General features: G+C 36.1%; 3 protein-coding genes and 1 long non-coding RNA gene across 4 annotated transcripts in view; 2 read left to right on the plus strand and 2 right to left on the minus strand.

Annotated features, from left to right (window-relative positions):
* Window positions 1-21229: 21229 nt before the first annotated feature.
* LOC122274239 (epoxide hydrolase A-like) lies at window positions 21230-22956 on the plus strand. Its single transcript, XM_043083257.1, has 3 exons — window positions 21230-21947; window positions 22155-22390; window positions 22548-22956. Exons 1-3 carry the CDS (start codon window positions 21483-21485, stop codon window positions 22792-22794), a joined length of 948 nt encoding a protein of 315 aa, XP_042939191.1. The 5' UTR covers window positions 21230-21482; the 3' UTR covers window positions 22795-22956.
* Window positions 22957-24355: 1399 nt separating this feature from the next.
* LOC122274240 lies at window positions 24356-25648 on the minus strand. The gene is made up of 2 exons (XR_006228261.1): window positions 25315-25648; window positions 24356-24861 (listed from the first exon to the last, which is right to left on the minus strand). It is a non-coding gene; the product is annotated as an uncharacterized LOC122274240 (long non-coding RNA).
* A 15412-nt stretch (window positions 25649-41060) lies between these two features.
* LOC122274411 lies at window positions 41061-43081 on the minus strand. The gene is made up of 2 exons (XM_043083452.1): window positions 42955-43081; window positions 41061-41881 (listed from the first exon to the last, which is right to left on the minus strand). Exons 1-2 carry the CDS (start codon window positions 43079-43081, stop codon window positions 41061-41063), a joined length of 948 nt encoding a protein of 315 aa, XP_042939386.1.
* A 27300-nt stretch (window positions 43082-70381) lies between these two features.
* Window positions 70382-72089, plus strand: part of LOC122317926 (epoxide hydrolase A-like) — a 1857-nt gene continuing 149 nt past the window's right edge. The window contains exons 1-3 of the mRNA XM_043135009.1: window positions 70382-70938; window positions 71087-71322; window positions 71710-72089. The exon at window positions 71710-72089 is cut by the window's right edge and continues 149 nt beyond it. Coding sequence (XP_042990943.1) covers window positions 70474-70938; window positions 71087-71322; window positions 71710-71956 — 948 coding nt within the window. The 5' untranslated portion in view covers window positions 70382-70473 and the 3' untranslated portion in view covers window positions 71957-72089. The remainder of the gene's footprint in view (window positions 70939-71086; window positions 71323-71709) is intronic.

The raw sequence follows: 72089 nt of genomic DNA on the forward strand, positions 1-72089 counted from the left end.
ACACTTCAAGAGTATAATGTCTTTGACAAACAAAAATGCCTTTAGATGTTCGAGCCACTTCCAATCCTAGGAAGTATTTTAATTCTCCAAGATCTTTAATCATGGACTCAGCATGAAGAACATTTTTGATGTCTTGCACAACTTGAATATCATTGCTTGCTATTATCACATCATCCACATAGACAAGCAAAGCAAGAAATGAACTTGTAGTGACTTTAGTAAACAGAGAGTAGTCACACTTAGATTGTGAAAAACCATGACTTATAAGACAATTTGATAACTTGTGAAACCATTGGCGAGAAACCTGTTTGAGTCCATATAAAGACTTAGTCAACTTGCATACTCGTGTCTCCCCCTCACTTCCATAACCTTGAGAAAGTGTCATGTAAACTTCTTCATTTAAATCACCATGAAGAAAAGCATTATTTACATCTAACTAATGTAAATACCATCCCTTAGCAACAACAATGTCAAGCAAACAGCGAACACTTGTGAGCTTGGCAATAGGAGAAAAGGTATCAAAAAAGTCCAAACCTTCATGTTAAGTGTACCCCTTAGCTACAAGCCTGGCTTTGTATCTCTTAATGGTACCATCTGACTTATATTTAATTTTGTATACCCATTTGCAACCAATGAGATGTTTATCAGGAGGTAAACTAGTTAGAACCCAAGTATGATTTTCTTCAAGAGCAGTTAACTCAACTGACATGGCATCACGCCAATGAGGAAATTTGACACTTGATAATATGATTTAGGTTCAAAATTTGAAGACAAAGAAACTGTGTAGGCTTTGTATGCTGGAGACAATTTAGAATAGGAAAGATAAGTAGACAAAGGGTAATGAGAACTTACCTTTGAGGAAACTGCATCAGGTGAACTATGGTATGAGGAAGAACAGTTGAGATGGCAATGATATTGTTGTAAATAGTTTGGTGGATGTCTCTGTCTAGTGGATCTTCTAAGAGAAGAAACATTTGTAGAATCAGGATTTTGAGTAGGATTTTAAGGTGGCTGTGTGTTGGTTGAAGAAAATGTGGAATCTATTGTAGGATCAAAAACTGGAACTGGAAGAACAAAAAGCTCCATCAGTACAACAGTTTGTTGTGAGGAAGAATTAATAGAATTTGTCTTGTAGGGAAATATTTGTTCATGAAAAATAACATCCCTAGACAGAAAAATTGTATGAGACTGTAACTCATAGAGTTTATATCCTTTTATACCATAAGGATAACCAAGGAACAAACACTTTCGTGCACTAGACTCAAATTTGTTTCTATGGGCAAAAAGAGTACTAGCAAAACAAAGGCATCCAAATGCCTTGAAATGAGAGTATGAAGGCTTTATAGAGAAAAGCAATTCATAAGGAGACTTATTTGAGAGAAGTGGAGTAGGTAATCTATTGATGATATAAGCAGCTGTTAAGACACAATCACCCTAAAAACATAAAGGAAGATGTGCTTGAAATCTGAGAGCTCTAACCACTTTTAACAAATGTCTATGCTTGCATTCCACAATTTCATTTTGCTAAGGAGTGTCATTACAACTCCTTTGATGAATGATTATTCCCTTATAAGCATAATAATTTGTCATATTAAATTTTAAACCATTATCACTTCTAATGGTTTTAACTTTATGATTGAATTGTGTTTCAGCAAGAGCAAAGATTGAAAGTAACTTAGGTCTAGTTTCAGAATTATTTTTCATCATATAGACCCAAATTGCTCGTGAGAAATCATCCACAATTGTAATGAAGTACTGAAATCCTTCCAAAGTGGAAGTAGCAAAAGGACTCCATATATCAGTATGGATGAGGTCAAATGGTTTTGTAGTAACAGAATTGCTTAGAGGAAAAGATAAACGAGCTTATTTGGAATAATGGCATATATCACAAATGTTTGTACAAGAAGAATTGATAAGAGAATCTTGTTTATGCAACAAACATTGTCTAGCATTGGATGGATGTCCTAGACAATGATGCCATATGTCTAAAGTTTGAGGACTTGAAACAAGAGGTGCAGGAATATTGGAAGCAGAAAACGTATTATTGGAATTAGAAAATACACTAGAAACAGAAGCATCAATTACATAAGAGGTTGATGTCTTATATGGTAGCAAGTAATAAAGTCCATCTCGCTGTTCACCCAGACCAATCGTCCTTCATGCACACAGATCCTGAATGATACATGAATGATTTAAGAAAAATACAGCACAATTAGTAGAATGAACAAGTTTACTGACTGATAAAAGATTGAACAAGAAGGATGGAACACATAGAACATTAGTCAATTTTAAAGTATCAGAAATTTTGACTATGCCTATGTGTGTGACATGGACTTTGTGACCATTTGGAAGAGTCACAAAAGTGGATTAAACAGATGAGTACGAATGTAAGAAGAAAACAGAATTGACCATGTAGTCAGTTGCACCAATATCAATGATCCAAGGTGCATTAGAAGGATGATTTTCAACTTTATTGATGAAGGATGAAAAATGTTGAAAGCTAAGAGCAGTAAAAACACTGCGGAGGAAATGGTAATATACCTGACTAATGAAGGAATGCCTGAGGATTTTATTAAGTACCTACTTGGGGAACCATTGCAGGTTTGGTTGAAGACTTGTGTAAATCAAGCACAGAGAGAAGTTGTTGACATTGCTCTTGAGTAATAGGTAATGAAGATCCTTCAAAAGTCTATGCCTCCTGTGAAACAGTACCAAAAGGATTACCATTGATAGTATTAATCCGAGATTTAGTGAATTTGTATCTAGGAGGATACCCGTGGAGTTTATAACATTTCTCCTTGGTAGGTCCCACCATTCCACAGTGGCTAAACATCGGTTTAGGTTTTGAAGAGAATTTATTTCTCGGAGTTAGTTTTTGAGAATTCTGTTGCTGAGTAGTGGAAGCCAAAGCAGCTAAATCAATATTGACAAATTTGACAGTAGAATGAATACCACGCTGTCTTTCTTCTTGCAAGATCAGAGAGAACACTCTTTTGATATCAAGAAATGGATCTATCAACAGAATTTGAGATCTAACACTTGCAAAAGTGTCATTAAGTCCCATAAAAAAATGCATCACATATTCACGTTGTCAATGTTCAAGAATAGCTTTTAAAACTGCACAATTACAATTTCTTGAAGAGACACAAGAAGGTAAAGACATATAATTCATCAATTCGTCCCAAAGAGTCTTCAATCGAGTAAAATAAATATGCACTCACAGATAGATCATCTTGCATCAGATCTCCAATTTCCTTTTGGAGTTGAAAAATTCGAGACACATTAGTTTGCAAATAGCACTACTGTAAATCACACTAGACTTCTCGTGCTGTGTTGATATAGATGCAACTGGCTGCAATCTCTTTCAATACAAAATTGAGTAACCACAAGAAAACCATGTCATTACAGCATAACCAAGCATTATGCGCTGGATTAGAAACATAGATAGCAAGGTAATACTTCCATCAATGAAACCAAGCTTGTGCTTAGATCGTAAAGCAATTCGCATGGAGCGAGACCAAGCATGATAATTATCTCCAGTTAATGGTTGCGTAGCCAGCACAATGCCAGGATTATTGGCATTATTGAGATGATAAGGACTTGATGAATTATCTGTAGGATTGATAGGGGATTTAGAGGAAGAAGATGTCAATACTGCAGGATTGCAATTTTCACTGATACCATGTAGAAAGATGATAGTTCCAAACTATCATACAGAAAACCTAAAGAGCAAAAGGAAAGTCCACAAAAGGGGAAAGTTCTCTCTCCTTTGATTAAAAATGAATTGACCATTTACAAGACTAACTTCTGTCCTATTTATACAAAAAACTAATTAAAACACATGTTGTTCTATAATAAATGAAACTTGCTAACTCATATGTGCTAACTCATATGTACATATCTCAACACAAGGGGATATACAATATAGTTCCATATATATATATGGGGATCTATTATACCATTTCCAAAAAAGTTCTGCTACATATAGTTACTTTTGTGTAGTCTTTATGTATTCAATTGATGTGATTGACTAAAATAATTATTTTATATTAAAAAAGTATGCAGCCAATTACATCATTATAGTGCACAAAAAATATGTAAAAGCCACTAAAAATAAAATTTTTATTTCTAAAAATAAACTCTAAAATGCTCAACCAGATGTGGGGTCAGCCTGATGGGATACTCTTAAATGAAAAATGTTAAATCTACTGAATGTTGGGTCCCGATGTTTTTTAATCTTTTTTACTTAATGATTAAAGAAATATTTTTTAAAGATGTTGTGATTTTTTTTTAAATTATTTATGATGATTAAAAAAATGTATAAAAAATAAAAAAATAAAATACACATTTCGGTACACTTTCTCGAGACCGTTCTTTGGTGACGGTAGAAGCATTTAAGTGCTCCTCTTAAATATCTATTTTGTTATAAACCAATTGTTATAAACCAACTTGTATGACCACCCATAGCCGTCACTTATGACCGTCCTCAACTGTTAATTATGACCATCCTTAGCCGTAAATTATGACTACCCTTAGTTGTAAATTATGACTTAAACTATACATAAACTGCTTTTGTACTCCTTTATATATGGGTATCATTCACTTGTATAAGTTCAAGATTTTCAGTATTGAATAATAATGCTTTCTCTTACAATATCATTTCTCTTTTAATTTCATAACACGTTATCAGCACGAGATTCTGTTGATTCTGAAACTAGTGATCTTCTACTTCAAGTAAGTTTTTCAATATATTATTCGCAGTCTCCAAGGTGAGTATTAAATATTATATGCCTTATTATTATTTGATAAAATTTTACATTTATTCTTATAATTTACATCTCAGTTATATCTATGGTGAATTAATATTCCCATAATTTATTTTTCAGTTATATCTGTAGAGAATATTTATCTATGGTAAATTAAAATTTTCATAATTTACATTTCAGTTATATCTGTGGTCAATTTTTATTCACATAGTTTATATACAAGTTCTATTTATTTTTTATACTTGTTATGAATTATTGAAGATAAGATTCATCTTGGAATAGAAATGGAGCATCCCTGAAGGATCGCTATAAACCAATAATTTTATTGAGTATCTCATAATAAAAGATCTATTGATTTTGCGAGATAGTTTAAAGGAGTGATACGTGTATCAAAAGATTGGGATCCTCCCAAAAGCTCCTTATGATTCATGTACCTGAAATTACATAATTAAAATTGTGTAGAGAAAAGTCATTAAATAATATATGTTTAAAATGAATGCCTTGAATGTGTTTCTGAAGTAGTAATATCGAGTGTGAGAATTCATAAGATATTCTAAAATTATATCTTGTATTCTAGTAGCTGAACAAAATAATGAGTTTTGTTAAGAAATCATAAATCACGTCCTATTAGTTCCATATCATTCCTTAAAGTGAATGCTATTGGATTTATGTCATTCCCAGAAGCAAATTTTGCATTTTTTCAAAGAAACTAAGAGCTTGGATGTGGTAATGAATATCTTTATTCTTCTATGATTTCGAACCAGAAGTTCATATTGGAAAAACTGCCATATTTATCTTTGAGATAATATTATACAACTATTGAATCAAATATTATGATGCATCAAAAGTGATATGATTCAAAATATTTGTATGTTTTTCATAATTAACTTGATCATCCGAAATCAATTACGATAAGTCGAATAATTTTCATATGGACGTCTATAAAAGAACTAGAAGATTCTTTTAATATAAAGTCTTTCCACCATGAGCGGAAAAAAAAATATTTCTTGAAACAAATAAATGAAATAATTCGACATTATCTTGATTGTTATGGGTGAACTAGAAGTTCAGATGATAATTAATTTATAAATGCGATAAGATAAAAATGTCTCATATTCTAGCTACTAAAATCCCAGTAAGGATTGAAGTCCTCATAGGACAATTAAGAAATTTAACAGTCTAATGAACATAAGACATGTCTAAAATTGTGGGAGACCTATTGATATAAAAGATAAACCATTCCATAAAGAAAAAAGCACAAAAAAAAAAAGAAATTGGTGCTCCTGAAGAGGTCGTACCCACAAAACAAGAATAAGATCCATCCAAACTTTCTGTACAAAATTCTCTAATAATAAAAACTCCTGAAGAGTATAATTTTCCTGAAATTTATCTCCTGAAAAATAATTATCTTGAAGAAGAAACTACTTAAGAGTACCTCCTGAAGAGATTTTTCATGAAATGTCTTTCCTTGAAGAGGGACAGGTACATGAAAATAACAAGATCTCGATACATTTCATGAATATTGGAGAAATTCTGGATAGAAAAAAACTGTTGTTGACAACATAATTTCATATAAGATGGCACGTGACATTACCAGAAGTAATGAAGAAAGTGAGCCAAGAACCGTCAAAGAATACCGATGTAAAAATATTGGCCAAAATAAAAAGAAACAATTCATGCAGAATTGATATCACTAGTAAAATGTGATAGCTATGGACTTGTAGTCCAAACATCTAATAGGTGATGCTTGTTGAATATTAGTGGATATTTGTATAAAGGAAATGAAAATGTGATATATAAATCACGAGTCAGTTTTTCGCAAAAATAATATTGATATGCTTTTGAAGTGGATGAAATTATATTAAGGTTTTTATTAGCTTGATAGTTATTGTGATGACCCATTTTTACGTGTATTTTTACTGAATGAGTATTTTTAATTTAATTAATACATTGGTTCTTTTATTTTAAATTATTATATTTTAAATTGATTTTATTTTATTTGATGTGGTGTTTAATTTATTTTAGTCGTCTTATGTTTTTAAAATCGTTTTCGGCGGATCAGTTTTTGAACTCCGGAAGTGAGGATTGAACCTCATTTTCTTTCTCCTTCTTTTCCTTTTCCCTTTTTTTTTTCTTTTTTGTTTTCTTTTTCTTTCCCTTTTTCTTTCTTTTCTTCTTTTTCTTTTTCCTTCTTCTCCTCCCGTGCGCCCTATTCTCTCTCTTCCTCTCCCCTTCGCCGTTTCGGTTCAGCCACCCAAACCACCGCCGCCGACCGGCGTGGTCAACACCACCCCCCACCATTCAAACTCCCTCCGGCCGGTGATCACTCCCACCAAAAATCTCCTCCATCCGGCCGACCGATCACCACCTAGAGCCATTTCTTTCCTCACGGCTTTTTGCCGATTCCGGCGCCATCGCTCCACCTCCGGCCACCACCTTTTCACAGCTTCTTCCTCTACCTCTTGCTGACCTAACCCACCCATTTTCGGCCTCGATCCGTTGCCGGAGCAGCTCCCACGAGCTCAACTCCGTTCAGCTCCTTTTTGGCCTTCCACTGCCATTTCCACCGCCACTCACGGCCAAAGCTCACTTCCTTTAGCTTCATAAACATCTTAAGACCTTTCCTATCAATTTCGTGTCTTGGTTTGTCCCCGTTCGAAAGTGGGTAATTTATTACCCACGGCCACAGTGTAAAATACACTGTTAATTTGCTTTTCCTCCGCCGTTTGCAACGCCGCGAGCTTTCGAAAAATACCATATAGCGCTGTAAGTATTTTCCAAACTCTACTTTTAGATTTAAATATATTTTGCTCTTACAATAAATTATCTGGTTGGTTGGTTGATTCCGGACTGAGTCCGAGTAGTTCGGGGGTCGGATGGATTGAGGACGGAGTTGCTTGGATTGTTGATTTGTGATTGATTGGTTGGTTTGTGCCTTGAGATTGCATTTACATGATGCATGGATGTGCTTTTTATTTAATTGAGAAAAATCATGTTTTGTTAGCGTAAATGGATTTTCGGGTGCGTGTGTATCATGACCCCAAGCCGGGATGGAGTATTATCTCAGTGGAGCTCCTCTGGTCACTCGGGAGTGGATAATACTGAGTGACATCCCCTGAGTTGTCGCAGGGCGACGACCGGATTGTACGATACGGTAACGTTGTCGTGTTGACTCCGTGGTCCCTAAAGTGGCGGGGACTAGAGGATGGCCTGGCCAGGGACGCGCTAGGCGTGAGTACTGGGCATCACTCATTTAGGTGTCACACGTGTAGTCGTTACCTGGTGTGGCACAGAGCCAGAGTGTGCGGATGATCCCTAGGGGAGATCATGGTGCATGCAATAATTGGATCGGTTTTTATGGTTTTGGTTACTAGCCATTTTCTGGGAAAATGACGAGATTTGGTTTGAGGCTATATGATCCATTTTCTAGGAAAATGATAGTTTATTGATTTGGGCCATTGTCTGGGATAATGGTGATGAATGGTTTTAATGGTAATGTTTTTGAGCCAAATGAGTTTTTGGCGTGCATGGAAAAATATGGTTTTACGGGTTATGTGCATTGGCATTCCATCATGCATATTGTTTGAGTTTTGCTTTTATCTAGTGGCATTTGGATCTTACTAACCTGCGGCACCATTTTTGGTACCGTAGATTTTGGTGCAGAGTTCGAAGAGGAGGAGGAGGCTGAGCCCGAGGATGCAGCTCCGCCAGAGTTCTGAGTTTGAGTTATACTTTGTAGTTGGTTTTAAAACAATATTTGTAGTTTGTAATATTTTAATATGTATGTTTTGAATAGCTTTGTATTAAACTAAGAAAAATTCTGGTACTTAGTTATGACTTTGCTACCCATTGCGTGTTTCTTCGTGCAGATTTGTTGCTTATACACACACTTGGCACTCGTCGATAGGGTGGTGACCCGTGATGTCACCATTCGGACGTCTCGATTTCTCCGTGTCCGTACGTGAGGATTTGAGGGCGTCACAGTTATTGAGAGTTTGGGTATGCATGATTAATTGCATATTTATATAGATTACTAGATATGAAATACATGAAACGTATAGTCCTGAAGTACTTATTCTATCAAGTTTCAAAAATCCTTATATGATCTAAGACAATCCAAACACATGTAGAACAAGCTATTTTCCATATATTTTCAGTATCTAGATTAGCTTTTATTGCAGTTTATATAGATGATTTAAATGTCATTGAGGTTTCAGAAAAACTCATGAAAACTGCACATATTTGAAACATAAATTCGAGACTCACAAGCTCTCATATATTGGTCACGAGAAGATTGCTGGGCCATTGCAGAGTAAGAATGCAGAGAGAGATTGTAGAGTAATAATGCAGACTAATTAAAAAAAGTGAAAAATATGGGATGCGAATGAAGATGAGCTGAATATTTTTTTTATAGAGAAAATTATGAAAGCAAGAAAAAATTATATATATTGATAAAGGATACGTTAAATACAAATATCCTACAGTTATTTATTAGGCCGTATATTTAAAAGCAACTTGCTCCTACTTTCTTAGAAGTTGGACTTTCTCAAATATCCGCGGCAAGATTAAATGCAGCTTGTCCTTATTCTCTAAATCTTTGGACTTCTTCAAATATCTGTTGCGGTTGATCCTACATTTGAGCTCATTCTCTTTCTAGATTCTCTATACGTGGCTGAAGATCACGGGCATACTATTTTAGCGTCTTATTCTCCTCCTTCAGTTTCTTTTTCTTACGACTCTTCGCAGAGAGCTCTTAATGCAATTAAGATATTTGATTATTGAGTTGGTTGACCTTATTCACTTTAGCTAATAACCTCCGAGACATGGTCGTAACAGAGGTAGAATATTGAGCACTAAGAAATTTTGATTCTGAAACGACATAAGAATAACTCCTTCCAAAAAAATGAATCTCTACTCCTATCATAAGAGCAACATCCTTAGGTGACTAAAAGGAAAGACAAAACATCTCTATTGCTTCACAGCATCTCTCATGAAACATCTCTCTACAAGAGACAAGAGATGTAACATCATAGCTTTGCGGCGCCTGACAGCTGCAAAAGAGCTGTAAAATCTTGATGACTTATCTAATCTAAAAAGGTGACCACCGTTTTTGTTGAATATAAATGTTGGCAGCTTAATTTTGATGACTTATCCACTAACTATGTTATTCACAAAAACTCTAGAAGAACACAACTCCATAAGAGTAGTGAATTTAATGTTAAAACGATATTGAATCAATATGGTGACTTTGTTTACCAAAACATTACCAACTGCATCATTTAAAGAGTTGGTACATAATAGAAAGACCTCTCTCTATAAAGGTTTAAAGCACTTTTATATGGACAAAGCTCATCCCCTGAGTACTCCAATGGTTGTTTGATCACTTGATGTGCAGAAAGATCCATTTCATTCTTGTGAAGACGATGGAGAAATTCTTGATTTTGAAGTACCTTATCTCAGTGCAGTTGAAGCCCTAATGTATCATGCAAATTGCATTCAGTTTGAAATTGCATTTTTAATTAATTTTCTTGCAATATATAGTTCCGCACAAACTCGAAGACATTGAAATGGTATTAAACACATTATTCGTTACCTCCGAGGTACGATTGATATAAGATTATTTTATCAATATGGATCAAGCCCACAATTAGTTGGATATGCGGATGCAGGTTATTTTTTAGATCCACACAAAAAGATCATTGCAATTCATGAGGAGAAAAGTGAAATTGATGTCAAGCAGATACGGTCAAGTGATAATTTGGCAGATTTATTCACCAAGGCATTACCAACTGTAATATTTAAGAAAATTGTGCAGAACATTGGAATGTGAAGACTTTAAAACCTATCATAATGCACTTTTAAGGGGGAGTAATGTCTTGAAAACTTGTGCTGATTGTACATTTTTTCATTCGCTAAGGTTTTTTCTTATTGGATTTTCCTTTGCAAGGTTTTAATGAGGCAATCCTTAAGTGTTTAACGATACACATGAATACTATACTCTTTTTTCTTCGCCATTAGTTTTTTTCTCACATGGGTTTTCCTTGACAAGGTTTTAACGAGACATATTCTTTATATATGGTCATCCAAAGAGGGAGTGTTATAAACCGACTTGTATGACCACCTTTAGTCGTCATAATTGACTGCACTTAGCTGTCATAATTGACAGTCTTTAGTCGTCAATTATGATCATCCTTAACCGTCATAATTGACCGTCTTTACTCTTCAATTATGACCACGTTTAGCCGTCATAATTTATTGTCCTTAGCCGTCAATTATGACTTAAACCGCTTTTATACTTTTATATATATGAGTATCATTCTCTTGTATAAGTTTAAAGTTTTGTATTGAATAACAACTATTTCTCTTACAATAGCCTATTTCTCTTGCAATATCATTTCTCTTTTAATTTTATAATAATATTATAATTATTATAAAGTTATTTTACCTATTTTTTCTAAAAATAGGTAAAATAATTGCTCGATTTGATAGAATAGGAAGCGGTAGGCTCAACCTACCAAACAGAAGAGTTCTAAATAAAAATAAAACCCTTGTTGTGCCTCGTTTATTACACTGAAGAGTTCTAAGCTTGTCTCGTTCTTCTAATCACTACGATTGTTAGGGCATTCCTAATAATTCATCTAAATGTTTTTATAAAATAACTAACGAAAAAATTGTGGATTTATTTTTTCTAATTATTCTTGCAATATATTATACCTTAGTTTATCTATTCATTTTCTATATTAAGTAATCCTACTTTTTTTAAACTTCTTTCCATTCTTTTTAAATATCTCTTCTAATTACCATTAATGTTCAGTTGTACTAGTATGGTATAATCAGTGTCTAACTTTTTAGTGAGATTAATAAATTTGAATAATACGATTAAAATAGTACAATTAGTGTCTAATTGTACTGATATAAGTAGTGTCTAACTTACATAAACTGTCATATTAATTTTATGTTATAAGATTAATAGACTTGAATAATAAGATTAGAATTTTATGTTATATTAACTAGCAATTTAACATATAATATATACAATATACTATAAAAATTAAAAATATATATATACCAATTCAGTTCGGTTTAAATCGGTTTTTAAAATATGAAAATCGATACCACATTGGTTTAGGATCGATTTCAATTATTAGGAACTGGTACCACACTAGATTAGTTATAAACCTGACCGAACCACCGTTCCGTTTCAATTCAACTGGTTTACTAATTTTTTTTACCTCTAGTTAGAGGAGGGTGAAAAGAAAATAGTTGCACCATAAATATGATAAAAGAAAATAAGAAAATGGGAGAGAACTAAACAATAAAATATTCTTACATGAATAAATAATTCAATCGAAATCTGATGATCAGTTCCTTAAGCAAAAGTGTAAGATTAACCGGCTATGACGGCTATTATATTTGCATTCTAGATGGGTGAGCCCAAACAAATTAGAAGATAATTATTATCAAGTATCAGTCTCTCTCTTCATATAACACTAGTAGGAGGGCACATGCATGCAAGGCATGTGCTTGGTTTTCTCTATACAGATTATTTGAACCTGAAAATAAAAAACTATATCTTCAAAACACAGTCTCGCATGCAAGTGCTCGCAATCTAGGGCGAGCAAAGAGATTCTTCACAAGACTAGCGAACCAATGGAATTGTTGTTGCCATTGGTCAATGCATCCTCAAGATTTCCTTGCCGGCCAACCTACATGGAGGAGTTTTCCAAAAGCCCATAGAATTCAATATCGAATCTTACTCCGTATTCATCAGTGGCTAGGGCTTTTGAATCAAAACATGTGCATCCACAACTAAGAGGGAGCATTAAATTGTCAATTGAAGAGCCAACTAAGTAAACCGAGACCCATGACACTGCCATTTTTGTGTGTCTGCGCACCAAAGACCCACTACAACGTCCTAGTTGGTCTGGTTTTCTTATACCGACGACATCAGCGTAGCCTCATGTCCGTTAATCCATGATTGATTAGCATCTGAGATATTGGAAAATTCTAGCTGTGAATTGGCCTGTTTCTGGTTGTCATCAAAAGGCTTGATTTACACCAGGCGTATTTTTGTCTAATTTTATTTGTTGCAAGAGTATTTTTTTTTTTTGATAATCTCTTCTCATTAAAATCAAGTCCTTACATAAATCTGTCTATCAAGCCATGCAGCTTGAGAAACACACGAAGGACATCCATCCCACCAGACACTTACATCATCAACATTCATAGCAAATCTTGCTAAACCATGCGCAATGTGACGCCCCCAAATCCCCACGCACGAACACGGGAAAATCGAGACGTCCGGATGATGACATCACGGGTCATCACCCTATCGACGTGTGCCAAGTGTGTGTATAAGCGACGAATGTACACGAGAAAATACGCAGCGAAAAGCAAGTCAATAACTAAGTACCAGAATTTTTCTTATTTAATACAAAGCTATTCAAAACATACATAAATAAATATTACAAATCACAAATATAGTTTTAAACCAAATACAAAACATAACATCAGCATCTCGGCGGAGCTGCATCCTCGGGCTCAGCCTCCTCCTTCTCATCCTCGATCTCTGCACCAAAATCTACGATACCAAAAACGGTGCCACAGGTAAGTAAAATCCAAACGCCACCAGATAAAAACATGTAGAACTCAAACAATATGCATAAAGTGATGCCCAATGCATAAAACCCATAAAATCATATTTTTTCCACACACGCCAAAAAAACCCATTTGGCCCAAAAACATATCATTTCCAAATATCACACCAAAAGCCACATTTGGCCCATATCAAATTCAAACCGTTTACCAATTAAACCGTATGCACCATGACCTTCCCTAGGGGTCATCCGCACACCCTGGCTCCAGTGCCACACCACAAGTAACGACCACGCATGTGACACCTAAACGAGCGATGCCCAGTTTCGCGCCCCGCGCGTTCGTAGCCAAGCATCCTCTAGCCCCCGCCAGCGAAGGGCCACAGAGTCGGTGCGTAGAGCGATGCCCGGTTCCTCGCCCGGTGCGTTCGTAGCCAAGCATCCTCTAGCCCCCGCTCCCGTCGTCGTCCAGCGACAACTCAGGAGACGTCACTCAGTTTATTACGCTCCCGAATGACCAGAGGAGTTCCACCGGAATAATACCCCATCCCGGCTTGGGGTCGTGATACACACGCACCCGAAAATCCACTTACGCCAATAAAACAAGATTTTCTCAATTTAAATAAAACGCACGCGCATGCACCATGTAAATGCGATATCAATGCACAAAAAGATCAACCAACCATAAATCAATAAAACAAGCAACTCCGTCCTCTATCCATCCGACCCCCGAACTCCTCGGACTCAATCCGGAATCAGCCAACCAGCAATAAATAATTATTGAATGAGCAAAATATATTTAAATCTAAAAGTAGGGTTTGGAAAATACTTACAGTGCTATATGGTATTTTTAGAAAACACTCGGCATTGCAAACGGCGGCGGAAACGGCGGAGGAAGGGCCGAAATGCCCAAAAAGGAAACTAGCTCGTGGGAGCTGTTCCGGTGACTGTTAGAGGTCGGAAATGGGTGGGTTAGGACGGAAAAGAATCGGTGATGAAGTGGTGAAGAGGTGGTGGCCGGAGGCAGATCAGAGTAAAAATCCGTGAGGCTTGCTGGGCTTTTTCCGGCCAAACGGCGACTCCATTGGCGGTGAAAATTGGTGGGGTGGTTCACCGGAGGGAGGGGAAGATTTTGGTGGGGGTGGTGTGCCGCACGGTGGCTGGCGGCGGTGGGTCTGGGCAGAAGAAGCTTCCGGCGTGGGAGAGGAGAGAGAAAGAGAGACGAACGGGGGGGTATCGCGCGGGAAGGGGAGGGAAAAGGAAGAAGAAAAAAGAAAAAGAAAAAAAAAAGAAGAAAGAAAGAAAAGAGAAAAAAAAGAAAAAGGGAAAAGGGAAAAGAAAAGATGGAGGGAAGAAATGAGGTCCAATCCTCACTCCGGAACCCAAAACAGATCCGCCGAAAACGACATTAAAAACCGTAAAACGACTAAATAAGATAAACACTGCATCAAATAAATAGAAACCAATTTAAAACGCAATAATTTAAAATAAATAAACCAATGTATTAATTAAATTAAAAACAACCCTTCAGTGAAAATACACGTAAAAGCGGGTCGTCACACGCAACATTGTTACCGTGCCTACATACATGCACAAAAGAAATTTCCTGGAAATAAGTTCTAAGTCTTCTTATCTCATCTATTACATAGGCAGAATCAGATAAACATTCAGAGGAGGAATTTAAGGCATTAACTAAAACCAAACAATCATATTCCATCACCAACTTGTATATACCCGACTGCAACCCGAATTGGAGACCTCGCAATACTGCTGTGGCTTCGATAAATTCTGAGCTTGATACAGCATGCTCAATCTTGCTGCAAGCCATTAAAACATTGCCCTCATGTTCTCTTAAAACCAGACCAATTCCAGCTTTATCAATTTCACCGAAGGTGGCACCATCCACATTCATCTTCAAGCTACCCTGTGGAGGAGGTTTCCAGATTAGGATCCTTGGAATATCTCGACTGCTGCTTTCCAGAATCTGAGCTTTTTTGAACTCAGATTGCATAGATAGGGCTGTAGAAGTAACAGAAGAAAACTGAAGAGAAATGTTGTCATAAATAAATTTATTTCTTCTATACCAAAGGCCCTAGGCCATTGCTATAAATTTCAAGACCTCTTCCAAGTTGCCTCTATCCTTTACTTCCAGCACAATCTCCCCAAAAGATTTCCCAAAGCCTATCTCCCCTAACAAAGGTTGAAACTGGATACATAAGGAGTAGATATTAGTACTGCAGTAAAATAAGGCATGTGCTGCATCCTCTCTACATTGGTTACAAAACAAACAAACTTCACTTTCCATAATTTTTTTCCTCACAAGATTTTGACATGTAGGGAGGATTTCCAAAAAAGCTTTCCATACAAAGATCTTCATCTTTAAAGGGATTTTCAGTTTTCCACAAACACTTCCAAAAGGGAGCTAGTAGTTGAACCCGAGACCCTTCTCCTTCTTTTAGAACATAAGCCTTTTGAAGTTTTCTATACCCACTCCGAACTGTGTAGAACCCACTTTTTTCATCTAACCAATACCAGGAATCCTCATTAATGGGAGCCACATTAACCCTTAAAATCTGAGATACTATTCTTGGATTGAAGAGAACTCTTAATGCATCAACATTCCACCAACCCGAAATACTATCCATTAAATTCTAAACTTTCAGATTCTCCAGAGTATTTTAGTACGTATGCTCGAATATGTAGTATGGACGTTTTTCAAGATCACTTGCATAGTCTGAGTCAACATACCCAGTTACTAGACTATCTCCACTCTTTTCGAACTTCAAACCAATATCTACGGTTCCTAAAATATACGGTAAAATCCACTTAGCCGCATGCCAATGAGTCTTTCCAGGATTATGCATATAGCGGCTAATTAAGCTAACGGCCTGGGAGATATCAGGTCGTGTACACACCATGGCATACATTAAGCTTCCAACAACACTTGCATATGGGACATTTCTCATGTAGTCCCGTTCTTCATCGGTTTTAGGAGACTGCAATACACTGAGCTTGAAATATGGGGCCATAGGAGTACTCACCAGCTTCGTTTTTGAGTCAATGTTGAAGCGTTGTAGTATTCTCTTCAGATACTGCTTCTGAGTAAGGTGAACTGTACCTTTCACCCTATCTCTGCTGATCTCTATCCCCAGTATTCTTCGAGCTTCTCCTAGATCTTTTATGCCAAACTCATGACTTAACTGAGTTTTTAAGCGATCTATCTCCCCTTTACTTTTACATGCAATCAACATATCATCTACATATAAAAGCAAATAAATGAAAGATCCATCTACAAGTTTTCTGAAATATACACAATGATCGTATTGGCAACGAGTGTATTTCAGATCCATCATAAAGCGGTCAAACCGCTTATACCATTGCCGAGGTGACTGCTTCAAGCCATAGATAGACTTCTTTAGACTGCATACCCAATTTTCTTTGCCAGCTTCTTTGAATCCTTCTGGTTGAGACAGATAAATTTCCTTTTCCAGATCACCGTGCAAGAAAGCTGTCTTTACGTCAAGCTGTGCTAACTCAAGATCATATTGTGCTACCAAAGCTAGCAATATCTGAATGGATGAATGCTTCACAACAAGAGAGAATATTTCACTGTAGTCAATTCCCTCTGTCTGAGCGTAGCCCTTGTCTACCAACCTAGCTTTGTATCGCAATCCATTTTTAGCAGCTTGATCTTCTTTCTGATTGAAGATCCACTTACAGCCAATTGTCTTCTTTCCTTTTGGAAGTGGCACAAGCTCCCAAGTCTGGTTCTGGTGGAGGGACTGCATCTCTTCATTCATTACCTTTGTCCATTCAACCTGTTCACTGGACTGTATGGCTTCTCTGTAAGTGGTTGGGATCTCACCCCCTTCAGCTGGTAATGCATATGTCACATAGTCTACATAACGTGTCGGTACACGTTTCTCTCTTCTCGGTCTATTGTTCGCTATTGATTCAAGTTGTATTGGAGGTACTGTGACTGGACTATCAACCTCATCTTGTCCGTGCTCTCCATTTGTTTTTCCTGAATCTTTTCGAGTGGAAAACTCCACCTTTTGCAAATCACCAGGTGTTTCGCTATCATGGCTGCCTTCACTGGAATCTCTATGCTTATGTGACTTAAGCATCTCAGATTCGTTGAAGGTAACATCTCTACTGATGATCACCTTTTAGACTTTATGCACCAGAGTCTATACCCTTTTACACCAGTACTAAAGCCCAAGAATTTTGCCTTCTTGGCTCTAGGATCAAGCTTACTTTCTTTAGTATGATAGTAAGCAGAACATCCAAAAACGTGTAAAGAGTCATAATCAGTAGCATGTGTACCTTTTCAGTGGGTGTCTTCCCGTCATTGGCAGATGCGGGTAGTTGGTTGATGAGGTGGCAGGCATATGTCACAGCTTCAGCCCAAAATTGTTTACTGAATCCAGCATCCAACAACATACATCGCACTTTCTCTAGTAAAGTACGATTCATTCGTTCTACCACACCATTCTGTTGCGGCGTACCTCGTACTGTGAAGTGTCTGACAATTCCCTCTCTCCGGCATACTTCCATGAAGGGATCTGAAATGTATTCACCTCCATTATCAGATTTGAGCCGCTTGATCTTTCTGCCGGTCTAAGTCTTAACCATTTTCTTCCAATCAAGGAAGATTTGCAGCACTTCATCTTTATTCTTCATCGTATATACCCACACACGACAAGAATAATCATCTACAAAAGTTACAAACCAATGTTTACCTCTCAAAAATGCATTTTGGGTAGGTCCCCAAACATCAGAGTGTACATAGTCAAGTATTCCCTGTGTATTATGTACTGCGGTTCCAAACTTGATCCGCCTCTACTTCCCCAATACACAGTGCTCACAGAAAGACAGTTTACCAGTCTTGGCACCTTTGAGTAAGCCTTGCTTCACCAGTGTTTGCAAAGCTTTTTCTCCTGCGTGTCCCATACGCATATGCCATAGACTAGAGGTGTCAGCATCAATCTATCTAGCTTCTCACATCCTGTGGAAGCTCTTCCATCAACAGTACTTCCTTGCAAGAAGTACAAGTTTCCTCGCCTCAAACCCGTCATAGCCACCTGAACTCCCATTAGCACTTTGAGAGTTCCGTCTTCAATGGTGATTCTGAATCCCTTTGAATCCAGAGATCCCAGTGAGATGAGATTCTTTCGCAAGTCCGGAACGTACCGAACTTCTGTCAGAGTCTTGATGCTGCCATCGTGCAGCTTTAACTGAATGCTACCTATTCCCTAAGTCTTACAGGCACTGTCATTGCCTATAAGTACTACTCCACCTTCAATCTTTGTGAAGTCAGTAAACCAGTCCCAATTGGGACACATGTGATAGGTACATCCGGAATCCATAATCCATTCATCAGAATGACAAATGGATGATGAACTTATCAAGGAAAAATCTGAATCATCATCTCTGTCTACGACATTGGCTGTGGTGGGTTGATTCTGCTGTTGTCCCTTCAGCTTGGGACAATCATTCTTCTAGTGTCCTTTGTTGTGACAAAAGGAACACTCGTCTCTGGCGAGCTTTCTTCCGACTGATGGACCACGTGATGTGGCTCGGGTTTTCGATTGAAAACCTTTCTTCTTTCCGGGATACCTTGACTGTGGCCTCCCTCTTGCTGTTAGCGCTTCACTTGATGTATCTAGTTATACCTGCTTATTTTTTCTACGGTACTCATTGCTAATTAAAGAACTAGATACATCGTCAAAACTAATACTTTCCTTCCCATACAGTAGAGTAGTAATTAAATGCTCATATGTATCAGGCAAGAAATTTAACAAAAGTAAAGCTTTATCTTCATCTTCGATTTCAACATCCAAGTTTAACAAATCAGCAAGAATTTGGTTATAACTATTCAGATGTTCAGACATAGAATTACCTTCACGAAATTGGAATCTAAAGAGCTTTTTCTTCAAGTGCAAACGGCTCTCAATGCTCTTCTTCATGAACTTATCCTCCAATTTCTGCCAAAGTATCTTAGCATTTGTCTCTCTCATGACAAAATACTTTTGTTCTTTGGTAAGGCATAATCGGATTGTACTACAAGCTTGAGAATTAAACTTCTTTCAACCCTGATCAGTCATATCATCTGGCTTTCCTTCCAACGCAATATCCAACTCTTGTTGGATCAAAACGTCCATGACTTCACACTGCCACATGCCGAAATTGTTTGTTCTATCAAACTTCTCAACTTTAAACTTGGCATTTGACACGGTTGACTGACGTCCAGAGCTACTGGCATTTTCAGAGCTCCTATCTCTTCCAGATCTTTCCATTTGAATTAAAAAAATTTAAAACATAAAATTTCAAAATTCTAACCGTACGAATGAGTCCGGAATGATCTAAATAGTTGAAAATCACTATTCAATCGTCGAAATCGGACTCTAAATGGCTTAGATCAAGCCCAAAATGGATCTGGAAAACGGACGATCATGATCGTCTAGCGCGTGAGATGCACCCGCTGCGTAGGGCGTCTGGTCGGCGAGTGTAGTACACGCGCAGCAGCTCCTCTGTGCGCGTGGGGGCGCATGAGGCACTTGTCCAACATGCGCTGAATCTTTGTGTGGTGCGTGGGGGCGCGTGGGGACGTGTATTTCACGCGGCTTCGTCTTCTGATGCACGTGGGGGCGCATGGGCGTGTGTGTTTTAGTCGTCTTCTTCCTCTGGTTGTGACTGAGGCGCGTGAATCACACTCTCCAACTTCTAGAGACGCGTGCAGGCTCCTCCGGTGTTCGTTTTCGATGCCATTTGTGGCAACGGATCCATCTTGACGAGAGGAACGTTGTGGTGTGATCAAAAGTTGATTTCGATCAACTGCAATTTTCTGGGTAGCACGAACCGAAGCTCTTATATCAATTGTTGTGCCTTGAGCTGCCCTGAAAATAAACACAAAATAGATAGAGACAATATTTAAGTGGTTCGGCAATTTGCCTACATCCACTGAGCGGAAACACTATATTCAAAACAACTCTATCTCAAATGGCACTACACACACTTCTCACTTCACTCTCTCAATGGGATGATTTTCCCTTCAGATGACCTCTCCTATTTATAGGAGAGGCTGAACTCATCTCCCTCCACATATGCGCTGGAATGCACCGCTTAACTCTTAATGAAAGCACATGCAAGGAACATCACCACATAGGCACATGAGCACATGGACAAAGTATGGGCAACATATTGAGTGGACGGCACACACGGGTGGACCCTCAACATAGCCTACCCAGGAACAGGCGCTCTGGTAAGATCAGTAGCAATAGCATGTGTATTTTAGTACAATATGGTATCTACTGAAGGGCAATTTGGTGCAAGTCATTACAAGAATTCCAACTGCGTATGGTTTAAATTCGCTGATCTTTTATTATGAATATATATAATAAATGTTTTTTATATTAAATTATATTATTTTTAATCACATTAATTAGTGTGCCATACTTTGAATGGCTGATCTAAAATCCAATTCAATATGTCACTTTAGAGACATTGATCACTGAGGATGTATAAAATTAAAAATGAAACGGGACCGATTATTAGAAACAAGACAGAAAGAAAGAAAAAAAAAAAAAATGAATACGACTTGGCATACCCACAATTGACTAAGAAAATAACAACATTGTCGAATCGATTTATACGTTCAGTAGTACACACAATCAAAGTCACATGATTATCTAAGGACCATTTGAAAATTAAGTTTTGTATTTTTCTTGACTAGTAATATTAGACCCATTATTTTTCTTGGCATACCAAATCTGAATAGGAAATGAATTGTCCAAAGGCTGCCTTTGAAGTCAAATTTGTTTGTGTTTTGTTTCCACTAAATAGAAGATAAGAATTGAGAACATAAATTCTCAATGCATTGCTAGGACGAGAACATAAAGCTGAACCAACCCTGCAGAAAGACACAAGAAGTTGGGTTTTGGTGGGTTTTTGCAGTTGTTGCAGCATCGATCTTTGGTACTTCTGTCCACAAGGATTACAGAAGATAAGAATTGAGAAGCGCAAGCCAGCCAAGGCCACACAAGTTCACTATATAAAGGAACAAAAGCTAGCAATAACTAGTTGAGCAGCGTGAGAGTCTCACATATCATAGACTTCGAAAATGGAAAAAATAGAGCACACGACTGTCGCCACAAATGGTATAAACATGCACGTGGCGTCGATAGGGAAAGGCCCAGTGGTCCTCTTCCTCCACGGCTTCCCTGAGCTCTGGTACTCGTGGCGACACCAGCTTCTCTACCTTTCCTCCCACGGCTATCGCTGCATCGCCCCCGACCTTCGCGGCTATGGCGACACCGACGCCCCACCCTCCCCTGCCTCTTACACAGCTTTCCACATCGTCGGAGACCTCGTCGCCCTTCTTGACCAACTTGGTATCGAGCAGGTTTTCTTGGTCGGCCATGACTGGGGAGCTATGATAGCCTGGTACTTTTGTTCGTTCAGGCCGGATCGAATCAAAGCTTTGATCAACCTGAGCGTGCCATTTTTTCCCAGGAACCCAGCGTTTGATCAAGTGGAAGGCTTCAGGGCTTTGTTTGGTGATGATTATTATGTTTGCAGGTTTCAGGTAAATTAATTTGGTTTATCTTGTTAACTCTATTTTTTGGGTGATTTTTGTCTCTTTCATTCACTTTGACAATGGTCAACATCGATCAGGGTTTAGTGGATTGTATTTATGAGTCGATCGAGGGTAATACAACAAATCGTTTAGATCACCGTAATACATGAACAAATTCGAAACTTCTCGCATGAGATTAATTAAAATGTGGTGTAGGAACATGGAGAAGCTGAAGACGATTTTGCTTGTGTCGATACGGCAGGACTAATGAAGAAGTTCTTTTCAGTCGGTCCAAAACCTCTGCTCATGCCTAAAGGAGTGGGAGTTAGAGGATTGGCAACACCAGATTCATTGCCTTCTTGGTTGCCAGAAGAAGATATTAATTATTATGCTACCAAATTTAAGCAGACAGGTTTCACCGGAGCATTGAACTATTATCGAGCTATGCGCCTGTAAGTTTCAAGCATCTTTGTGTCGATTCTTTTAGGTGTATTTTAAATATATATTCATTAATGTTTATTCAAACACAATATTTCAAATTGAGCTTATCTTCTATTTATAACACACCATAGATTTACTTGGAACTGTAAACTTGGTCTTAAATGGCAGAAACTGGGAGCTCACAGCGCCATGGACTGGATCACAAGTGAAAGTTCCAGTCAAGTTCATAGTGGGAGACCAAGACCTCGTGTACAATATCCCAGGTGTCAAGGACTATATAGGCGGCGGCGGCTTCAAGAAAGACGTGCCGTATTTGCAAGACGTTGTTGTGATAAAAGGAGCATCTCATTTTATCAATCAAGAAAAGGCAGACGAGATTAGCGCACACATATATGAATTTATCAACAAGTTCTGAGTGTGCGTGAATGTACTTTCAGGTCGAGGACTATGAGCTGGGTGTTTACCGTTTAGTTCCCATGGGTCATCTATTATGGATCCAGCCAACGAATTAAATAAGAGCATGTAATGATGATTGCGTGTACTGAACGTATCAATCAACAATCGTGTTATTTTATTATATTTTTCCTTACCCAATTACTTTTAAATATAACTTTGTAAGACTATTGCTACTGCAGCGAGAAAGAAATTTTATAAAACGTTAATGTTAGACGTAGTTTTATATAATAAGTTTAAATTTATTTTTATGTGGATAAAATATGTCCCACTTTATAAGATAGAAACACAACAAATTAACTCAGTCCCATCACAACATGTGAAAATTAATATTTGTAACAGCTATAATAATATTTATTAAATTGTTCATGCGGAGTCCAATTTTTATATATATCATTATAAAAAGTACGAATATTTATGAAAAATTATTTATGATAAAAATTATTATTTATAATAAAAATATATTTATTTTAATAAAAAAAATCAATTTTAAAAAATAAATTAATACAAATAAGTCGAGCTTTCTGACAAAACGGTAAAAATAGTGCAGGGTCTGATAACGTCAGCTGAGGACGATTTTGCTCTTGGGGATACCGCAATAATAATAAAGAAGTTGTTCTCAGTTTTTGGTCCAGAGCCTTTGATGATGCCTCAACATGTAGGTTCAATGGATTGACCAGCCCAAATACCTGGCCCATTCATTAATATTATACCACCAAATTTAAACGTGCAGCGTTAACGGGTCCGGTCGGTCTAAAAGTTTTTTTAATCTCTTTTTAACATTTTAGAAATGGTTAAAAAATATTAAATAGTTTTATTGCATATATGATGATAATCTCTTGAATGAAAATTATAACTATATAAAAATATATATTATATATATAAAAAAAATATTTAATATATATACACATTTAGTCTATCTTAGTTTAGTTAGATCCAAAAAGCCACACCCCTAGACTGATCAATAAGACAATCGGTCCGATCCAATCTGGTCCAATCAAGTATTAAATGTTTAAATTTATAAATTAAACTTGAAATTATTAAATTAAATTTATGTTCATGATTAATTACTTTATTTAATTTGTTTGACGAGTTTAAACTTGTTCTTGTATGCTCAATCTAAAATCTGTATGCCCACAACCATATGATACAAATGATGTCAATCATCAATCTGTAAATGTTTCTTTGCATTTGAATCCTTTACCATCATTCTCAAGTAAAATTCCTTCTTATTTTCTTGATACGAAAGTACCTAATGCATTCAAGTTTCTAGTCCAACAAAGACTTTCTAGATTTTTGGATCACCTAGATCACAGATACAGGTGCTACAAACCATATCATCCTTCAGCTAAACTCTTCACCATAGTCTCATAAATCCTAAACACATTGGTTAAGCTTCCAACTGATGATAATATCTCAGTCACACATCATGGGACTATTCGATTGTATGATAGTTCAAGTCTTGAAAGATGTACCATGTGTAACCACTTTTTCATATAAACTTCAGTGAATCACTAAACTAATTTCTCACCAGAAATGCCGTTTTATATTTATGCCTGATATTTTTTATACATAGATCCTAACCCATGGAAGATGATTGGAAAGGGTACAATAATAGTTAGAGTTTATGTCCCACAATAGTCATAAGTTAGTGCAGTCAGTGATTCAGTTGTTTCTGTTGTCATCAATTATGTATTTGATTCGAATTTCGAGCATTGGCATGGTAGATTAGATCTACTACAACATATTTGTCCTTTTGTCGCGGAGGCATACCGAGGCTAACCCCCCATAATCGGTGGGAAAAGATTATTTCCAACCAGTCTCTTGTGGGTTGTGCTCTAGCGGGCATATTCAACAGCAGGTTTGGTTTCAGCTCATCCACTTTGAACATTAGGTTTAGAAAAGGGATTGGCTCATCCCTTGAATTTAAATCCTCTCTTTTTCTTGCATTTTGTTTTTCCCTTTTTTTCCTCATAGTATTGAGTGTTTTGGCCTATTACTGATACTGTCTCTGCCATTCAATAATCGCCTGTCATGGAAAAAAGCTATATGGGTTAGAGGACCCTAGTTCTCGTATATTTACCATATTCTTTGTAACATAATCACAATATCAGAACAAATCCGTGAACTTTGGCCACATCCAGAGTCCAGTAAGAATGATATCACTTGAAATTCCAGTATTTTATCCAAATACCCTTCACTAAACCATCCCCAAAATTCGTAGCTAAAAGAAAAATCTCAATCATTTATAGACTCCCACAAGGGATGGCAGTTTGGTAGGATGAATACAAGAATTCATAGCTACGTGAAGAGATATACCCCACTCTTCGGATGAACAATAATAAGCAAGAAATTTGATGCCTAAATGCCTCAATTTCTTGTTCACAAAAGACTCACCGAAGCCCATCCCCCTCATTCCAAAAGCCAACGGGGATTGAGAGGAAGACAGAGATATACTAAAACTAGAGTGAGAGAGATTTACCTTTCCTGGCGTTGGAATTAATCGGCAGTCTGGTGAGAATGAAAGTGGCAGCACCTAGCGGCAGGGATTGGCCGGACCTCAAAGAAATGACGAACAATTGAGCAGCGAGAGGAGAAATCAGGGGATTGTTGGAGAGATTGAGAGTATACTCTGTGCACTAGGGGAGTACGAAGTTAGAAATCGGCGTCGACGACTGAGAGATTTTGTTCGGCTGGTTATTTTCTACCCACAGTAATATTCTGTAATGGGAGATTTTGCCCAAGCCACCGTCTACTGTCGTCCCAAAATAAATTATTTTGAGAGCTCAAAGTAGGGTTGAAAGCCTGTCGGTCCGACCTTAGAGCTGGTCGGTCTCGGTCCAAGAGATAATGTAAATGGTTTTTGGTCCGGTCCCGGTCCATGACTTTTTGGACCGGACCGAATGGAAAATTGTTATTTTTAAATATATTATATATATTATTTTATATAATAATTATATAATTAATTATGTAATTTTTATCTAAAATATTACGATTAATTTTAACAATATAAAACTTTAAATTTAAATTAATATTCTAGTATTTAACTAATGTAAATTAGTTATTATCAATTGATTAAATTCACCACTAACTAATTAGTAGGTGAATTAACTAATTACTAATATAGCTATTATCTATGATCTGATTAAAGTTATTAGATAAACAAGTTATACCTAAGTTGTAACTTGTAACTTTGTAAATATAAATCAATTATAAATTTTAATTAACTAATATATGATATCAATTAAGTAACCTATCACCAATTTACTATTAACTATGTTACTATTAATTATTAACATATACAAGACTACTATATCTATGATCTAATTAAAGTTAGTAGATAAATTTTTTGTAAAATACCTAAGTTGTAACTTATAACTAAATATAAAGCAATTATAAATATTAATGTAAATTTTAATGAACTAACATATGATATCAATTAACTAACCTATCACCAATTCGCCATTAACTAATTATAGTTTATTAACATCTACATCTATGAATCATGATTCATGATCAAATAAAAAAATTTGCATCTATAAGTTTAATATAGCTCATTAATTCATTGACATACTATAAGTCTATGTCTCTAAGTTAGTAATAAATTAGTAATTAACATCATCAATATAAGTTTAATTAATTATTTTTTGAGTTAATGAAATAATCCACATTATTACAACAATTAGTTTACTTAACTTTAATTTTATTAATTTAAAGATTTTTTAATTTATATGCCAAGAAGATAAAAGAATTGGATGAATATATTAGGCATTATAGAAAACGGCGACGTTTAATGTAAATTTGGACCTAGGTCCAGTGGAAAGCAATTTTAAAATCAGGTTGTGAAGACCCGCTTTTACGTGTATTTTCACTGAAGGGTTGTTTTTAATTTAATTAAGTTATTGGTTTATTTATTTTAAATTAATATATTTTAAATTGATTTTAATTTATTTGATGTTGTGTTTAATTTATTTTAGTCGTTTCACGGTTTTTAAAATCATTTTCGGCGGATCAGTTTTTGGACTCCGGAAGTGAAGATTGGACCTCATTTCTTTTCTCTTCTCTTTTTCTTTTTCCCTTTTTCCTTTTTTCTTTTTCCTTTTCTTCTTTTCTTCTTTCTTTCTTTTTCTTTTCTTCTTCTTTTTCCTCCTCTCCCGCACGCAACAGCCCTCCCCCTCCGTCCGTCCCTTTGGCCCACCCAGCCGGCGCCACCTCCAGCCGTCGTGACCCACCTCCACCTCCGGCATGTTCCTCCCTCACCGACGAGCTCTACTGCACCGGTGGTATGTTACGCCAGCCACCCAATCTCTCTCCTTTCTCCTTCAAACAAATGGGTCTTCTAGCTTTTTTCTCTTCTTTGAGCCACCATACAAGGCCAAATCAGTCACCAAATACCACCAATGGATTCACCACATCAAGCGCTTCCTCCCTATATCTTTCTTTTCCCCTAACTCTCTCTGTTTCTCCGATGGGTCTCCATAACTAGAGTTTCGGTTTCACCACCATAAGCCGCCGTACACGGCCACCCATAGTGTTTCACCACCACCATCTTGCTCCTCTCATCACTATGACCTTCCCTAAGAAATCTCATGGCTAACAAAATTATCTATAGCCCTCACTCTCCCTCACTCTCCAAGGCTGAAATTGGCTTCAAGTGGCCGATCCACCACCATGCGCCGCCACCCACGACCAAAACTCACTTTCACTAACTTCATAAACATCCCTAGACCCTTCCCTATCAATTTCGTCTCTTGGTTTATCCCCGTTCGAAAGTGGGTAATTTATTACCCACGGCCACAGTGTAAATTACACTGTTACGTTGCTTTTCCTCCTCCGTTTGCAACGCCGCGAGCTTTCAAAAAAGACCGTATAGTGCTGTAAGTATTTTTCAAACTCTACTTTTAGATTTAAATGTATTTTGCTCTTACATTAAATAATTATCTGCTAGTTGGTTGATTCCGGACTGAGTCTGAGGAGTTCGGGGGTTGGATGGATGGAGGACGAAGTTGCTTGATTTATTGATTTATGATTGGTTGGTTGTTTTGTGCATTGAAATTGCATTTACATGGTGCATGCACGTACATTTTATTTTAATTGAAAAAAAAATCATGTTTTATTGGCGTAAATAGATTTAGGGTGCGTGTGTCTCACGAGCCCAAGCCGGGAGGGGTTATTATCTCGGTGGAGCTCCTCTGGTCATTCGGGAGCGTAATATACTGAGTGACGTCCCCTGAGTTGTCGCTGGGCGACGACGGGAGCGGGGCCTAGAAGATGCTTGGCTACGAACGCGCCGGGCGACGAACTGGGCATCGCTCGTTTAGGTGTCACATGTGTGGTCGTTACCTGCGGTGTGACACAGGAGCTAGGACGTGCGGATGACCCCTAGGGGAGGTCATGGTGCATACGAATTAATCGGTCAATGGATTGAGTTGGATATGGGCCAAATGTGACTTTTGGCATGATATTTGGAAAAGATATGTTTTTAGGCCAAATGGGATTTTGGCGTGTGTGGAAAATTATCGTTTTATGGGACATGTGCATTGCATTCTTTCATGCATGTTGTTTGAGTTAATATGTTTTTATCTAGTGGTGTTTGGATTTTACTTACATGTGGCACCATTTTTGATACCGTAGATTTTGGTGCAGAGATCGAAGAGGAGGAGGAGGCTGAGCCCGAGGATGTGGCTCCGCCGGAGTTCTGAGTTGAAGTTAATATCTTGTTGTTGCTTTGATTTATATTTGTATCTTGTAATATTTTATTATGTATATTTTTGAACAGTTTTGTATTAAACTAAGAAAGATTCTGGTACTTAGTTTATGGCTTTGCTTTTCGCTGCATGTTTCTTCGTGCACATTTGTTGCTTATATACACACTTAGCACTCCTCGATAGGGTGGTGACCCATGATGTCATCATCCGGATGTCTCGACTTCCCCATGTCCATGCAAGGGGATTTGGGGACGTCACAAGTGGTATCAGAGCGGTTTGGCTCTGGGTAAAAACCACATGTCCCGTAAATAGTACCAGAGTGTTTTTAAAGTTGTGTTTTAAAATTTATTTTAATTAAAGTTGCTATTTGACATGTTTTATTTGTTTTATTTGTTTGATGCTTGTTGCTTGTTTTATTTATTTAGTTATGTTATTGCATGCTAGTTTCTTTTTGTTTCTTGTTATGTGGTGTTGGTTTTTATTTTTTTTTGGCTTTATGTTGTTGGTTTTATTTGTTTTTGTTAAAGGGGGTCAAAGGTTGTGTTGTGGCAGGAAGGCGGTATAATCGAGGATACTATTATTAGGCATGAACATTTAGTGTAATAGGTTTGAATTTTTAGCGATGTGGTTCACTTGTATGATGTTGAGGTCTGAAGAGAATGTCATGGTTTAGGCAATCTTTGTAAGGGGGAACTCACGTAGCAATGAGGAGAGGAATTAGCTTTAAGTCGCTTAAGATGATTGAGGTCAAGTTTTTGTAGAATTTATGGAACGAGGCTATAGTATAGGAGAGAGTAGGTTCAACGAACTTTAAGGATATGTTTAAAGGAATTTTATTTAAGGTTTGGGGTCTTTTGCCACTGTGACCTGGCAGCGCTTTAGGAAAGAATTTAATGATCGCTTCTTTCCCACTTCCGTGAGGCAGCAAAAAGCAAGAGAGTTCTCAAACTTGGTCCAAGGGAGCATGACCGTGGAACAGTACGCCCGAAAATTATAGAACTTGGGCGATTTGCTCCCCACCTCATCGCCACAGAGGAAATGCGAGCCGAGCGTTTTTAGGAGGGTCTACATCCTGATATACGCCGTATGGTGGTCAGCCACCGGATATCCACTTTTCAGGATTTAGTGGATGTGGCCACTCTTGTGGAGCGAGAGAATAATTTGAGAATGGGCTCCCCTCCAGGACATAAGAGGCGGAGTTTTTCTAATGAAGGAAGTAGTTCGGGTTCACCTCAGAAGTTTATTCAACGGACCGGGACTCGACCATTAGCAGCCTCAGGAGTGCGTATGGGGGGACGAGTGCCAATTTGTGGAAGATGTAAAAGAGCTCACGGAGGCAAGTGTCGTCTGGGTAGTAACCAATGTTTGAATACGGTCAGACGGGGCATCTTGCTCGTGAATGCCCTAGTCGAGTTCAAGAAAGCCGTGGAGCTCATCACAGTAGTAGAGCTAACCAAAGGAAATTAGCTCGAGCTCGAATGTACGCAGTGACTCTTGGTACCATTGGAGGCGAGGTTACGGAGACTTAGAATGCTGGAGTTATGGCAGGTATGGGTCTAATCTAATCCTTCGTGATGAATGCCTTGTGTGGTTTTGTTTTCTTATATATATATATATATATATTATCGAGACTTGGAGAGAATGACATGATCTGGGTGATCTTTTAGGGAAGTAGAATAATTGAGTTCTTTAGTTTCGTAGAGTTTATGATAATGGTCTATAACGTAGTAGGTTGTAAGTTCAACAAATTTCGATGTTAGATTTTATGAAGTTTCAGCAAAGTTTTAAAGTTTGGGGCCTTATAGATTTTAGGAAAATAAGTTTATGGTAATTAAGGTGTTAGGTTCAACAAGTTTTTTTTGGGGGGGGGGAATAATTAAATTTCGAGTTGTAGATTTCGTGATTCGGATGAGTAATTTGGTGGCAATTAGGGCTTTAGATTTTACAAGCTTTTTAAGGTGAATGTTTTGAATTAAAACCACCAATCTTGAGAATTTCAGAAAATGATTTATTATCTAGTAATGTTTTAGAATTTGAAAGATTTGGGAGTCGATTTTTCTTTTATGGGATGTAAGTTCCTCGATCTTAGAAGTTCCGGAAGATGATTCTTATTTAATTTAAGGTTTTAGAATTGCAGAGTTGAAGGACTGAATTATAATAAGAATTGAGTTCTTAGTTGTACAGACTTAGTGTTGTAGCTTGATCTACTCTAGTGAGTGATTAGTTTGTAACCATTAAAATAGAGATGATTAGAGTTGAGTTACTGATATAAAAATTTTCTAGAGTAGAATCCTTTGAGGATTGGAGGTAATGATCTAGTTTGTGTATTTTTTTGAGGATTGAAGATATCGAGCTAGTTTAGAAAATAATTATTGTTAACCCGAGATTGTAGTGGCAGATTTTAGGAAATGATTCTATCGACTTGAAAGATATAGGTCCAACAGGGTGTTGGAAATAGTATATTTTGTGTTGGTGTTGAATACGATTGAATTTGAGACTATATGATCCGTAGACTTTTGGGAATGGATTCTTAGCAAGTTAAAGGTCATTCTCGGTACCAAACTTTAAGCAGTGGCTAGTTGCTGATTTAAGGATATAAGTTGAGTAGATTAGGGAATGATTCTTGTTAAGTTGAGGATATAAGTCCAGGTGATGGAGATGTGATAATGGATCACTTGTACATTTGAATGATTTTTGGTGTTGGCTAAGAGTACATGAGATTGATGAGTAGTAATGGTAAGTGCGTATGGATTCCGGGAAGTGCGGGTCCTAGTCTCATCTATTTTTGGCTTGGTAGGATTTGAAGAGGAATCTGTGTGGTAATATTAAATTCAAGAGATTTTGGCTTTGAGTTGTTTGGTAAGTTAAACGGAATGTGCAGTCGAAGCAAGTTATCCATTGGGATGATGGTTTGAAATGACTGTTGTGTTTATCTTGAAAATTAATTGCGACTTGAAGTCATAGGAATTTAAATTGGTGAGGCTATACTTTTCTTTGGAGATCAAGTATCTAGTTGGGAGAATTGGGGACATGGTTATTTAACTTGAAAGGAGATCGTTAGGTCACCATGTGTGATGTATGAAGTAATAAATCTTGGAAGTTGAAACTTGTGCATCAACGGTGGGTAGCATAATCATATGTATGATGTAATAAAGCAGTAGGATCCATGAGTATTCTTTAATAGTTTTGATGGATTGAAGATTTAAACAGTATGGCATGTCTTGAGATTTATTTGTGAAGCGCTATTGAATGAATTAATTATGTTAAAACTAGAGTTGTTGAGAGTACGAGTAGGTGGGTGAGTTACCAAGAGCGTTTCGTTTATGTTTAGGTGAAATAAGTGGTAATTTATAATGAGTGAGTTATTGCAAGATTAGATGTTATTCAAAATATAGGTAATGAGCTTGAAGTGTGGGATATCAGATAGAGGTTATAGGCGCTCTAGTTGGTTGGCCAGGAAGGACTTGGGCCTTTTGGAGATGTTCGTTATCTTTAGAAGAGATGTGTATTTTGGAATGATGTTTTCTATTTTCAATTTGGGGCCTGGAGGTTGATTAGTATTGATTTCTGTCATCAATCAATGGATATATTTTTGCAGAATGTTGATTTTCGTTTAGGGGCAGCGATGGCCAACTGAGAAATGAGTGGAGATTTGTGGTTTTTGGAGGTATATGATTTTCTATAGAAACGTAGTAAATGTTTTCTTGTAATTAGGTGTGGATTGAGTTTGTACTTCATGATATTAATTTTTGAGGATATAGCCTTTATGTATTTTGGTGAGTTGTCAGAGTGCGCGCGAAAGCATGATTTTTGGAGATATTTAGAAGTTCAAATTTTGTATCGATTTTGAAGAATTAGTAGTGATTCAAAGTTTTAATGGGAGATTAATCTTTTGGTCATGCAATTTGGTTTATGGATGGTTAACTTTGGAAGTGGTTATTAGGTTACCAAAATTGGAATATGATGAAAGTTCGAAAGGTAAAATAGAGACGTCGTTGATATTAGCAATATATGGTGTGAAGATAATAATCATTGGATTTGTTGGGAGTTGTCGATCATATGTATCTCTCGTTTAGGTTCAGAGTGGTATCCTGAATCTTTTTTGCGCTGGTGTTTGATCTTGTAAATTTTGCGGACGAAATTTATTTTAAGGGGGGAGGATGTGATGATCCGCTTTTACGTGTATTTTCACTGAAATGTTTTTTTTTAATTTAATTAAGTTACTGGTTTATTTATTTTAAATTAATGTATTTTAAATTGGTTTTAATTTATTTGATATTGTGTTTAATTTATTTAGTCGTTTTACGATTTTTAAAATCGTTTTCGGCGGATCAGTTTGTAGACTCCGGATGTGAGGATTGGAACTCATTTCTTTTCTCTTCTCTTTTTCTTTTTCCCTTTTTCCTTTTTTCTTTTTCCTTTTCTTCTTTTCTTCTTTCTTTCTTCTTCTTTTCTTCTTCTTTTTCCTCCTCTCCCGCGCGAAACAACCCTCCCCCTCCGTCTGTCCCTTTGGCCCACCTAGCCGACGCCACCTCCAGCCGCCATGACCCACCTCCAACGTGTTTCTCCCTCACCGGTAAGCTCTACTGCACCGGTGGTGTGTTACGCCGGCCACCCAATCTCTCTCCTTTCTCCTCTAAACAAATAGGTCTTCTAGCTTTTTTCTCCTCTTTGAGCCACCATACAAGGCCAAATCAGCCACCAAGCACCACCAATGGATTCACCACATCAAGGGCTTCCTCCCCATGTCTTTCTTTTCCCCTAACTCTCTTTTTTTCTCCAATGGGTCTCCATAACTAGAGTTTCGGTTTCACCACCGTACGCCGCCGTACACGGCCACCCATGGTGTTTCACCACCACCATCTTGCTCCTCTCATCATCATGACCTTCCCCAAGATTTTTCATGGCCAACGGAGTTATGTATAGCCTTCACTCTCTTAGGCCAAAATTGGCTTCAAGTGGCCGATCCACCACCATGCGCCGCCACCCACGGCCAAAGCTCACCTCCACTAGTTTCATAAACATTCCTAAACCCTTCCCTATTAATTTCGTCTCTTGGTTTGTCCTCGTTCGAAAGTGGGTAATTTATTACCCACAGCCACAGTGTAAATTACACTATTACGTTACTTTTCATCCGCCGTTTGCAACGCCGCGAGCTTTCAAAAAATATTGTATAGTGCTGTAAGTATTTTCCAAACTCTACTTTTAGATTTAAATATATTTTGCTCTTACATTAAATAATTATCTGCTGGTTGGTTGATCCCGGATTGAGTCCGAGGAGTTCGAGGGTCGGATGGATGGAGGATGGAGTTGCTTGATTTATTGATTTATGGTTGGTTGGTTGTTTTGTGCATTAAAATTGCATTTACATGGTGCATGCACATGCATTTTATTTTAATTGAGAACAAAATTCTATTTTATTGGCGTAAATAGATTTCAGGTGCGTGTGTCTCACGAGCCCAAGCCGGGAGGGGTTATTATCTCGGTGGAGCTCCTCTGGTCACTCCAGAGCGTAATATACTGAGTGACGTCTCCTGAGTTGTCGCTGGGCGACGACGGGAGCGGGGGCTAGATGCTTGCCTACGAACGCGCCGGGCGCCGAACTGGGCATCGCTCTACGCACCGACTCTGTGGCCCTTCGCTGGTTAGGGCTAGAAGATGCTTAGCTACGAACGCGCGGGGCGCTGAACTGGGCATCGCTTATTTAGGTGTCACACGCGTGGTCGTTACCTACGGTGTGGCATAGGAGCGAAGGTGTGCGGATAACACCTAAGGGAGGTCATGGTGCATACGGATTAATCGGTTAATGGATTGAGTTGGATATGGGCCAAATGTGACTTTTGGCGTGATATTTGGAAAGGATATGTTTTTGGGCCAAATGAGATTTTTGGCGTGTGTGGAAATTATCGTTTTATGGGACATGTGCATTGCATTCTTTCATGCATGTTGTTTGAGTTAATATGTTTTTATCTAGTGGTGTTTCGATTTTACTTACCTGCGGCACCATTTTTTGTACCGTAGATTTTGGTGCAGAGATCGAAGAGGAGGAGGAGGCTGAGCCCGAGGATGCGGCTCCGCTGGAGTTCTGAGTTGAAGTTAATATCTTGTTGTTACTTTGATTTATATTTGTATATTGTAATATTTTATTATCTATGTTTTTGAACATTTTTATATTAAACTAAGAAAGATTCTGGTACTTAGTTTATGGATTTGCTTTTCGCTGCATGTTTTTTCGTGTACATTTGTTGCTTATGCACACACTTAGCACTCCTCGATAGGGTGGTGACCTGTGATGTTATCATCCGGATGTCTCGACTTCCCCGTGTCTGTGCAGGGGGATTTGGGGACGTCACACGGGTTGCATGAAACGGCGCATCGACCACTCTTAGACGAAAGCAGGCTGTTCCATCATAGACCCTTCGCCCCCTTCCATCGTAGCCCCTCCGTCGCAACCCTTTCCATCGCAGCCCCTTCCGTCGCAGCCTACACCTTCCGTCGTACCCTTCCAGTTCCCACAAACCAGCCCCTCCGTCACACCCTTCCCACAAACCAGCTGGTTCGTTGCAACAAGCAGCCCTTGCCGTTTCACCTTGCATAAATCTAAAGGTAGTAAATACCTCTAATTTTCCAAATGTACTTTGATTTTTTTGTTAGGTTAGGTATTTACCATATTTTACTATTTTCTTCATATTGAATAATTTGATCAATTTTCCTCCAAATTTAGTTGAATAAGTTGATAAATTATGTTCTTCATTAATTTTTAACCATATATGAACTATTTTGACTATTATTAATCATTACTGATTCGGTGAAGATGAGATATAAAGCTTTGATTATTTTATTATATTAATGTGACATGATTTTTAGTTTGGTAGCACCGTAGCATGCAATTAGAGGTATTATTAATTTATATGTTTGTTTGGGCTATGCAATCCGAAAAGCTTGCCCTGTAAGGTTCCAATAACTAATAAGGTTCCAATAAAGATAGCCGATCTCTTCTTTGATCTGTAAGGATAGTAAGGATAAGGTTAAGTTCTAATACTAGTTTCACAAAATAAGCAATAGAGGGAAACATGTGTTTGCAAAATATATCTAGGGTTGAGGACAAATCAATGTATTGAATATTTTTGGACTATAATTTCTTGACCCTATCCATGATCAATTATTAAAAATCTCCAGATTCATACGATTGCTAGCAGGTAGCATGGGAAGTTAGGAACTAAAGAAAAAATCAGTATAAACCCATATGCTTAACCACACAGGTACACAAAGGCAACAACAAAAATACAAGTGCTCATGCTTTAGTAGAGTGCAATGAAATATAGATATCTTCCTCAGGATAAAATATTGACAACAATCAGTCTATGTTTTAGGGACGACTTTGAGAGCAAACTGTTTTTTTTTTGGATGAACCTAGTGATTTTCTTCCATTATTTAAAGCTAATTTAGAAAGCATCATGAGATAAGCAATTGCTCACACAGCCACGCCATTCCTAAATGATATAACACATCAAACAGAAATTTCATTTGTAATTCCTAATAATTTATTGGATTTGAACTTAATAGAGAATAGTGCCACAAACTAGTCACCACAGAAAAAACTTGAAATTGCTGCAAACATTAGGTTGCAAAACAGATTTGTTATTTGATGTTTTTTCTTGAGTTTTCACTGCCCATTATTTTTTTTATTTAGCAAATTTGCCCTTTTCCTAAGTTTATATTCTGACTTTAGGCTATATTCTGATTTTTTTTTGTGTGCAGTTTATAACATTTACTATTTTTGTAAAGTTTATAACATTTATGCAAGTTCATTTACTGACTTTTAGTATATTTTTGTAGATGGACCAGATTCAAGACTCTACGACAGATGATGTAGAGTCAACTATGCCTACACAAAGTGGTACAACCCTACCTCCACCCACACCCAATGTAAGTGGTAGACATAGGTCAATGGTTTGAGATCACTTTACTAGAATACCAAATGGTGATCCAAGTAAACCTAGGGCTAAATGTAATTATTATACTGCTTCGTATACATGTGATACGAAGACTAACAGTACAAAGTCCATGAAATATCATATTGAAAAACAATGTAAGAAATATCCTTTTAATAGGACAGATAAGTCTCAAACTACCCTAGCTTGGAAGGCAGATGGAGGAAGTGGTAGTGGGGAACTTGTATCTATAGCCTTTAGTGTTGAGGCTTGTAGACAAAGCTTAGTAGAGATGATAATTCTTGATGAGTTACCTTTTAGGTTTGTTGAAGGAGAGGGTTTCAAGAAGTTTATGCTTACTGTTTGCTCTAAGTAGGTAACGATTCCATCCCATGATATGATTGCAAAGGATTGCTTTAGTGTGTATATGAGAGAAAAAAATAAGTTGAGAAGTGCTCTTCAAGGGCAACGAATTTTTCTCACTACGGATACATGGACATCCGTGCAAAATCTCAATTATGTTTCTTACTGCACACTTTATTGATGATTATTGCAATCTACACAAGAGGATTCTTTCTTTTTGTTTGGTTGAGAATCACAAAGGGGATACACTTGGTAAGGCCATTGAGATGTGTTTGCATGATTGGGGGCAACCAAAATATCTTGCTATCACACTTGATAATGCAAGTTCTAATAATGGTGCAGTTTCTTATTTGAAGAAAAAAAATCAAGTATAGGAAGGATACTATTTTGGAATATGAATTCTTGCATATTCGATGCTATGCCCACATCTTAGACTTAATTGTTCGTAAGAGATTGAGGGAATTTGATGAGTCTATTGCGAAGGTGAGAGGTGTTGTAAAATATGTGAAGTTCTCACCTCAAAGGTGGAGTATGTTTAAAAAATGTATACAGTTAGAAGAAATTACATGCAAAAGTGGCATTTACTTAGATGTACCAACTAGGTGGAATTTCACCTATCTTATGTTAGAGAGAGCTTTAAAATTTTGAAGAGCATTTGAACGGTTGGAAGAAGAAGATTTGGCTTTCCTTACTAGTATTGGAGATGATGATGACGATGATGACGATGATGTGGAGCAAGTAGTGAATAGGAGAACGTCAAAAAAGTTGGGGCCTCCCAATAATATTAATTGGGAGAAGGCAAAGTTGTTTGTAAAGTTTCTTAAACTATTTCATGATGCAACTTTACGCTTTTCGGGGGGTCTGTATGCAACTTGCAACTCTTTTTTTTCGGAGTTAGCTACAATACCCGATGCAATTGATTTGGAGTGTTAAAATCAAAACCTTGTGGTGGGATCAATGACCACAAATATGAAGAAAAAATTTAACAAATATTGAGGCAACTTGGATAATATGAATATATTGTTGCTTGTTGGTATTCTTCTTGATCCTAGGTACAAGATGTGATATCTTGACTTTGAGTTGGAAGGGATGTATGCCCATGATCGCACAAAAGCAGTTGATTTGAGTTGTTCAGTGAAGAATACTTTAACCCGCATGTATGAGGCATACCTTGCAAATGAATGAGTGAGCAACTCTTTACAACAACAATAGCAGCCTAGAAGTTTATCAAGTGAAGATGTAAATTTTACTGGTGAAGATGGTGCAAGTACAGAAGTGGATATTCGTGCACAAAGAATGGCCATATTTAAGCAACGATTGCAGTCGGAGAACTCTCTTGAAAGTAAGTCAGAGGTTAATAGATACCTAGATGAAAAGTGTGAGACAGAAAATGCAAGTTTTAACATTCTAGTTTGGTGGAAGGTTAACTCATTTAGATATCATGTGCTTTCAAAAATTGCACGCGATGTACTTGCAATACCAGTCTCTACAGTTGCCTCTGAATCTTACTTCAGCACGACGGGTTGTGTTCTTGATCCTTTCCGAAATAGTTTATCTCCGATGATGGTTGAGGGCCTCATTTGTACACAAAATTGGCTTCGTTCTTCATCTACTCCAATCAGCATTAGGACTATAATGGATAATGTGGAGGATTTTGAGAGGCAGTTGGATATAGGTATGTTCATTATTTACTTCATTTTATAACTTTTATGATTTATATAAATTGTTTTTTTTTTCCTTTATTGTATAGCACTTGCTCAGGAGGGTGAAAATTCTATGGAGGCTTCAAATACAATGTCTACATCTAATGCAAATTCATGAGGTGAGAACTTGAATTGTTTTCTTTAAAATTTCAGATTATTTTCTTCAATTGTGACTTGTCCAATTTATTTTTAATTTTGTATTGTCTCTCATTGAACTTTTGTGTCCTATTTGGTAGCATTTCGTTTGGTTATGAAAGTTTTGACAAGATCAAGTGTTTGCCGTTTAGAGATCAAATCTTAGTTATGTGTTATTTGTATTAGTTATTATTTAGTCATTTGTAATTCGTAATATCACTTTATTAGTTATTATGGCTAGAAGCCTAGATACATGGATTGTAAATTGTAATTTTTTTGTGTCACTTGCTTAACTTTTTTTGGTTTCTTATTTTTTTTTTCCCCTTTTATTTGGACTTTTGGATGTTTAGTTGGATGTTTAGTTAAGAATTAGATGTACTCTTCAACTTTTTTCTTTTTCTTTTGAAATATGGATGTTTAGTTGGCATAGAATTAGATGTATTAAATTTCATTTGATATAAAATATTGCTTGTATGTGAGGATTTGACATAAATTGTTGGATTTTTTATTTTTGGATGTAAAAGTGGTGCTCTTGAGGTTTTAATGAAGTCATGGGTCCTTTGCAAGTCATTAATTTAGACATTAACTCATGGTTCTTTTGCAATTTATTGGTCTTTTTTAATTTTTCTTATTTTTTTTTCCTTGTAAAATCTTTTCTTCAAATTTATTGTATATAGATAATTTTCTTTTTATGCTTAATTTTATTTTGCATTCAAATATTTTTTTTTAGGTATTTTTGACTTAAAATTAGATAAAATATTAATGTGATTTCACTGTTGGGCCGATTGGGCCCATGGGTCACATAGTCCATATTTGGACTGACGGACCGACCAGACCAGACCAGACCCCCCCGAAAGGGACCGACCGGACCGGTCCTTAGTGCATTTCGGTCAAGTCCAGGGTGGGAAAACCCTATACTGAATTGGTCTAATCCGGTCCGCAAGTCCCCCTGCAGACCGACCGGACTGGACCGAATTCACCCCTAGCTCAAAGTGTAAAATAGGGCTAGGGCGTGACTCTTTACTAGCCGCTTTAACAATTTACCTACCATTTTTTACTTACTGCACAAGATTTCGTAGCAAATGCTGAATATTATTTCAGCGCGAGTGTTATGTGGCATAAGCTGTTATTTTCTACCAGTGGTAGTCTTAGATTAAACTCGTGGCAAAAAAGTATGTATATGTTGTAGTAAGGTCATCCATCATTGTCTAGATTGTTTGACCTTGCTAAATCTATTCTAGAAGTTTTTTTTTTTTTTTTCTAATCCTATTCCAGAAGTTGTTCTATCAAATAAAAATGTACATAATCATCGTTGTACGATATGCCTTTTGACAAAATAGAAACATTTATTCTTTCAAAATAATTCATATAAGTCCACTATGGTATATAATGCCCTTTTTCAATATTTACTCACGATGGTTTAGGTATTTTCTTACAATTGTTGATGATCATATTAGATCAACTTGAATTTATTAGATGCAATTCAAATATGAAGTGAAACCTATCTTCATCTCCATTTACAATTTGATTGATATACACTTTCAAGAAAAAATACAATATGTAAGGACTAATAATGGTTTAGGATCCAACATGATGGGTTTTTCTTTTGCTTCCAAGGAATCATACACAAAACTTCTTGTGTAGAAGTTACTTTATTTTTCCCAAGTCTTTTGCATTACTCTGCATTGTATATAAACATAAGCCAACTCATGTCAAACATCAAGTTTAACATTACTGGTATCAGAGCGGGTACTTTAGGGGGTCTTCTTTGGTTAGGGCTAAGTGTTGATTAAGCAGGAGTCGGTATCCAAGAAATCTGACTCTGACTTGATTAAAGTTTAAATACAAACACGTTGACTCTAACTCCAAATTACACAAAATGTGATCCGACTCCGACTCTAATAAAATGGATCAAAGTCAGTGTGGAATCAAGTTTGGGTTTTTTCCATAAATTTTTAGCCCACATTTTTAAACTTGCACTGGACTTCATATTTAGTCAATTTTTAAACAAGACTTTACATATTAATAGGTCATTTTTTTGTGGGCTTTCAAGTTTACAAAAGACATTAAAAAAAGAAAAAAAGAAACAAATTTTAGATTTGGAAAAACCAAGAATAGAGCTAAAAATATTTCTTATGCTATGTAAATATGAAAAATAAAAATAAAAATCTTTTAAATATACTAAAAAAAAATACTTCTAGTAGACCCTTCCTTTGCAATAATAGCCCCAATTTAAATATATAGTAAGCCTTGGCCCTTTAGGTTATTCTTTTTTTCTAATCAAAAGGGAACCTCGTATATTTATCTATCAAAAGTTACATCAGTACAATTTGACTCCTTACAAACTTGTAAAGAAATAAATTCTAGACACTCATCGATCCAAATCTAATCATGTTCAACTAATAAAGCTTTTTTTGCTAACGAATTTGCCACCCCATTTCCTTCTCTTCTTGTAAACTGAACCTTCCATGCCCTTCTCTCTCTCAAAACAACTTTAACATCCTCTACTATATGCCCACCAAGAGAAAAGTCCTCATCCTCACTGTTAATAGCTTGTACCATGACTTGAGCATCCCCTTCAAGAATGACTCTAAAACCCAATTCATTACTTAGTTCGACAGCCTGCCATAGTGCCATAGTTTCTGCTAGAGTAGAATCAGAAACTGGTGGTTTTTTATAACAAGCACAAGCCAGGACTTCTCCAATACCATTCCTCAAAACAATACCAAGTCCCAAATTTTGTGTGCCTAAAGAAGCATCCCAGTTTGCTTTTATGAATCCTTGTGTCGGCTTAATCCACCTTTGACTGCCACTTCCAATGGTAACTGGACTTTTTATCTTTGACTCATCTATCCTAGCCTCTTGGAAATCTTCAATAACTGCTCTAGCTGATCTAATTACAGAATCAGGATCTTTGAACTTCTCTTCAAAAATGAAAGAGTTTCTTCTAAGCCACAATAGTCTCATCAATACAGCCACTAACTCTAGCTCCTTATCTGTCAATTTATCTATTAACTTCTCCCATAGAATCAGAAAATTATCTTCTACACTGGACCATTTCTGTATAACTTGAATTGAACCTATCCAAATATCCCTTGCAGCAGGGCATTGCCACATAACATGCATGGCAGTTTCCTCCTCAAAGCCACATATTGGACATGAAGCATTCTCTACTGCTTTCCTTTTCCACAAGTTTTTCTTTGTTGCTAACACATCATTACCCTATTTCCAAAGAAAAGCCTCAAACACACCCCTAGCACTCGCAAACCCCAAATATTTTGCCATCTCAAGTCTTTTTTGAACTCCCTCGAAGATTCCCTCTTTTGAGCTCTTTTTCTTTCTTGTTCCACATAGTAAGCACTTCTTATAAAGAAAAGACTTCTGTTAGAAGGCCCCCAAATTAGCTTATCAACTGAGCCAAGCTTGCTCAATGGGATGCAAACAATCTGGTCGGCTTCCTCTTTTACAAACACCTCCCTCTCTAACTCCTCATTCCATCCTTTCCCATCCTAGTCCAACAACTCACACACCCTGGCCTTGCTATCTAGTAAATTAACTGGAGATTGTACCTTGAATGAGGAAGGGGAATTGAGCCACTTAAAGCCCCACACGCCAATGTCTTTACCATTCCTTACCCTCCATCTCAACCCCTCCTTCAATAAATTCAGCGACCCCCATATACTACTCCAAATTAAAGAAGGATTAGAACCCAGTTTTGCTTCCAAAAAATGCTTTGACTTGAGATATTTCTCTTTGAAAATTATAGAAGCTAGAGAGTTTGGCTTCTATAAAAACCTCCAAGCTTGCTTAGCAAGTAAAGCTGAGTTGAACCTGTCTAAGTCTCTAAATCTCATCCCTCCTTTAATCTTCTGAGTTCCCATTCTTTCCCAACTTTGCCATTGGATTTTCTTCTCTCCTGTTGCCCTTCCTCACCAGAACCTTGATAGCATACTATTGATTTCTGAGCATAATTTCTTTGGGAGCTTGAACACACTCATGGTGTAAGTAGGCACTACTTGCAAGACTGCTTTGATCATTATTTATCTGCCTGCATTGGACAAGAATTTGTTCTGCCAGCTACTAATCTTTTTCCAGATTCTATCTTTAATAACTGTGAAAGTATTGTATCTTGATCTCCTCACTACTGAAAGGAGACCAAGATATTTCTCGTAGCTACCACAAACCACTAATCCTCCATCCCTCATAATAAAGTCTCTATCCTCTGCCTTAGTATTTGAACTAAAGAAAATAGAAGTTTTTTCTTTATTCAAAAACTAACCTAAGGCCCTTTCATAGACTTTTAACATATCCATAAGCTTCTTCCATTCCTCACTCTTGGCCTTTCCAAAAAGGACACGATCATATGCAAAAAGCAGGTGATTTAGCCTAGTGCCCCCTCTTGCCATTGTCACCCCTTTTGTCAATCCCCTTGCATCATAAAAATTAAGTAAAGAACTTAAACCTTTTGCACATATAATTAACAGGTAAGGACATATAGGGTCCCCTTGCCTTAAGTCCCTTGCTCGAAAAAATCTCCTCCCAAGTCTGCCATTTAGAAGCACTAAATAGGAAATAGCAAAAACGCAGCACATGATTAAACTGATCAATTTCTCACAAAAACCCAACTGTTTCAACATTGCCTTGAGAAAGCACCATTCAATTCAATCATATGCCTTGGACATATCCAACTTGATAGCCATAGACCCAACCTCTCCCTTGTGTCTAGTCTTCATTGCATGGAGGGCCTCATAAGCAACCATAATGTTATCAGAAATCAGTCTTCCTGGAATGAAAGCACTTTGGGTAGGAGAAATTACGACTTCCAATACCTTCTTAAATCTGTTAGCTATAGCTTTAGAAACTATTTTATACACTACATTGCACAAGCTTTTAGGCCTATATTCACTCACTTTTGAAGGATTTTTGACTTTAGGAATAAAAGCTATGTTAGTGTAATTCATCCATTCATCCATTTTACCATAATTCAATACAGCTAGAACTACTTCACAAACATTGTCCCCCACTACCAGCCAATGATTTTGATAAAAACAAGCTCCAGTCCATCAGGTGTAGGAGATTTAAGAGGGACCATTGTTTAATAGCTTCTTCAATTTCTACCCTAGTAAAAGTTTTTGATAACATCTCATTCATCTCTACAGTCACTCTAGGCTCTACTGCCTTCAAACACTCAATTATCTCCTCCTGAGTTGGATTGATCGACTGAAAAAGCTCCTTAAAATACCCATTGAATGCACCCTCAATGTCATCCATGGTAGTCAACTTGTACCAGTTTCTTTTATCACCATGCATTGAGATAGCAGGTTGGATCATCATCAAAAACAGGAATGGGTGCTCAATCAATGTAATGTTTGCTTTTTTCTGTCTTGCAGTCCATTGCTTATCAAATCTCAATCTCAGGTTGAGGTCGAAACAAGGGATCAGATCAACCTATTGAATCTAGTCTTTATGAAGCATTTCCAGTCAAAGAGGGGAATAGATCTCAATCGAGAGGGTGAGCTACGGGTCATGCCACATATTCACCTTCACCAAATGAAGAAAGGGTTCTAGGGGTGGGAATTCAAGCAAACATTCCAACTCTTTTTGGAGCATTCTAATTTCCATTACATTGTGACTCCCTTCATCTCTCTGTAATAGCTTCAGATTCTCAATTTTTTCATAGATTTCTAGGGCCTTGTTTCTCCTTAAATCTCTACTCCATTTCTTCAAGAAACCAATACATCTACTAATCAACCCTTGCAACTTCTCAGCTGGTCCTCTTCCTCTTCTTACTTGCTGCCACCCTTCCATAACTATCTTTTTACAATCTGCTTCAGTAGCCCACCAAGCCTCATACTTAAAATTTCTGTAAGCTTGAAAGGTTCTCTTTTCAGATTGTGAAAAGCTCAGCAAACAGGCATGTGATCAGAACTCCTGGCCACCAGAACCTCCACCTTGATCTCTTTTTATGATTCAATCCAGACCTGGTTTGCCACCACCCTATCCAACCTTTCCTTTATGAAAGTCTCATCACCATGTCTATTACTCCAAGTATACTTATCCCCTTCCCACCCTAGGTCAGATAATCCTCCCACCTCCAAAGCATTTTTGAAGTTGTTCATCAAAATTTCCCCCTAGGCCTGCCACCCTCCTTCTCATCATTTGTAAGAATTTCGTTAAAATCACCCATAACACACCAACCTTTATTGCTGTTAGGTTTAATAGATGATAACAAGTGCCAAGCCTCTTGCCACTTGTTAACCTCAGGATGACCATAGAAACTTGTTAAAAGTCATAAATGTCTCCCCTAATTACCACAAATCCAAGCACTAATGTGCCTCTGGGTGAAGTTTAGAGTCTCCACCATTCCTTCTTCTTTCCAAAACAAAGCTAAAAGCCCCCCTCTCCTATTCAATTCCACCCCAAAGCATCCTTCCATTCTCAGCCTTATTCTTATACCTTCCAACCTTCTAGTCTGTAGCTTAGTCTCCATTACAAAGACCACACTTGGCAACGTTTCCACTACTAGTGGAGCAGAGGTCTTGAAATGTCCGAGGGTTGCCAAGCCCTCGGTAGTTCCAACTTAGTAGTTTCATAATACTTGGTGAGGCTACTTAACAGCCACCACCAATCCTTCCTGTTCAACAGATTCCTTCCCTTCTAGTTTCCTTCTTTGTTTCTTTAAAAACTTCACTTTATGTTCTTCTACCTGCCGTCCCTCCCCTGGCTTTTTTGTGGACCCTGAAGGCATCAGCAAGATACTCTTGTTGCTCATAATTCGAGCCCTCCTTTTCCATGTTTTCCCTCCCTTGACCAGGTCCTTTAGAACCTCTCCCTCCCCTTTAGCATCTAATTCTCTATTAAGATCATATTCTCCTGTCCATCAACCCCTTTATCCTCACCATATCATTCTTGATACACCATATCATTCATGTTAGAGTCTCGGACTCCTAAATCAACTAAAAATAAATAAATAAATAAAATTTTCAGCCATCTAGCCAATGTCCCGAGTAACAACAAACAAGTAAGAGCAACATGAGTCAGCATGGTCCAATGGTAATGTCCATCATCCAATCATCAACTACTTAATTATTGCAAATAAGAAACACAACCAGCCAAATATTATTCCCAACTACAACCAACAACCAACAAAACTAAAACATGAAAAATTCAAATCAATTACATTATCAACAAAATAAAAACAAACATTAGGCAGCCTTGGCTATTGTGCCTAGAAAAGAGGACAAGATTAGTGAGAAAATAAGATATATAGGTCCATATAAAATATATAAAGAGTGAAAAAAATTGAAAAAACACAAGTTACACAATTTCAGTAATGCACCTCAAACCTCAATCATCTTCATGTATTATACTTGTCATACTAGTGGTTAATTCTATATTAAGATATTGATATATAAGAAATTATCACCAGACAATAAAAAAATCAAGATATATAACAAAAACTAAAAAAATTTCTAAATATATGACCTGATTTTAACTTATCATTTTTTGTAATATCAATTGTATCGTGATAATTTTGACTCAAGTATATTGGAGTGGACTTCAACTAGTTTTGCACACAAGTAAAAGCCTTTACTGTATTAGGAGACAAAGAATTTTGAAACGAATCTAGGACATGACATCTTGTGCTAAATGCTGACTCAAATGCTACGGTGGTAATTGTAATGATCAATATATTTCTTGCCAAAGAGCAAGAATTGGATATTTGGTGGAGTTAACTGTCTACCATATTAAAATGTCAAAAATTTCTAACAACATCTTCTAACAAATACCATTCTAGCTCCGATTACAGTCCATCAAGGTTGATGATTTCAACTCTTTAAGAAAGTTTCTCAAAACAACTAAGGGATTAATTGAATAGCTACTCCCCATTGATGTACTAATCTCATTATGAGTGTGAGACATAGTTGATCTAAACCCACTCGAGCACCTACCACCAAACATACTATTTATACAAGAGCTCCATATCCTTTTTAAAGGTCTCAACAAATTCCTCACCCTTCTCATTGCCTAATATTTGAATGAAACAATATGTTTGAGTAACCAACTTGTACCGTGAATCAAGAATGGCAGAAATAAACAAGTTGTTTATCATTTAAAGATCTCCCCAATATTTAACATACTCTGTTTTCATTCTATAAGCCATTGTAAATAAGTGTGGATCACTATTGTCACAAGAACTATTCAAATTTGCAAGACTACTTATAAGCAATTGAAAATACAAATTCAATGTGACATATAGTGTACCAGAAATATGTAATGTGGCATTGTAAAACACATGTAGGGACTTCATAAAGTTTTTGATATTATCCCAATCATTGAAAGCAAGAGCTCCTAACCACTGCACCCCTTAAGAAGGTTTTGCAGATACCCGATATCTCAGGCCGCCTAATGAATTGAGATGTTGAGCTAAATGAGTTTGACATAAAGTACCTCTTCCTCACCGCAATGATGGGACAAATATTGGTAGATTTCAGGGCTGAATTCATCGGCTTCCTAGTGGAAAGCCCAAGTAGGTCTTTGTGGGAGTTTGCCACGAAGGGAGCAAAGCTAAAGAAATACCTGTAGTTGGTATGGGAAGAGTGTGATTCCTTTCCCTACTTTTGCATCCAACAAATACTAAGAGAAGAAAACCAGAAGGTCGACAGGCTGATACGGACTGCATTAGGACATAAAGACTCTCCACTACCATAACACACTGTAGCACGAATAGTGGATTTCCCCTCCATAGGAATTGTGGGCATCGGATGTGATGAAGTACCTCGACACCAACGAAGTGCCAAATGAGAAATGGGAAGCATAAAAAGTTAGAAATAGAGTGGCACGTTTTATGTTGATAGATGGGATCTTGTATAAGAGAAGCTTCTCAGAATCACTACTAAGGTGTGTCTTGCTAGAAAAAGCCTAGTACATACTAGCTAAGATACACAAAGGAATTTGATGGAATTATTCTGGAGGTAGAACGCTAGTAGAAAAAGTAATAAAGGCCGGGTACTATTGCCCTATGCCCTTAAAGATGCAGAAGAATTTTTTAGAAAGTGCTCGAAATGCCAAATGCACCCGCTAGTCCCGCATTGCCCACCAGAGGAACTAACATCATTCATGCCCCCAGGGTCATTCACTCAACTAGCCACCTTCATCTCCTTACGGTAATCCCCTACACTCCTAGACCCCTGTATAAGGTTTTGTAATTTTTGGTAGAGGTCTCTATAATAGTGGCTAGGTACAAATATCTGCCTCATGAGAGTTTTCAACTCATCCCATGTCTCTACAAGTCTCTCATAATTCCTCTTCCTATTTGTCACTAATTGATCTCACCAAATAATAGTATAATCAGTTAAGTCAATTACCGCCAACTTCACTTTCTTCTCCTCTGAATAATTATGACAATCAAATATCAACTCTATCTTTTTCTCCCACTCTAAATAAGTTTCAAGGTCAGTTCTACCCTGAAAAGATGGTATTTTCATTTTGACACTCCCAAGGTTCTTATCTACTCCATCCCAACCCCCTGGATTCCCCATAAGTCCTCTTTCATGCCTAACTTCTCTATGTCTACCCATCACAACTTCAAATGTGAAGTCTTCCTCATCATCACCATCTCCTTCATCCTCATACTCATTCTCAACACTAGGCGCACGTCTCCTCCTATCTCTCCCACCATGCAGATTTCTAATCAATTCATTTTGTTGATCTATCCTATCCCTCACTTTTCCCAACACCAAATTCAATACTCAAATTATTATTGCATGGTCTGCAATACAAAGACTGAATTATCGGCCATCCCCTTCTATGATGAGTCACTCTTGTGAGACATCATAATATGCTACACAAAAAGATTGTTAGTAGTAAAACCTCACACACTTCCTTACGTGTTTACACTCAAATCATGGCACTTCACTCGTGTTTCAATCTTAATTGGCTTTTTCTGATAATAATCTCACACTCTCTTGCCTTTTAACTCAATACTTTTTCCACTCAAATTCTTTAAGAACTAATTGAACTAAATCAAAATGATACAATTTTGTATTATTCCAACTAGTAATTAGATCCAAGAAACAAGATCAAGAAATAAAGAATGAATAAAATGACACGAGACTCAAGAAATTTTTACGAGGGAAAGAGTAATTACAAAATAAGATAACAACTAGAACGATGCAACAAGAGCAATTTGGCCCCTTTGAAGACAAGGCCCAATTGACAAATTTCTTTCTCTTTCTTTTGTTATAACTATATAGCAACCTTTAAATATGCTACTTTTTCTTTTCTTTCTTTCCTTTTTTTTAGAGTTTTTCTTTTCTTTTCTTCAATTCAATCACAAATAGCAATACTCAATTGTAAAAATCAAGCAATTGAATTCAAACACACAAGAATTGATAAGAAATTAGAAGAGAATCAATGAAATGGCACTCCAAACAATTAACAAACTTGGAGATGCAAGCAACCCTAGAATTTCGAAACCCTAGGATCAAGAAACACAAAACCCTAACACAATGCAATTTCGGCAGCCAACACAAACCCTAAGATAAGCAAGAAATCTCAACAACCTAAGATGATGAAACACAAAAACCCTAATGAACAAGACAATTTCAGCAGCCCCAAGATGATATAATTCGGCCACCGTTTTTTTTATGATAAGTAATGCAAGAATTAAAAGATAGAATCATACATAATTAGAAACCTTGCTCTGATACTAAATGATATGAATCCACATGAATGGAGTCACTTGAACCCACAATCAATTTGGAAACTCACCTAAAAAATCCAAAATCAAGTCAATGGAAAAATTTAGATCCATTGAGGAATTCGTTTCAAGAACCTAGATTATAGATAATCTAGACCTATTGAAGAACATGTCACAAGAACCCAGATTTTAAGGAAGAATGCCACAAAAGTTGTGATTTAGTTTTGATAAGTTTAAAAGTTCATTTAAGAACAAGTGGAGATAAACTCAACTCACAATGAAAATAATTCATCAAATTTCATAAAACTTTTTAAAATGAGACTATAGAGAGTATTTAAACCAAAACCTAATTAAAACCTTAGACTAAAGTAAAATATAAGACATACGTAGACCAAACAAACTCAAGCCCAAATATTCAATAAATCCAAAGCCTAAAAAATAATAAACATAAAAATAACCTCAAATAATAAATCCTAAGTCATGTCTTCCATAGCTCATATCACATGGATTAAAACTGGATCTCCTTCTCCCAAGCCCATCTTGAATATAGGGCTCTCGCTAGCTTCGTCCCAAGTGGATTGCACCAATCCTTACACTGCTTTCTTACTCTTCTTAGATCTAAATCTTGTAATTGTCTCATTTAGAACTTACAAAAGATCTTTAAGACTTGCTCCACCTTGATGTTCATAACACATGCGCCAAATCACAGGACTTGCTACCACCAGATCTTTTTAGTTCTAACTTTTGTGGCTGTAAAGAGACAAACGTGTTGCCTTCACAATCCATCATAGATTCCAAAGTCTACTAGAGTTGGTCCAAACTGTAATCCATCATTTTTCGTATTTATCATACAACTTTCCTTTTTCATTTTCTTATTATTAATTAAAATAAAATAAAAAATAGTTCATATCTTAGACTTTTGTCTGTAGAGGTTAAGTCATCTCTTTCTACGAAGGGTGAGATTGAACTGTCTCTTAGACGTTTATATGTAGAGAGTATCAGCAGTATTGAATACCAGACTAGTCACAATAGGAAATAATGTATTGGTGGAATTCTAAATGTATTAGTTTGGTTTATGATGTCATGTTTCATATGAGAACATCATAAAATATATCTTCTTATAGATATAAGTTTCTTAATGAATGAATAATGACAATTTCTCTTAAAAAAAGAAAAAAGAAAAAAGGTCAGCATGTCGACGTGAGAAAAGTTGACGTGGCTGTTCAATACCCCTAAAGTAGAAGTGGTTGGTTGTAGAGTCGGGACCAATATAGAATAGAGAGATAAATATCCTTAATTATCAGCTCAAAAATAGACAAATGCATTGATTTTGTAGCTTCTCACATCATAATCACCCACTCTACTTTTAGGCAAACTAATTCATCAATTTTGAAAAGTGACATCCTTATTTCTCGTGACGACTCAATATAAATTGTGGTCCACAACTACTACTTAAAATGAGCTTCCTATTCATCATCTGCACATTAATTATTTTTTTATTCTTATTAAAGTACAGAAAATCTTTTACTTATCATTTATATACCACATATTTAATAAGAAAAATAAATAAAATAAAAAACATGTGTGGTGTCAAGACATTTACCAAACTACTAGATTTACAATCATCAAATTCATAGCTCCTCAAAATTCAAGCAATGTCACAAGAGTCACAAAGCAAATCTTTTATAAAAAGCAATCCAGCTGGTAGTAATTCATAGTGCAGATCATGTTATAGATGGAAGGTCAACTGAAATTATACACTAATTTGTATATTTGTATTAATTTGTACTAATTCATTATAACTTGTACATGATACATTCAAGTATAAATAGCAAAGGTTCTCTGGCTTGATATTCATTCAAGCCATTTCATTTCTAAATCTTTTATGGTATATGTTAAGGACGTATTTCACACCTCCAACAATACGTATAACCTTCAACAAAAAGAGAAGGCGGCTACCCAGTGGAACTCCGATCCCTAAGTTATAGAGAATTTGTCTCAATATAAGTATATGAATGAATGTCAATGTGTTACGTTCGAGTGTTATTTATAGAAGCCTTATGAGAGTGATAACGACTAATTTCTAAAGTTTATCTTGAAGACTCTCCGTGTAATTTGGAGTAATCATGAACTTTCCTAATCAATTGGAGGTGTTATCTATTTTTATTATGTATAATGCATATCAATGAGACCAATCCTTGGGCTCATAGTTTAGCCCCTGGCGTCTCAGATTTGAGCGCTTTAGTATATTGGATTATTCCTGCGAGTCCCTAAGTATCCCTTCCAGTTACCTAGCTAATTTTCTTTCTGCCTGCACGTGAAAAATTCACCAACTTGTGCTTTCCTTCTACCTCGCTAACTCGAGACAAATGATGTTCTTCTACATAAACTTAGTGATAAATTTTGCAGTTTTAATCACAAGGGATTCCGCCTCTACCCATTTAAGAAAATAGTCTACGGCAACCACTATATGTTTTACCCCCCCCCCCCCCCCCCCCCCGCCCCCCCTTTCCCTGGCGAGAAGGGACTGACCAAGTCAATTCCCCCATTTGGCAAATGGCCATATGGCTGTGATAAAGAAAAACTTCTCCGGGGGCAGTGCAAGATGGGCATTTGATGCACTTCTTCGCAAATTAGTAGGCACGTTGGGCCAATAATAGCCCACCCTAAGGGCTTTCCTCGCCAAAGCTTTTCCACCAAAATGGTTCTTGCAAACGCCCTCATGTATCTCTGCTAGGACATATTACACTTGCTCAGGTAAGATACATCTTAGCAAGGGAGCGGGAAATCCTCTTTTTCTAAAGGATTCCATTAATTTTGATAAATTGTGTTGCGCTCCTCTTGATCTTATTCGCTACCTCTTTTTCCTTACAGAGCTTGCTTGAGTCCAAGTACTTAGAAATTGCCTTGGCCAATTCTGGCCATGCGGGCCCTACCTGGCTCACTTGCATTCTGATTGCTGGGATCTCTATCACTCTTCTGTGTACCTTTCAAGGGAGATTTACCTCATCCCTCGTGGAGCTAGAGCTTTCCCGATCAAGAGTCTAGCTATCAAAGCTTCGTACTTAGGTTCATTATTAGTGGTTTTAAACGTGAGTATGGCCATGTAATAATGCTCTTTTCCCCTTCTTCGATGATGTAGATCCCTATTCGTCCTCCTATTTGACAAGTGGATCCGTCAACGAAAACCCACTAGGGTTGCTGGTGAGGTGTAACTTCAGCTTCTACTAGGAACCCGGCGAACTCGGCAACGAAATCTACCAAAGCTTGCCCATTCACTACACTTCTAGGTACATACTCGATATCAAACTCGTTGAGTTCTACTGACCATGCAACCAATCTACCTGAGCTATCTGGTTTCTGCAATATTCTCCAGATGGGGTGTTCCGTTAACACCTATAAAATAATTTATATTATATGTTAAATTGCTAATTAATATAAGATTAAATTTTAAAATCATATTGTTCATGTATAATAATAATTTAATATAATATTTGATCATATGTTATTACTATAAACTATATATATATTAAGAATAAATATATTTTATAGCATAATAAATTATAATATATATTCTTTTTTATAAATACATTTCTATACATTTGATCATATAAACTCATATAAAAAGTGTATGTAACCATCATATTATCACTAACATATATGTAACCAAACATATTATCACTAAAATATATAATCAAATATATAAATAAGATAGACACTAACATATTATCAATAACATCAACAAAAAATAAAAATAAAAATAAATAAAATACCATACATAATCACACACTATATTACTATATGATACTACTTTATATAAATACACACACTATATTACTATATGATACTACTTTATATAAACACACACACACACACACACACACACACACACACACACACTAATACTAATATTATTACTAATCAACTATATATAAATAACTATATAAATCACTATAGTATTAGTAATTATACTATATTATCACTAACATATAGTATTAGTAGATAACTATATACATATTATTATATCGTTATATCACTATATTATTGTATGCTATAATTATATTATATATAATATACAAGAAAAACATAAACAAAACCAGTAGAATTGGAAGTATCAGTTTAGGAGTGTAATCGATGCTGTATCGATTCTTTAAATCTCAAAACTAGTGTATACCAATTCGGTTATTAAATAAGTTCAAAACCGAACCGAACCAGACTAATTATACCTCTGAATAAGGACTGCTAATGCCACCAAGACGAGTTTCAAGAGTTTCTATCGAGAATTGCAAAATGCACTTTTTTATTTTTATTTTTTTCAAGTATTTTTTAAATCACTTTAAATATTTTTTATAAAAAGAAAAAAAATTCACAAACTCGTTTAAATTAGTTTTCCTCAGTCGGATAAGCATTTTTCTTATCAAAATAGTTCTATTCTGTTGCATTTAGGGGTATAACCGATTCGGTTTAGTCCATTCTTGGATAAAATCAAGGACAGAACCGGTAACACCGGTTTTGCATTTGTTTAAAACCGATTACGCATCAGTTAACCCCCTAAACCGGTACTTTGGATTTTAACAGTTCTGGTCCAGTTTGGTTCGGTTCGATTTTCCAGTTTTAATATATTAAGTAAATTAGTATTACTAATGTATTTATCAAAAAAATATGTGAAGAATTTATTAGGCAATCAAATGTTTTTAATACATATATTTTATATTTAAAATATATGATCAAATAAATATTCATATTTAAGATTATAATGTTGTGTTATAAATTATAATATATTATTTCATACATAATTGTATATATTATATATTAAAAAGTATCTATAATTTAAAATTTATTATATATAATATTAAAGATTAATAATATATATATGTGTGTGTGTGTGTGTGAATTGGTCTAGTCCTATGTTGGAAAATGTAAAATTGATTTCGGACCGAATTTGACGGATTTTTAAAATGAAGGAACCGGGTGATGATTTGCATAATTTAGTATATTTTATTACTTCTTAACTTTAAACTTTAGTCTAATTTTATTTATTTTGTTGATTTTAGGTTTCATTATTATTATTTAAATTTTATTTCAGATTTGAAGAAAATGAAGGTCAAGTTTTTAGAAGCTTATCATTTAAGGACACTCACTCATTTAAATGAAGATTTATCTGGATATGATAGCTGGTAATCAAACTGTTTTGAAGATAAATATCAAGCTGAAATTAAAAGTCAAAAAATTGAAGGAATTTAAAAATAAAAAATAAAAAAATAAAAAAATAAAAAAAAGAAGAAGAGGAAGAAGAGAGATGATTTGACTTGGCCTTGGATGTGGAAATGAGATAATTTGACTTTAAGGATTGTACGTGGAGCCCTTTTGATTTTATGGGATACTTTGACTTGGTAAAAATCTTTGAAGCTAATTATGGTAGTTTGTTGCACGCAAGATGCAAACCTAGAGATTTCATTTTTATTTGACTGATTGGCATGCATGTACACAACAAAAAAGAAGGGGCACTCGCGGTTGAAGACACTGCATTAATTGGAGTCTTTTGGTTTGACTTGGTCTTTAGAAAGATTTGTTTTATCATGTGCAAGTTGGAGCCTTTTGATTGGAAGGAAAAAGAGAGTTACGAAGGCAAGAAGAAACGGAAAAAAAAAAACAAAAAGGCATCTTAGTATTATTCAAGGCTTGTTTTCTTTGGGGACAAACGGCAAAGGACACTACGACTGAGATGCGGCCAAGAGAGAGAATTCTAGAAAAATTGAAAAACAACGATGTGAGATTGTGAGAGTATTTTTTTTCAGTGTTCATTTTTCTTTCATTATTCTCATAAAAAAAATATAGTGAATTTTAAAAAAATGATATAATTTAGTTCCAAACTATACTAATTTAAAGTAATTATTTCTTTACTTGTCTGATTTATTTTAAGCTTATTGCTTCTAAGTAACTCACTATAAGAAAAACAGATTTTTGTAATCAATTTATAGTAATAAAAAGATTATTTTGTTACATTTATAGTAAGGAAAAGACTATTAACAAACAAAATAGTCTTTTTGTTGCTATAAATTGGTTACAAAAGTTCATTTTTCTTGTGGTGACTGACCATTAATTAGATAATTTTAATCTTATAATTTGCTATCGAAAGAGGAATTATAGGGTAGATATTAAATATTTTAGCATAGGTAAATATAGAGATCGAAAAAATTGTATGAACCTATGTAGTATTAAAATCATTGGTCTTATTGCTTTCTTCCTATATTAATTTGTATACTCTTATGTAAAATGATAACAAAAATAATTTCCAATTGATTATCGAAAGAATTTTTTAGATGAATTAGATATTTGCTAACAAACATAAATGATTAAATTCAATTAGTTAGATGAGTAAAGCATAGTATGTGATTAGGTGAAATAATTTTTCAAGAAGTTTTCTTTCTCATTAATTCGAGGAGGGGAATTGACTGTGAGGGGAAATAATCCTTCATAGTCAATAATTCGAGGAGGGGAATTGACTGTGAAGGAGCAAAAAAAGGAAATTGAAAAGGTGGTAAATGTTGAAGTTATGGGGTCTGATGGGAGTAATGTCAAAAAAGTTGAAACTATCCCTAGAGATATGGAGATTATACAAGACGCCATACTAAATGAGAATGGGTTTAACGGAGTCAGGCCTTTGAAAGAAGGGCAAAAAATTTTAAGGGTGAATTCTACAGCCCAACTGAAAGGGAAAGAAGTAGTTCATGAGTATGAATTTTCAGCTAAGGAAGATGTTACTAAGTCAAAGGTGGCAGGGGGAAAGTGGTTGAGGCAAAGAAAACTGACTGAGAAAGGAGCACATAATCAGTTAGTTAGACTTTCTATGAAGAGAAAGGGAAGTACAATGGAAGACAATGGCTCGGAATCCTTACTAGCACCTAAAGTGAGAAGGGTTATGGAGGCTGAGAAGATGTTAAAGATCGGTGGAGGTTGAGTTTCAGCCCCGCCGGGAGCCAAGAAACTTTTAAGATGGAATGCACGTGGGCTTGGGAACCCACGTGGCATTAGAGCCCTTCGTGACTTAGTTAAGAAGGAAGGTCCCGATATATTGTTTTTACAAGAAACAAAAGTAAGTAGCAGAATCATGGATAGAGTGAAGTATCAGGTAGGTTTGCATAATTGTCTAACAGTCGATTGTGAGGGAAGAAGTGGAGGTCTTAGTTTGTTATGGAGACAGGAAGTTGAGCTGACCATTAGAAGTTTTTCAAAGCATCATATTGATGCTGAAGTGAAGGATAGTGACAGTGAAGGTTGCTGGCAAGTAACAGGTTTGTATGGACACCCAGAAACAAATAGGAGGGAAGAAACTTGGGATTTAATGAGGTCTTTAAGTAGGGGTGCTCATGAGAGATGGTTGGTGATTGGTGATTTCAATGAAATAACCAGTAGAATGGAAAAGAAGGGTGGGAAGGATAGAGCTGAATTCCAAATGGAGAGTTTTAAAAGAATGATAGATGACTGCACATTAGTTGATTTGGGTTATGAAGGAACCAGTTTTACATGGTGGAACAACAGGGAAGGGGTGAATGCCATTCATGAAAGGCTAGATCGAGCCTTAGCAAACACTCCATGGTGTAGAGCTTTCCCTTATGCAAAAGTGGTGCATACCAGTGCTGCTTATTCAGACCATCATCCTATTGTGCTACAAACTGAGGGGTGTGTGCAAAAGTTTAAAGGTCAAAAGCCTTTTAGGTTTGAAGCAATATGGATAGAAAGTGAAGAATGTGCAAAGGTGATTGAGAAGGCTTGGCAAGTTACTGTGGGGATGGACCTATTGGAGAGGTGGTGAAGAAGATTTCGAGGTGTAGTGACAGGTTACTAAGATGGAACAAGGCTAGCTTTGGAACAGTTCAAAATAGATTAAGGCTGGCTAGAATGCAATTAGAGAAGATCCAAAAAGAGAATTTCAGAAGCCCAAATAGAGCAGCAGTATAGCAAGCTAGAGAGGAAGTACAAATTTGGCTTGAGAGGGAGGAAATACTTTGGAGGCAGAGATCAAAAGCATTATGGTTAAAAGGGGGTGATCAAAACACCAAGTTCTTCCACAGCAAAGCAAGTCAAAGGAAAAAGAAGAACACTATTACCAGGCTCAAGGATGAACATGGGGTATGGAAAGAAGAAGAGCAAAGGGATGAGCTGATAATAAACTATTTTGAAGAGATTTTCAAATCAAGTGGTTTGGCAACCAGTAACAGCTTCTTATCTTCTCTACAAGGCAGGGTAACAGCAGCAATGAATGAAGATCTTACAAAGGCCTATTCTGAAGATGAAGTAAAGATTGCACTACAACAAATGGATCCTGCTAAAGCTCATGGACCCGATGGTATGGCTCCTATTTTCTATCAAAAATACTGGAATATTGTAGGACAGTCTGTGACTAAAGCTGTATTATATGCCCTTAATGAGGGTCAATTTCCTACTGAGTTAAACCACACCTTTATTGTCCTTATTCCAAAAACCAAAAAGCAAGAGTTAGTATCCCAGTATCGCCCAATAAGCATGTGTAATGTCATTTATAAATTGATCTCAAAGGTCATGTCTAATAGGCTGAAATTAGTCCTTCCTCATGTTATATCCAACTCTCAAAGTGCATTTGTACCGGGTAGAGTCATTTCTGATAATATTCTTGTAGCTTATGAAATGATTGATTATTTAAGAAGAAAAAGAGCTGGAAAAGAAGGATTTATGTCCATCAAGTTAGATATAAGCAAGGCTTATGACAGGCTTGAATGGAATTATTTGGAAGCTGTTATGAAACATATGGGTTTTGCTAATAGATGGATCCAATTAGTTATGCTTTGTGTCAAAACAGTCTCTTTTTCTATTCTCATAAATGGAGAACCAATTGGCCCTATTCATCCTTCTCGTGGGTTAAGACAGGGAGATCCACTATCACCCTATTTATTCTTATTGGGTACTGAGGGTCTTATTTCTTTGTTGACTGAAGCAAGTTCCAGAAATTAGATTTCAGACATTCAGGTATGCAGAGGGGCTCCAGTGGTGAATCAGTTGCTATTTGCAGATGATAGCATCCTCTTCTGCAAGGCCTCTTTTCAAGAGAACATGGAGTTACAAAGAAATCTTGATGAATATGAGAATGCATCAGGTCAAAGAATTAATAGAGGAAAGACTGCAATGGTTTTCAGTAATAATGTCCCATAAAAAATTAGGCAACAAGTACTATCTTTGTGGGGAGTTCAAGGATACCAGAATTATGATAAATATCTAGGGCGTTTTCTGATATAAAGCATAAAGTATGGTCTAAGCTACAGCAATGGAAGGAAAAGCTTTTATCACAAGGGGGAAAAGAAGTCTTAATAAAGGCAGTGGCCTTAGCTATTCCAACTTACTCTATGTCTTGCTTTAAGCTACCCAGCTCTTTGTGTCATGAAATAGAGCAAATGATGGCCAAGTTTTGGTGGGGACAGAAAAAAAAAAAAAAAAAAGAGAGAAAAATACACTGGTGAATTGGAAGAGGCTGTGTGAGACTAAAGGCGAAGAGGGTATGGGATTTAGAGATTTAAGGATTTTCAATGAGGCCCTACTTGCAAAGCAAGGATGGAGGATAATGCAGAATGAAGAAAGCCTGCTTCACAAGTTTAAGGCCAGATACTTTCAAAACTCGAATTTTCATAATGCAAATCTTGGTTACAATCCATCCTTTGTGTGGAGGGGTATTTGGTCAGTGAAAGAAAAGCTTCTACAAGGTTGCAGGTGGAGGGTTGGAAATGGAAGAATGATAAGGATTTGGGATGATTTTTGGGTGCCTGGTTTCAAAAACTTACAACAGTTAATGGCTGGATCAACAGAAGAGGACCAAAGAGTAGAAACTTTAATTGATCAACAATCAGGATGGTGGGATATACATAAAGTCAGAAGTTTGTTGGCCCCTGAACCAGCAGAAGCAATTTTGAAAATTATCCTCAGTTCAGAAAACCATGAGGATAAGTTAGTATTGGACTTGGAGAGAAATGGTTGCTTTAGTGTTAAGAGTGCCTACAAACTTTTTAAAACCTTGGCCACAACAGCAGTGGGAGAAAGCTCAAGAAATAGAGAAGATAAAAAGCTGTGGAAAGCCATTTGGAGGATGAAAGTGCCCCAGAAGGTTAAGATTTTTGCATGGAGATCTTGCATTGAAGCTTTGCCAACCAGATACAATTTGAAAAGAAGGAAGGTAGTTGAAGATGCCACATGTCAATTGTGTTCTGCAGGGTCTAAAAATACTGCACATGCTCTCAAACAATGTCAGATGCTCACTGGGATCTGGGATCAACAATTTCCTCAAGGCATGCATGTATTACCAAATGAGGATTTCAGAGAGATGGTTGCTCGAGTACAAGTCAATCACAGTCAAGAAGAGCTGGAGCGTGTTTTCATGATAGCTTGGGCATGCTGGTACAGAAGAAATCAGTGGGTATTTGAGGAAAAACATTTGGAACCAGCAGAGGCAGTCAACCATGCACTTTGTTTGCTAAAGGCTTTTGCAGGCAACTAAAGGTACTAATTCTAATGGCATTAAGAGAGTGACTAAATGGCAACTACCTTTACAAGGGACCACAAAGCTTAATGTGGATGGAGCTATTTTTAAAGAAGATGGCAGTGCAGGAGTTGGTCTTATTCTCAGAGATTGGGAAGGAAAGGTGATCATGGCTGTAAGCAAAAGGGAGTCAGCAGTGGTGGAGCCTCTTGAGATTGAACTGGTAGCTATTCTCAGGGGCTTATAATTTTGTATCCCTCTTGGTTTGCAAGCTCTAACTATTGAGACAGATTCGTTGATTTTAGCTCAAGAGTTAGGAAAACCTGAGTTTGCCAATGCTATGTTTGGAAACATAGTAACAAACATAAAGCAGATGCAAAGTAGAATACCAGTTTGTTCTATTTTGCATGTTAATCGAGAGGCAAATGAGTCAGCACATAGATTAGCAAGGTTTGCAAGATCAGTAGTTGATACAAGTGTTTGGTGGGAGTTTGTTCCCTCTGTTATTGAACAAGTCCAATGGACTGATTTAGCATTGTAATTCTGTTTTGCTTATTAATGAAAGTGATTTTCCAATCAAAAAAAAATATTTTCTTTAAATTGATTTTATTTCAAATTGCAATTACAAAAATTTTAGTAACATTTCTAAATAAAGTCAAAATTAGTATAATTTCGATACTTGTCAAAAACAAGTTACCAATCCCTAAGGACAATACTATTCTCATCACTTCAATATAAAACTACAATACTGTACACTTACAATTTTGCACCAACTAAGTTTTTAGCGTTGTTGCTCGATATTGATTTATTCTTATTTTTGTCAATATCAATACAAAGTAATCTTGGTTTTAATTTAAAATTGTATTTTTTTTTTTTTGCTCTACAGGTGTGTTTTTTACATTGGATGTGCCATGCTAAAACTCATGATATTACTCCTTTTGATCTGGATATTGAAAGAACTCTTAGATCATAAAGAAAAAATAAAATACTAGTCATGGCTGACGGACAACATGATGCACTATCACGCACCCTGAAGGATTATGTACGACCAATTGTAAATGAAAACTACTCGGGTATAAGACATCAACCCATTAATGCAAACAACTTTGAGGTCAAACCAACCTTAATTAGCATGGTGCAACAAGCCCAATTTAGCGAATCGCCACCTGATAATCCTAATATTCATTTGGTAATTTTTTAGAGATTTGCGATACTGTAAAGATTAATGGTGTTACTGAAGGCACCATTAGACTAAAACTATTTTCTTTTTCTTTGAGGAACAAGGCTAGAGGTTGGCTACAATCTCCACAACTGGGAAGCATCACTAGTTGGCAAGATATGACTGAAAATTTTCTTGCTAAATTCATTCAACCTGCAAAAACAACCCAACTAAGGAGTGAGATTGGTCAATTCAAGTAAAATGATTTCGAGCCACTCTATGATGCGTGGAAAAGGTATAAAGATTTTATTCGACACTGCCCTCAAACTATAATGGGTTAAATGGACAAACTCGAACTATAGTTGATGCCGCTTCTAGTGGAACTTTGATGTCAAAGACAGTTGAGGGTGCTACTTCTCTTTTGGAAGAAATGGTCTCAAACAAATATCAATGGCCAACTGAAATAACTATGAATAAAAATGTTGCTGGAATTAATGAATTAGAGCCGTTAGCAGCCCTTTCAGCTCAAGTTACTAGTCTATCTCATCAGATTTCAGTTTTGACAACCCAAAGGATACCACAAAGTGCAAAATATATTGCAGCTATAAGTATGACAACTCGAAGTAATGAAGCAAGTCAAGAACAAGTTCAATACATCAACAATCAGAACTACAACTATTGTGGTAATCCTATGCCAAATTACTACTATCCAGGGCTTCGAAATCATGAGAATTTGTCATATGGAAATACAAAGAATATGCTACAACCTTAACCTCCGCCAGGATTTGATAGTCAACCAAGTAAGAAGAAGATATCACTTGAGGATGCCATGGTTTTCTTTGTTCAAGAGACAAATGCAAGGTTTAAAAAAACTTATCCACTGTTAGAAAACATTGAGACTCATTGTAGCAATATGGGAGCCACTATGAAGAATCTTGAAGTACAAATTAGACAACTAGCCACGATCATCAATGCCCAACAAAGAGGAGTTTTTCCTAATAACACAGAAGTGGAAGAAAAATTAAGAGGTCACCATTAAAGGAAAAGAAGTCCACCCCTACAGCTGCGAACAATGGCCAAAGCAAGAATAAAGTAGAAGAAGAGGGGATTGTTGATGATACACTAATAGAGACTAACATGCCTCCAACAATTTCATTTCTTGAAAATCCACCTATTCTCTCTACTCCACTTCCTTATCCTCAGCATTTTCAAAAACAAAAATTAGATGAGTAATTTTCTAAGTTTTTGGATATTTTTAAGAAACTTCACATAAATATTCCTTTTGCAGATGCCTTGAAAAAAATGTCAAACTATGTCAAATTCCTGAAGGACATCATTTTCAAGAAGAGAAAGTTGGAGGAGTTGGAAACAGTGAACCTTTCTTAAGAATGCAGTGCCATTCTTTAAAAGAAATTGCCTCAAAAATTAAAAGATTTAGGAAGTTTCACTTTGCCATGCACTATTAAAAATTCATTTTTTGATAAAGTTTTATGTGATCTTGGTGCTAGCATTAATCTTATGCCACTTTCTGTTTGCGGGAAATTAGGATTTGGAGAGATGAAACAAACAACCATTTCTTTGCAACTAGCAAATCACTCCATCAAGTATCCAATTGGAATCGTAGAAGACGTATTGGTAGAGGTGGATAAATTTATTTTTCTTGTTGATTTTGTGGTATTAAATATGGAGGAAGATGAAGAAGTCCTACTAATTCTTGGCTGACCATTTCTGGCTAGGGGAAGGGCTTTAGTTGATATTTAAAATGGTGAATTAACATTAAGAGTTAATAACGAAGAGGTTATGTTCAGCATTTACCAAGCCATAAAATTTTCAGAAGATCCAAGTACTTGCTTTCAAGTAGATGTCATTAAGCAATGTGTAGAAAAAACCTTTCAAGAAGATATACCAGCCGATCACCTAGAACGATGTATCACCACTTCATCTCATGCTTATGATTTTAATAACTCTACTGTTTGTGAATCTAATTTACCTTTTGTTAGTAGAGAAATTCTTCACTAACAAAAGGTAAATCAGATTCACAAATAGCAGAGTTATTAAAATCATAAGCATGAGATGAAGTGGTGATACATAGTTCTAGGTAGTTGGCTGGCATATCTTTTTGAGAGACTTCTTCTACACATTTCTTAATGACATCTACCCGAAAACAAGTACTTAGATCTTCTAGAAATTTCATGGCTTGGTAAATGTTGAACATAACCTCTTTCTTATTAATTCTCAATGTTAATTCACCTTTTTGAACATCAATTAAAGCTCTTCTCGTAGCCAAGAATAATTGGCCAAGAATTAGTAGAACTTCTTCACCTTCCTCCGTATCTAACACTACAAAATCAGCAGGAAAAATAAATTTATCTACCTTTACCAATACATCTTCTATGATTCCACGTGGATACTTGATGGATCGATCTTCTAGTTGCAAAGAAATGGTTGTTTATTTTATCTCTCCAAGTCCTAATTTTTAACAAATAGAAAGTGGCATAAGATTAATGCTAGTACCAAGATCACATAAAATTTTATCAAAAAATGAATTTTCAATAATGCAAGGCAAAGTGAAACTCTCCGGATCTTTTAATTTTTTAGGAACTTTCTTTTGAAGAATGGTACTGCATTCTTCAGAAAGTTTCACTATTTCAAAATCTTCCAACCTTCTCTTCTAGGAAATGATGTCCTTCAGGAATTTGATATAGTTTAGCATTTGTTCCAAGACATCTGCAAAAGAAATATTTATGTGAATTTTCTTTAAAATATCCAAAAACTAAGAAAATTGTTTATCTAATTTTTGTTTTTGAAAAAGGTTAAGGATAAGGAAGTAGAGTAAAGAGAATAAGAGGATTGTCAGGAAATGAAATTACTAGAGGCATGTTAGTCTCTCTTAGTATATTATCAACAATCTCCTCTTCTTCTACTTTATTCTTACATTGGTCATTGTTCATAGCTGTAGGAGTGCACTTGCTTTCCTTTGATTGTGACCTCTTAATTTCTCCTCCACTCCTAAGTGTAATGGCCTTACATTGTTCTTTTGGATTCACTTCTGTGTTGCTAGGAAAAGTTCCTCTTTGTTGGGCATTGATGGTCGTGGCTAGTTGCCCAATTTGCACTTCAAGAATCTTCATAGTGGCTCCTATATTGCTACAATGAGTCTCAATGCTGTCCAATCGTGAATCAATTTTTTTAAACCTTACATTTGTCTCTTGAGCAAAGGAAACCATGGCATTCTCAAGTGACATCTTCTTCTTGCTTGGTTGACTATCAAATACTGGAGGAGGTTGAGGTTGAAACACATTCTTTGTATTTCCATATGACAAATTCTCATGATTTTGAAGCCCTGGATGGTAGTAATTTGGTATAGGATTACCACGATAGTTGTAATTCCGATTGTTAATGTATTGAACTTGTTCTTGACTCGTTTCATTACATGGAACTGTTATATTTGTAACTGCAACATATTCTGCACTATGTGATATCCTTTGGGTCGTCAAAACTGAAATATGATGAGATAGAGTATCAACTTGAGCTGAAAAGGCTGCTAACGGCTCCACTTCATGAATTCCAGCAACTTTCTTAGCCATAGTTTTTTCAGTTGGCCATTGATAGTTATTTGAGGCCATTTCTTCCAAAAGATAAGAAGCACCATCAGTTGTATTTGACATCAAAGTTCCACCAGAAGCAACATCAGCTATAGTTCGAGTTTGTCCATTTAACACATTATAGAACATCTAAACTTGCAACCAATCTAGCAATCCATATTGAGGGTAGCGTCGAATCAAATGTTTATATCTTTCCCACACTTCATAGAATGATTCGAAATCATTTTGCTTGAATTGACTAATCTCACTCCTCAATTGGGCTATTTTTGTAGGTGGAAAGAATTTAGCAAGAAATTTTTCAGCCATATCTTGTCAACTAGTGATGTTTCTCGGTTGCAGAGATTGTAGCCAACCTCTAGCCTTGCCCCTCAAAGAAAAAGGAAACAATCTCAATCTAATGGTGTCTTTAGTAACACCATTAATCTTTACAGTATCGCAAATCTTCAAAAATATCATCAAATGAATTTTGGAATCATTAAGTGGCAATCCGCTAAATTAGACTTGCTGCACCATACTTATTAAGGCTAGTTTGAGTTCAAAATTGTTGGCATTAATGGGTTTTTAAAATGAAGGAACCGATTCTAGACCAAACTGGCCAAAAGTAGGACTGAACCAACCAGTCTGGTTTTTTGATTTATTTTTACACCCCTAGTTGCATTGTTTACTTGTGTATCCAAAATATATAGCCACGTAGAAAACTTGCTTGTTTCTCTTTTTTTCCTTTATGGTTAAAGTCCAAAGCTTATTTTTAACTACTCCTTGAACAAAAATAACTCTATGAAGGCTAATAAAACTATACAAAAATTAACACTACATAGTTGTAATAGTATTTTATTTAAAATAATAAAACTATGCACAATTCAACTCTTATGATAGATCAAATTCTGCACACATACGTCGATTATCTGTATGTAAATGTGTTTACGTGTTGTTTGTCCCATCAAATTCTAAGTTGATTATGATATATTTGCCATTGGTACTAAACTCTATAATATTCATAATTCCATCCATATCAGCTGTAGTGTTTTGTGGTTCTAAATCAACACATATAGAACTCCCTGTTGCAATGTCCTTAATTACCAATTGCAGCGCTAATACCATCTCATCAAGCATCTTAATCTTTTTATTCAAATATTCCTTAAGACAGATTAGAAATTGGATATTGGGCTCGTGTCTGTCGTACAGATAAGCACTTGGTTGACTTATATCAATCTTCTATAAAAGAAAAAACAAATAAATTTGAAACAAATTTTGCTGAACCATCATATGCTTTAGATTCTATAGATAGAGAAGATATTACAAGCCTTAATGTTTCTGATTTCTTTGAGGATTCTAGTGATAGAGTTGATTATGGAAGTGTTCCTTTTTAATTAATGTATTTCCTTTATCTTATTATAAAATATTTTTATATTCTACAATGTTTTGTAGTAATAAAAGTTTTATTTATTCTTTTATACTTGTTATAAATTATTAATAATATGATTTATCTGAGAATGGAAATGGAGCATCCCTGAAGGATCGCCCTAAATCAATAATTTTATTGAGTATCTCATATGAGTGATACTTGTACCAAAAGTTCATTATGATTTATGCACCTGAAGTTGTATAATTGAAATTGTGGAAAGAATATATATTTGAATGAACGTCTCGAATGTGCTCCTGAAGTAGCAATATCAAGTATGCTCCTGAAGTAATAATATGAAATGCAAACGTTCACAATATATTTTAAATTTGTATCAGGTCTTTCAGTGACTGAGCAAAATAATGAGCTTTTGATAAGAATCATTAGTCATGTCTTACTAGATCTATATCATTCCCTGAAGTGAATGATAATGAATTTATATCATTCTATTCCCTAAAGTGAAAAAAATGATGCGTTTCATTTAAAGAAACTAAGAGATTGGACATGATAATGAATATCTTTTCGGGCAGAAGCTCATATTAGAAAAGCTATAAGCTTTCTCTTTGAGATGATATTATACAAATTATTGAATCAAATATTATGATGCATCAAAAGGTGATATGATTCAAAATATTTGTATCTTTTCATGGTTATCTTGATCATCCAAAATCAATTACGATAAGTCGAATGATTTTCATATGGACGTCCATAAAAGAACCAGAAGATTCTTTTACTATAAAGTCTTACCACCAGAAGTTGAAAGAAAAATTTGTTTGAAACAAATAAGATGAAATTATTCGACGTTATCTTAATTATCATATGTGAACCAGAAGTTCAGATGATAATTAAATTTTGGATGCAATAAGATAAAAATGTCTCATATTCTAGCTGCTAAAATCCCAGCGAGGATTGAAGTCCCTGTAGGACAATTAAGAAATTCAGCAGTCTGAAAGTATGTGAGACTTACTGATACAAAAGGTACTGCATCTCAAAAGAGAAAGACACAAATAATTTGGTGCTCTTAAAGAGGTCATACCCACAAAACAAGCAATAAAGTCCATCTAAATTCTCTGTATAAAATTCTCCTATATAAACTCTTGAAGAGTGCCTCTTGAAGAGGTTTTTCAAGAAAATGTCTTCCCTAGAAGAGGGACAGGTACCTGAAAATAACGAGATCTCGTTATATTTCATGAATAATGGAGAAATTATGGATAGAAATAAAATCGTTGTCGACAACGTATTTCCATATGAGATGGCAATTGACATTACCAGAAGTAATTATGAAAGTGAATCAAGAATCGTCGAAGAATAAGACGTAAAATATTGGCCAAATTTGAAAGAAACAATTCCTGCAGAATTGATTCACTAGTAAAATATGATGCATCGGGACTTATAGTCCAAACACCTAAAGAGATGATTTTTGTTAAATATCAGTGGATATTTATATACATGATATAAAAAGCCTGAAACTTTTAATATGAAAATGTGATATAGAAATCACAAGTTAGTTTATCGAAGAAATAATATTGATATGATTTTAAAGTGGTTGAAATCATATTGAGATTTTTATTAGCTTGAAAGTTACCGAGAGTTTGGATATGCATGATTAACTGCATATTTATATGGATCATTGGATAGAAGAAGTCTGAAACTTCTAATATGAATACATCTGGAAATATATATTCTATCAAGTTTCAAAGATCCTTATATGATCTAAAGCAATCCAAACACAAATGGAAACAAACTATTATTGCAATTTATATATATGATTTAAATGTCATTGAGGCTCCAGAAGAGCTTATGAAAACTGCACATATTTGAAATATAAATCTGAAACCCTTACGGCTTCAAGGGGAAGATGGATGATGTTATTAGTCATGAAATACCATCTTTTAATACAATTAGTATTTCAAATTTATATTATGGGTTTGATATGAAGTGTGCATTATTAAAAAAGAAATAAAAGGGAGCACACAGAACATCTACCAAAAGATAGAAATATAAATATATTTGTGAAATATTATTTTATTATCTTAAAGCAAGAATTACATAAATTTGAGGCACTTTGCCTCATTCTTCAAACGCTCTTGTTTTTCAAGAATCTGCATGGCATCCTTATCTAAAGGGGTGGGCAATCGAAAAGAAGATTTAAGTAAGGATTTTAAATTCCTATTCTCTTGTTTTATTGATTCTATCTTCATGTTGAACTCTAGAAGAAGTCGCTGAAATATAGCAATATTCTCATGAAGATTGTCAACTCCACAAGTTCTGGATTGCAGTCGCTGAGAAAATGCGACAATGGATGATGAGTATTGGGTACCGAGACTCACAAGCTCATAGATAGCTTCATTATCTGATCTATGAGTCAGATCATTATATTGCATGATAGCACCTGTGGTAGAAGCAGGAACAGCTAATGAACGAGGTGCAGAGTACCTCATATATTGGCCATGAGAAGATCGCTGAGCCATTGTAGAATAAGAATGCAGAAAGAGATTGCAGAGTAAAAATGCAGTATGATTACAGAAAAGTGAAGAAGATGAGATGCGAATGAAGATAAGCTGAATATCTATTTTATAGAGAAAATTATGATACATCATCTCTCGTGAAGCAAGAGAAAAGAGACGAAATATAGTTTCATAGCTCTGCGGCACCTGACAGCACGCCTGACACCTACAGAGGAGTTGAAAATCCGCGATGCTTGTCTGATCTTAAAAGGCTGGCCACCGTTTTTATTAAAAAATGAGGTTAGCGGTTTAATGTTGATGAATTTTCTACTAACTGTGTTATTTACAAAAACTCCAGAAGAGTACAACTCCAAAAGAGTAGTGATGAGCAGAAAGATCCAGTTGTAATTATTTTATCAACATGGATCAAGTCCACAGTTAGTTGGATGTATAGATGCGAGTTATCTTTCAGATACACACAAGAAGATCATTGAAATTCATGAGAAGAAAGTTGAAATTGATATCAAGAAGGTACGGTCAAGTAAAAATCTGGCAGATTTATTCACTAAAGCATTACCAACTGCAACATTTAAGAAGATTATGCAGAACATTGGAATGCGGAGGTTTGAAGACCTATTATCATGTACTTTTCAGGGGAAGTAATGTCTTGAAGACTTGTACTGATTATACTTTTTTTCCTTCGCTAAGGTTTTATCCCACTGGGTTTCCTTTGCAAGGTTTTAATGAGGTAATCCTAAAGCACTCGGCGATACACATGAATATTGTACTCTTTTTCTTTCGCCATTGGTTTTTTCCCACAAGGTTTTTCCTTGACAAGGTTTTAACGAGGCATATTTTTTAAATATAGTCATCCAAATGGAAAGTGTTATAAACTATCTTGAATTGTATGACCATATTTAGCTAGTCGTCAAACGCATAGTACTAGTCGTCAAATGTATAGTGCTAATCGTCAAACGCATAGTGCTAGTCGTCAAAAGCATAGTGCTAGTCGTCAAAAGCATAGTCTCCTTTGTACTCCTATATATATCACTGTATCCTTTAAGGAATTCATAAGTTTCATAACCTCTCTGAGCTTTATCTCTTTCTCTCTCCTTTTGAAAATGTTATAACACGTTATGCCTCTCTCTTTTCAATGATTTCATAACATTTCTTGATTTTTTGCTCTGAGGTTGGAAATTTCAGCTAAAGCATGGCTCATTCCCTCTTTCTCTCTGTGTATTTTTTATTTTTATCCGCATTCATTTTTTCTCTTCTGTTCTGCTTTAGATTTATGATAGATTTGGGTATTGAGAAATATTAAAGAGAGTTATCAATAATAATAAAAAATAAATAATAAAAAATAAATAAAAAATAAGAAATAATAATAAAAATAAATAATAAAATAATAAATAATAATAAAAAATATTAAAATTACCTCAACATCTAAACACAAAACACTCATCTTTTCTGCTGCTATCACGGGGTAAGTTGTTATTTGGGTAAGATGTTATGTTTTCTTTCTTTGATCCCAGGGGTTTGACTTATAATATTATTGTGAAGTATATTATAAAAGTGTGTTGAACATCATTATTTTATTTAAAAAAAATTAATTATAAACATAATTATATATTAATATGTATATTAATAAAATATAATTAATAAAAAAAATAAATTTTATAAAAAATAATATTAATTTAAATTTTAAATATAAATAAATTAATATTAATATAACGTACAAATTTAATTATATATAATAAAAAAAATCTTTTATTTATCAGTAAAGTGCTAGTACTAATGATGTGACATTTCCCCAACAACTAAAAAGCCATCTGCATCATGGAAAGGAAACGATAAAAACGTTATCAAATCATTTTTGTCTTTTTTAATTTTGTTAGTGGAACTGTGGAAGATAAGAAGCGCAGGCAAACGCCAGAAGAGTAGAGTTTTTGTGTTGAGCAGAGAGAGATAAGAGTTCAGAAATGGAGAAAATAGAGCACACGACGGTCGCCACCAATGGCATTAACATGCACGTGGCATCGATAGGGACAGGACCGGTGGTGCTCTTCCTTCATGGCTTCCCTGAGCTCTGGTACTCGTGGCGACACCAGCTTCTCTACCTCTCCTCCCTCGGCTACAGCTGCATCGCCCCCGACCTTCGCGGCTATGGAGACACCGACGCCCCGCCCTCCGTTGCCTCTTACACAACTTTCCACATCGTCGGAGACCTCGTCGCCCTTCTTGACCAGCTTGGTATCGAGCAAGTCTTCCTGGTCGGCCATGATTGGGGAGCTAAGGTAGCCTGGGACTTCTGTTGGTTCAGGCCCGATCGAATCAAAGCTGTAATCAACATGAGCGTGCCATTTTCACCGAGAAACCCGGCTTTAGATACGGTGGATGGCTTGAGAGCTTTGTTTGGTGATGATTATTACTTTTGCAAGTTTCAGGTAAATTACCATCTCAGCTCCATTTTTTGGGGCAATTTTCGTCAATTTGATTCACACTGTCAATCGGAAACTTCAACAAATAGTTTAAATCGCCGTCTTACAACAAATCCGAAACTTGTTGCATGAGATTGATTAAATTGTGGTGCAGGAACATGGAGAAGCTGAAGAAGATTTTGCTTGTGTCGATACCGAAATACTAATGAAGAAGATCTTTTCTATTGGTCCAAATCCTCTGATGATACCCAAAGAAGTGGGATTTAGAGGATTACCAACACCAGATGCATTGCCTTCTTGGTTGTCAGAAGAAGATATTAATTATTATGCCACCAAATTTAAGCGGACAGGTTTCACTGGAGGATTGAACTATTATCGAGTTACCCACCTGTAAGTTTCCTTGGACGAAGTATTATGCAATTCTCACAAATTTAAGGAAATATATTTTTAAGAAAATATGTCAAACTTACTCATCTTAAAATTATAAATATCACTTCTCAAACTAGCTCGAGATCCGTTCGTTTACTTCTTTATTTAAAATAAGTTGAAGCTTATTCATATGTTTCTTAATTATAATCCCATTTTATTCAAATAAATAAAATAAATATATTAGTGAATTTACAGAAGATAATGAAAAAAGTCTTGTCTTTATAACGAGTAGGGACCGCTCATTAATGCTCCGCACTACAAGAAAAGAGATTTTTAATTATAAAATAATTTTCCTTAAAGTGTCGGCAAGTTGAGCAATGGGAGAATCTAATTTGTCTCACATGGCAGAAATTGGGAGCTCACAGCGCCTTGGACTGGATTACAAATCAAAGTGCCAGCCAAGTTCATAGTGGGAGACCAAGATATCGTCTACAATATCCCAGGTGTCAAGGACTACATAAGCGGCGGCGGCTTCAAAAAAGACGTGCCGTGTTTGCAAGACGTAGTTGTGATAAAAGGAGCATTTCATTTTATCAATCAAGAAAAGGCAGATGAGATTAGCGCACACATATATGAATTTATCAACAAGTTCTGAGTGTGCGAGAAAGTGCTTGTTTTCAGGTCCAGGGCTATGGTCAGGGTGTTTTGGTGTATATGAACATGATTTAGTGAAAGAATTTATGAAAAAAAAATTATCAAAAACACCAAGGACTTGAGAACATGACGAA

The sequence above is a fragment of the Carya illinoinensis genome, chromosome 8 (genome assembly GCF_018687715.1).
Source record: "Carya illinoinensis cultivar Pawnee chromosome 8, C.illinoinensisPawnee_v1, whole genome shotgun sequence".
In the NCBI taxonomy this organism is placed as follows: Eukaryota; Viridiplantae; Streptophyta; class Magnoliopsida; order Fagales; family Juglandaceae; genus Carya; species Carya illinoinensis.

Excerpts from the sequence above, each read along its gene's own strand:
- LOC122274239 (XM_043083257.1), top strand. The coding sequence starts at position 21,483 with ATGGAAAAAATAGAGCACACGACTGTCGCCACAAATGGTATAAACATG. Across the intron at positions 21,948-22,154 it reads ATTATGTTTGCAGGTTTCAG|GAACATGGAGAAGCTGAAGA; the intron begins GTAAATTAATTT and ends AATGTGGTGTAG. Across the intron at positions 22,391-22,547 it reads TATTATCGAGCTATGCGCCT|AAACTGGGAGCTCACAGCGC; the intron begins GTAAGTTTCAAG and ends CTTAAATGGCAG.
- LOC122274411 (XM_043083452.1), bottom strand. The coding sequence starts at position 43,081 with ATGGCAAGAGGGGGCACTAGGCTAAATCACCTGCTTTTTGCATATGAT. Across the intron at positions 41,882-42,954 it reads AGTCTATGAAAGGGCCTTAG|CAACAAAGAAAAACTTGTGG; the intron begins GTTAGTTTTTGA and ends ATGATGTGTTAG.